This window comes from Vitis riparia, chromosome 14, assembly GCF_004353265.1.
Source record: "Vitis riparia cultivar Riparia Gloire de Montpellier isolate 1030 chromosome 14, EGFV_Vit.rip_1.0, whole genome shotgun sequence".
Taxonomy (NCBI): domain Eukaryota; kingdom Viridiplantae; phylum Streptophyta; class Magnoliopsida; order Vitales; family Vitaceae; genus Vitis; species Vitis riparia.
Window position 1 is genome coordinate 15,651,276 of NC_048444.1, and position 72,089 is coordinate 15,723,364.

Here is a 72,089-nt window from a genome sequence, read left to right on the forward strand (position 1 = left end):
TCCACTTTAGATATTTTCTTAAGTTTCTTTTGATGTAATTTCCTTTCTTCTCCTTGTATCAAACCAATGAAAAGCTTTGTTTTTGTAAAAACTATATAAGGGGTGGAAATCACCTCTTGAAGACATGTAACCCCAGTGTTAAGCTTAACACTTAGCAATATACAGAGCACTCTTATTTTCTATTTTCTCGTTACTATTTTCTCTTTCTTGGAAGCCAAACAACCTCTGAGGATGTTTTCTTAGAGGATGAGAGGCTAAACTCTTGGTTTCTTGGAGTGAAGGAAGCTAGGTGAAAAGTCCAGATGAAAAGGTGGAAAATGCTCGTGCATTAAATTCAGGTAGTGAAGTTCATAAATGGCTTTTTAATCCAAAGTTTTGCTTTAAATCCTTAGAATCACTTTGAATGGCCAATACATGGTAAGCTTCAAGTCTTTATGGATGCTTATTGCTAGATCCATATTAGTCCATTAGTTATCATGTACGAGCCATTGGAAAGTGGTTCAAGGTGAAGACCTATATAGTGTCTAAAGCCATTAATGGACCTTGACTACCATTTCTACTGATTTTTATGGATTAAATCTTCATTGTTAAACCTATACCGGTTCGGGAAATAACTATAGGTTAAATCCCCAATGCGAGGAGAAAAATCCGGAATTTTCCACTTTGCATTCTAAACTTGATCCTAGCAATCCTTAGCTCCGAGAAACTTTATTTCTTCCATTTTTAATTAGTTTATGTTATTTTAGTTTCAAATACTTTCAAAACAAATTTTATTTTCTTTTTAAGCTTTAAGTTTTTGATAAAGGAAATCATTAAATTTAATTTCTAATCATGAGTATATCACTGGTAGAATGAAAACCCATCCCAGAGTTCGACCCTAGAGCCACTACACTATAGTAGCTTTGCTACACTAGTATGAGGTCATAGGTTTTATAAATGTTTTTGATTAAATGACCCGACTGGATCAATATTCGCGAATCATCTCTCAATCTTGAGAGAATATTAAGATAATACTAAAGTTAATAGTGGTTTTGACCTGTGGGTGAAATCATAAGCTAATCATACATTCCTTATGGATTAGGTCATTGTTGATGGAAGCCAATAGCAATAGGTATACTCAATAAAGACACCATGATATCTCATGGGATTGGGGCAGAGTATCCCCTTAGGTGGATCTTAAGGAGGTGTGTTCATGAAAACTATGGCCATAGTAGTTCCTTAAGTGGAACTTGAAATTAGCTCTTAGAGAGCTAAGAAATATCAATTGAACACACAATAGGAGGATCTTTAACTAAAGGATAGTAGAGGTAGTCTTGAAAAGTTGATAACTTTCATCTTGTTAGACTACGACACCAGTCCATAGGGAAACTGAACATAATGGATAGCAGGTCACGAACTCGATCACATGGTGTTCAAAGTGATAACTTTCTCTTTATTTACGTAGGATATTGGAGTTCAGTTGATTTTTTTGTAGTGAGATATTGAATCAACTTCAAATTTGGATTTTGAGAGAGCTAGTATTCCTATAGGTCTTAGTGGTCTTGCTCGAGCTCATGTACCTTGTTAACACTATTTATAAGGGTCGAATTGTCTCTAGATTCACTTTTATGCTTAAGAGCATTTTGCTAAATGAACAAGGTCTCTAGATTGAGCTAATTGATTATTTATAGGTCGTGTTAGGTTAATTAATCAATTAGGACTCATTTTGGGCTAGATTAAGTGACCTAAGCCCTTAATGGGCTCAAGCCATTTAAGCTCATTGAGGAACCCTACAAATACACCCTTAGGGGTTAGGTTTCCACAACTTTTCTATAAATTTGTCTTCCAGTTCTAGAAAGAAAGAGAGTCATAATCTCCGCCCTTTTTTCCCCTCTTTTCATCAGAAATGTGTCAAAATCAAGGAAAAGTCATCAAATGGAAGATTGTGGGTTTACGAGACTTCAGAGAACATTGATTTGATTATTCAATTCTTAGAATTTAAGGTTTAGGTACATCCAAACCTAAAGGTTAGTACTTTAACCCTAAAGATCAATTTATTTTTTAAAATGACATTACTTTTGTTGCTTAGATCTAAGATGTCAACATTATCCATATTTGCAAAGTTAAGAAAAATCGAAAAATCATTGGTTTAAAAAAAATGATTTAAACCAAAGAAATGTGCCATGGATCAATCCTCAAGGTCAACACTTCTTCATATTCTTTAAATGAGTATGAAATTGAATTCAAAAGAGGTGTAGAGGGCCAAAGTACACTCACACATAGGAAAGAGGGCAGAAATTCATAAAAAAAACGTCTATAAGTATGGATATCCTCAATTAAATTCATGGCTTATGTGTGATAGCGAACATATCAACTATTAATTACAAGAAAAACCATTTTCTCAAGCCTCAAATGACCAAAGAATATGTTTACAAGGGTTGAGAATGGTGTGCTTAGAAAATAATTTGAAAATCCTTTGGAAATTCATATAAAAACACATATTGCACCTTAAAAGAGGGAGAAAATGGGGAAGATGCGCACACGTTGGAAATAATGCACTAACGGGGTAGAAATGTATGATGGAAATAATGCACTAAAGGGGAAGAATCTAGGTTGGAAATAGCACACTGAAGGAGAAGAAATGCACGTTGAAATAGTATACTGAAATGAAAGAAACACATGCAATATTCATATTACACATTGAAAGAAAAAACATGTAATTCAAATTGCACACTGAAAGAAAAGAAAAACGCAATTCAAATTGTGCACTTAAAGAGACACATAATTCAAATTGCATACTGAAGGGACAAACACACAATTTAACTTGCGCACTCTAGGTGTTCCTTATTAGACTTTTGATTATTATTCGAGTGATATTTGAGCAATACCCATTTTTCAATTGTAACCCTTTTTATTTATTAGAAAGCATCATATTTCAACATTTGACAATTAAGGATAACAGGTCTTAATAAGAGATAACAAGTCTCAATAAGGTATCTCAAGCACTTAATGATAAAGTTATTTTGACTTGGGACGACCTTGATTTAGCCCTAAAGACCGTAATTGGGAAAATATGATGAACCAAATCCATTGCTTAAACTTGTTTTCATGTTGCTAATTAGATGTATGCCTACCTTGTCTTTTACTTACCAATTCATAAGCATGGTGATATGAAATCATAATTTTCTTTAAGAAGCAATAGAAAATCACTACAAGATTTTTTTTTTCAAAGAACAAAATAGTTCTAGCCAGCAATGTAAGTTTAGGAAAAATTACAAATATGTTGTGAATGTTTGGTTTCCGAGAAATCATAGTAAAAGAAAATAAATTTTTGAATCAATTAGCCATTATTGCTCTACATAAGGTTTCACAAGAAGCAAAATGAAAGGGTATGGAAAAAAAAGAAGGATACCGCAATGAGATTTCTCAAGTGAGAGGAGATGAGATGAATGACGAGTTGTATATCGTACTAAGTAGCTATTATTGCTTTTTTCTTCTCTATAGAAATGGGGTGGTGTTATGCTTGGAGAAATTGATGACAACCTTATTCAAAGCGTTGAGGTCTTTGTTGATGGAAACGACGATGTTTCGATGGACTTGAAATATAACTTAGAAAAATAATATTTTAAAAAAGAGTGATGATGGAACAATAAAGGTCCATAGCTCAATGGCAGGGCATTTGACTGAAAATCAAGATGTTGCTAGTTCGATCCCAATTGGGCCTTCTCTATAACTAGTTTTCCATTTCCTTAAGTTTTATTCCACCCAATATATATATATATATAAGTACGAGGAGTTTGTAGACTTTTCTTTCTTATTTATTTTATTTTACTTTATTTATTTATGTTTTTTTGTTCCCATTTATTATTCCATTTTGCATTAATCAATTATTTGAGAGTACACAACCCACATCATTTGCTTTGTACATGACATGAGTGCATTAGGAGTTGAATAGAAGATTCAAGTCATGGGTTCCTTCCAAAGTGATGAGTAGTTCATAGTCGATTCATGGATTTTGATAATCCATTTGATACTGTAGTGTAATATCTCCCAATTAGAGGGATGCCTTGTCTTGGTTATCGGGATGGTTTTCCCATGGTGAGTGCACTAATGTATGTTATGCACACTAGACAAGACCTATAATAAATCATGATGTAAGGCTATCAATCGTCACAATTCAGTAAGCTACTATACTACATGAACTCTTAACCTTAGAAGGATATTGAGCCTATGCCAAATCCAATAGGAGGCTTTGAGCTATTCGTGAGACTCTAAAGTGCTCACATATACTTATGGATTGGGTCATAATTGATAAAGACTAATGGTAACAGGTATTCTAGATAAACATACCATGATATCTCATGGATTGAGATAGTGTGTCCCATTAGGTGATCCAAAGGACATGTGATCTAGAAGACTATTGTCATAGCATTTCCTTTAGTTTAAATTTGACATATGCTCCTTGGAAGTGGAGCCTCTAATTAAGCACGTTATGGTTAAGTAGTAAGATAATCATTATTGCATATTTAATTCATTACTAGTAGGTATTATAGTACTAGAGTGCAATTGACTCTTGTTAATGGAATGTTGAATCAACTTCAGAATTGGATTCTAAGGGAGTCAATACTCTTATAAGCCTTAATGGTCTTTGCTCTGAGCTCATATACTATGATGACATCGTTTATGAAGGTTAGGTTACCTTTAGGTTCACTCTTACGCATAAGGGCATTTTGGTAATTACATAAAGTTGCATAGAGAATAGTGACCAAGTTCTCTAAAGTGAGCTAATTGATTCATTAGATGACCTTGTATGGTTAATTAATAAATTATGACCCGTTTTAGGCTAAATTAAGTGACCCAAGCCTTGGTAAGCTCAAGTCACTTAAGTCTAATAGGGGAACCCTATAAATACCTCTTAGGGATTAGGGTTTCCATCACTGTTTTGGTATGAGAGCCATCTTCCAGCTCCAAAGAGAGAAAACCTAGGATTCCTACCCTTTAAAGCCCACTTTTTGGAGTTTATAGATTGTGGTTTGAGTCATTGGGTAGAAGATCTTAGGTGTATGAGATCTTCGAACTCTTAAAGTTTCATCTTGATTGATTTGGGAATGTCTAAATCAAAGGTAAAGTTTTCTAATGACTTTTCTCTGGATCCTAGAATGTTAAAAAAAAAATTATTTTTGTTTTCATTGCATAGGATCTAGAGGCCTAGAGTAGTTTGCATGCACCTATACAATCTAGAGATTGGAAACAAAGAGATCCAAGGTTCCCAATAGTGGTGTTATACTTTGAGAAATTGTTGATAACCCTACTCAGAGAGTTGAGGTCTTCCTCAGTAGAAACGACAATGTTTCAATGTGCATAAAATATAACTTACAAAAATAACATTTTTTTTTTAAAGTGAGGATTGAATAATAAGGGTCCATAGCTTAGTGGTAGAGCATTTGACTGCAGATCAAGAGGTCATCAGTTCGATCCCGATTAGGCCCTCTTTATAAGTAGCTTTTTCTTTCCTTGATTTTTGTTCCAACCAATCTATATCTATGCTTATAGCATACATAAAAGTACAAGGAGTTTGTAGACTTTCCTTTCATATTCCATATATTTATTATTGGGTTATTTAATTAAAATGATGAAATAACTCCTAATTTATTATTTAACTATAACAATCATAATAAATTCACCTTTAATATCATAACAAATTCAGGCCAAATGGTTTTTTGATACCATCGTACAAGATATTATTCCCTGATGGTTAATTTTATGAAAAAGATATAGCTTGAGCCATCTCCAATATGAAATCCTAGAATTCAAAATATTAAATGATAACAATGACAAGTTAAAAACATTCAAAGACAATCACCAACCCATTGTTTGGATTCCAAGAAAATAGAGCAAAAAATTAAAACAACATTTTGCCTATTTAGATATAAAAGTACAAGTAGTTTGTAGACTTATCAAGATGATTATTTTCATTTATTGGTAGTTATGGACCTACATTTTTCATGTGTGTCCCCACTCAACTGTAAGACTCACTTTTTAATGTGAAAAACTATTTTTTGGAAAAGTTAGAGTTGCCACTTATTTTTGTTCATTTTTTTAAAACGAAAACAAAATAAGAAATAAAACCCTAAAAGTGAATCTTTATAAAAGGAAAAACATGTCTATGAAAACTGAGTCAAAAAGGGTTTTACAACTAGATTTGAAAGAAAAATTTAAAAAGGGACAAAAAATGTTCATAAGGTATTTTCTATGGAAAATCACTTTGGTGAACAAACACACACTTATGACTGTCAAAATTTATTTTTTAAAAAAAGGCTTTCAAAAACCATTAAAATGAAGGAGAAAACCAAAATCCCCAAAAGAGAACCAAAAAAAAATAAGGATTTCAAATTCTAACAAAGTATAATCTCATGAGTGATCAATGAGCATGAAAATTGGTAAAAATACCCAAAATAGATCAAAACCAAGCTAAACAGAATCTCAAAATCATTATACAACATAGTAAATGAAATATCAAGCAATCTCTTAAGCAATCAATATGAATCAAAAGAAGAAGAATAACAACCATAGATCATGAACAAATAACCAACAATCATATGTGTGACCTCTAATATCCATAGCTAATAAATATATATCCTTAAAGAATCAATAGAAAAGGAAACTGGACTATAAATGAAAGATAAAAAAAATAAAATTAAACCATACTTACGAAGTTTCTTCTCATAAGTGACCAAAATTATTCTTCAACTAAGCTTCCAAGCCAATAATCCTTCCAAGAGAGCTCTTTTTCCTTCTCTTTCAATTTTGGAAAAGTTTCCCATCCTAAAACACTTAGAATATCCTCTCTAAACCAAGCTCTTAAGGCCCTTTTTTTTTATTGAATAAGGAATGGTGAAGATTTGAACACTCATCCTCATACCCACCAAAGCTCAAAACATCTAGAACTTTCCTCAATTAAACCTAAACCCAAAGAGGCATTAACTCAAGGTTAAAGCTCTTAAAAACTCTCCTAAAACACCTTAGGAACCACAAAAACCAAAAAAAAAATGTGGCTCAAAAATGGGTCAAAAAGAGCCCATAACAACAAAAAATCATCAACTAGTTGACCATGGTCAATTTGACCCCAAAAAGGTCTCGAGTCATGCGAAAAGGTTTCGATTGGGCTTTAAGCACACTAAAATTTCAAGGAAACCTAGGGTGCCGCTAAGTCACGTGATGGATCTAGAATTTCCCTCCAAAAGGTCTCCAAAAGCGGCCTAAGAGTCAATGCCAAAGCTGAGTAATAGGTGGACCACCAAGGAGAATGATGACTGGCTAAGCAAAAGGAAATCCTAGGCACATACTATAAGAAAGCACAAGGCAAAAGGTAATAAGTATGATGAATAACTTGTGCTATGAGGGCAAAATAAAGGGTTTATAATAGTCTTTTGGTATCCAAAATCCTAAATATAATTGTAGTCATTTGTCATTCCATCAATATTATATATATTAGCTTCCAAAAGCCAAAGAACATATACTTCGTCATTCATTTTCCTTCTTTCATCTATAATTTCCACATTTTTTCCTAATCACGATTTTCAAAAAAAAAATGCTTTAAAAAAATTACAAAAAGGAAATCTTGCATTGATATTGAAAATTTGATTTTGAGAGCTTTCAATTGATTTTTGGCCTATTTTTTATTTAAATGAATTCATTGTCTCTAACTTGGTCTAAGAGACTCACAAAAAATAGGCAATAGAGTGGTTAAAGATCAAGAGTTCTATTCTTAATGAATATATTTATTTTTCAAGTTTTTGAGAACTTTCTTATTACACTAATCTTTAATTTTGAGAGTAAATATTTGTTTTTGGAAATTTTCAAGACGGATAATTTATCATTAAGAAAATTACTTAAAGTTTTATTTTTGGTAATTTTAATGGAATAGATTTTTATGAAAATTAGATTCCGTATTTAAGAATATTTATTAAATTGAAAAGGTGTAGGAATAAGGAAATTAAATTTATTAGGAATTTTGAATATGAGTACTAAAGTTCCTTTCTAAATTTATTCTTAAGGATTTGAAATATTTTTCTTAAATTTATTTTTGAGAATCCTTGAAGAATTAAATGTTTCATAATTGGATAAGGTGCTCTTAAGTTTTCAAAATTTTATAAAATAGAAATCTCCTTATTATACTAAGTTTCCAATTTGGATAATAAACATCTTATGAAAATTTTTGTTAGAAATAATTTTTCATTAAAGGTTATTACCGAAAGGATATTTAGTAATTTGATGGAAATAAATTTCCTTGAAAATATTTCCTAGAAAAAATATTTATTAATTGGAATTGTGTTAAGAAGAAGAATTTTTTATGAAAATAGATTTTAAAATTTGGGAGTAGACATTTTATAAAAATTCATTTTTAAATAAAATACTCTTATAGAATTTTTAAATTTTGCATATGGAGATTCTCCTGTAACATTGGGTTTCCAACTAAGAAATAAATATTTTTTGAAATTCTCAAAGAGGATAATATATTCATCAAGCTAATTACTAATGTTTTAAAAGCTCTATTTTCAAAAGATTAAGTGGGAGAAGGTCATAAGCAAGCCCATAGCCTCCAAGATTGAACCCATCTTGACTTTAGGTGCATTACCATCTTAAAGATGGGGTGGCCCAAAGAATCAAGGGATATGGATTATCCTTTATGGACAAGACTATATATGTTTCTAGTGGGAGTAGTCAATCCTAAAGATGGAACTCTTCACTTAGTAACATTGATGTTAAGGATCTTGGTTACACACTTAACTTAGACATAAAGTGGTAGAATCACCTAAAGTGGTCCCACTCGCATGGGCTAAGGGCTAAACATAAAGGTATGTTGATCAATTAGAGAGGGTCTCTACCCTAGTAATAAGAGTCATGACCTGCTTAAAGTAGGTTTGATTCTTATGATATTAGGATGCCTTGCAAAAAGACATATAGTTTGAGAGCACTACATTTTTGCTAAATTAATTACCAACTTGTCTTGAATGCTCAGTTCTTTTTTTTTTTTTTTAATGCATGGAATTATTATATTTATTACAGATATCATGTCTTTAACTTGTCATCTCTTATCTTTTGTTTAAATTGGACTTAATTACATACTGAAATTAATTTGGATGTAGTATTAATTGCATAGAAGCTAATTTAGGTAGAGTTCGTTATTTCCTTTGAACAAACCTATCATAAAGTAAGAGAAGCATATCAAAGGTGGCATAAGACGGATCAGAAGAGTAAGTGTTTCATACTTGGGTCTTTACATGATGCGTTGCAAAAAAAACACATGTCTATTGTCATAATCTATGATATTCTCTTTAAAGCTACAAAGGTTATTTGGTGATAAGTGTAAGTCAACTAATCAAGTTACCCTTAAGACTATTATGAACACCAGGAATCATGTTATCTTAGAGATCTTACCTGATTCATTTGGGATGGGCAAGAAGATTCTCAAAGAGTGGACAAGTGTTCATTTGGAAGTCAAGGTTCTTTAGGCTCTTCTACCAAGAAGAAAAACAACAACACCAAATGAGGAAAGTTCAAGAAAAAAGAATAAGAGAACAAACTCATGGGCACTAATTCCTTTGTGACCATTTAGAACACTAGAAAAGGAATTCTTGGAGTGCCTAAGGATAGGCAAGTACACAATATGTTCTCGTTGTTGAATACATAGTGGTGGATTTCACCAATTGTGGTGGATAGATTCTAGGCCCATTATCAACAAGTGAGAAGGTCACATGATGGGATTGCACTTACCTTGGCTTTAGTTGCAAGGTTAGTTGTGTAAGTTAGTGGGAATTATTATATTTTTTATGTGAGACTCCATTATCACTTTGTGAAGGAATGAGAGTACTAAGATCTCACTAAAATAAAAAACCTAGCACTAATCAAACATTTAGCTTATAATGCCTAGGTCATATTAATCTAAATAGGATCCAAAGACTGATCAAATCAGACACTTTTATTCTCAAGGATTTTTCAATCTATGAATCTTGTATAAATGGTAAGATGACCGAAAGGCCTCTTTATTTTTAAAAGGACATGAAAACAAAGAATGTTTAGAGTTAATACATACTAACGTATATGAACCTTTTTGTGTTTATGCATGGAAAGTATGGGTATTTGATCATTTCATTGATAAATACTCTAGGTTTGGATATATAGATTGGAAATTTGATGCCTTGGATAATCTTACTAAATTTAAGACAGAATTCGATAATGTATTAGGTAAACATATCAAGGCATTTCGATTAGATCGAGGTGGTTTGTCTAGTAGGTTTGATTCTTTCCATATGGAGCATGAGATCATATCCCTATTGTGTGCACCAAGGACTCCATTGAAAAATTGAGTAATGGAAAGAAGATATTGAACTTTGATAGACAAAGTGAGATCAGTGATTGCTTTCTCATTACTTCCCATATTCTTTGGGGATATATCTTAAAGACTATATAATACCTTTTTTTTTTAAGATGTGTATCAGTTTATAGGATATCCAATAGGATTTTGGGATTATTACTTTATAGTTAGGATTATAAAAAAGTGTTTGTTGATACAAATACCATATTTCTGATGAAGATTATATGATATATAATAAAGCAAATAATGATATAGATGGGAGAATACTAGAAGATAGTCCCACTATACACAACATACTATGGATCCAGTACCAACAATTCCTATTTCTAGTACACCAATGCCATGTCGTAGTGGGAGGGTTGTTAATCAACCAGACAAATTCATGTATTTAAGAAAGTATTTCGAGGCCATTCTAAAGGAACATGAAATCAATTCCAAAGATTATGATGATAGAATGAGCGATGTGTATACACATTTGTTTTAGCAAAAGGCTATGGAGGCAAAGTTAAAATCCTTGTGATTCTTATGTAGTCTAGGTTCTTATAGAAACACCTAAAGGAATAAAACCCATAGGTGTAAGTTGGTCTACAAGAGGAACAATGAAGTAGATGGAAAAGTTGAGATTTATGTGGCTAGTTTATAGCTAAAGGTTATAGTTCGAAACATTGTTTCGAATATAGGAAACCTTTTCACCAGTAGCCATATTTAGATCCATCAAAGTACTCTTACCCATTGCGGTACATCTCATTTATGAGATATTGTAATAAGATGTCAAGATAGTATTCTTAAACATTTATCTTGATATTAGCATATATGATGTAACTAAATATTTTCATAGCAAAGGGCCTTGTGTGTACGAGAAACTATAGGGAAGCATTATGGTGTTCTAGGATCTTATAGGTAGATGACAATCTACTTATTAAGAATGACGTAAGGATATTGTCATCAGTCAAGATCTAGTTGTCTACTTGGTTCTAGATGGAAATCTAGAAGGAGAGCAATGTATTCTTAGGTTTAAAGTCCTTAGGGATAACAAGAATAAGAAAATTGTGCTATGTCAAGCATATACTCTAGTATCTTTTGAGAACGAGGGATTATGTGCTTTTGCTCCAAAATATTGAGATAGTTTAGAGAGTAATGATGGTTAACAAGATACCTTATGTGGAGAACCTAGTAGATCCCTTCACCAAGACACTGACAGGAATAGTCAGTGTTGGTGACAAGGATAGCATAGGTTTTAAATGAGTATATGACATTCTTTATAGGCATGATTCTTTAAGGGCTAATGGGAGAATGTTAAGATAGAGCCCTTAAAAGCCTAACATGACGTAATAAAATTGGAATTGGTTATTTATTTAATGATGTTTCAGTTTCACTTTTATCTATCCTTGTTCCATATACTATACATTATAAGCATTCTTACATGCAATAGAGTAATGATGGTTAACAAGATACCTTATGTGGAGAACCTAGTAGATCCCTTCACCAAGACACTGACAGGAATAGTCAGTGTTGGTGACAAGGATAGCATAGGTTTTAAATGAGTATATGACATTCTTTATAGGCATGATTCTTTAAGGGCTAATGGGAGAATGTTAAGATAGAGCCCTTAAAAGCCTAACATGACGTAATAAAATTGGAATTGGTTATTTATTTAATGATGTTTCAGTTTCACTTTTATCTATCCTTGTTCCATATACTATACATTATAAGCATTCTTACATGCATCTTTTGCATTGTACGTGACTTAGGTGCATTAAGAGTTGCACAGATATAAGTCATGGGTTCCTTGCAAATGGATGAGTTGTTCACAACCGATTCATGGGTCTAGGCAAGCCATTAGAGGTTGTAGTGCACCACCTCCTAATTGGAAAGATGGTTGGTCTTAGCTATTAGGATGGTTTTCCCATGATGAGTGCATTAGTGTGTATGGTTACACATTGGGTAGGACCTACGGTGAGTCATGACTTAAGGTTATCAAGTAGTCATGACCACACCAAGCTACTTCATTGTGTTGTCCCTTAACCTTAAGAGAATATTAAGCTTGTGTTAAAGTTAGTAGTGGCTTTAACCTACAAGTGAGATAGTAAGCTGATCATATATTCTCTATGGATTTGGTCACTATAGATGGATGCTGAAAGTAATAGGTATTCTCATAGAGGCTACATGATATCTCACATGATTGAGACATTGTGTCATCTTGGGTGATCTTAAAGAGGTGTGTTCATGGAAACTATGGCCATAGTATTTCCTTAAGTGGAACTTGACATAAGCTCTTTGAGAGCTAAGACATGTTAGTTGAATACACAATAGGATGATTTGTAACTAAAGTATAATAGAGGTAGTCTTGAAAGGCTGATAGCTTTCACCTTGTTACACTATGGACACCAGTTCATGGGGAAACTGAACACAATGGATAGCATATCACAGACCCAAGCACATAGTGTCTCATTGTTATTTACATATGATACTAGAGTTTAGTTTATTCTCTATAGTGTGATGTTGAATCAACTTCAGAATTGAATTCTGAAGAAGCCAATACTCTTATGGGTCCTAGTAGTCCCCGTTTTGAGCTCATATACCTTGTTGGCATAGATTATGAGGGTCAGATTGGCTTTAAGTTCACTTTTGTGCATAAGGGCATTTTGGTAACTACATAAGTTTGCACAAGGTAAATGAACAAGGTCTCTAGATTGGGTTAATTGATTAATTAGTAGGCCTTATTATGTTAATTAATCAATTAGGACCCATTTTGGGCTAAATTAAGTGACCCAAGCCTATGTGGGCTCAAGTCACTTAAGCCCAATTAGGAACCCTATAAATACCCCTTATGGGTTAAGGTTTCCATAACTTTTGTCTTCCACCATCCAAATAGAAAGAGATTCATAGCCTTCATCCTCCTTTCCTCCCCACTAGAAGTGTGTCAAGAACAAGGTTGAGTCATTGGGTAGAAGATCGTGGGTTTACAAGACTTCCAACAACTTCAAGGACATCTTCAATAATTGGAATTTAAGGTTTAGGAACACCCAATCCTAAAGGTTAGTACTTTAACCCTAAAATATCAAATTTAAAAAAAATTGGTATTGCTTTCATTGGTTACATCTAAGATGCCAACACAATCCCAATTGGGCCCTCTCTATAAGTAGTTTTTTCTTTTCTTGAGTTTTGTTCCAACCAATCTATATATATATACCATATACAAAACTATGAGGAGTTTGTAGACTTTCTTTTCATATTTATTTTATTTTATTTAAGTTATTTATGTTTCTTAGTTCCCATTTATTATCTTTTTTGCACTTATCAGTTATTTGAGCGTACACGCCCGATATCACTTGTGTTGTACATGACTTGAGTGCATTAAGAGTTGCATAGAAGATCCAAGTCATGGGTTCCTTGTAGAGTGATAAGTAGTTCACAATCAATTCATGGATTTGGACAATCCATTTGAGACTATAGTGAACTGCCTCCCAATAGGAGGAATGACTTATCTTGGTCGTTGGACTAGTTTTCCCATGGTGAGTGCACTAGTGTATGTGATGCACACTAGACAAGACCTATAGTGAATCATGATGTAAGGCTATCAATTTTCATAATTCACCAAGCTACTATACTATATGGACTGTCAACCTTGAGAGGATATTAAGCATGTTTCAAAGTCAACAAAAGGCTTTGACCTATGGGTGAGACTTTAAAATGGTCACATATAACTATGGATTGGGTCACGGTTGATATAGGTTGGTGGTAACAAGTATTCTCAATAAAGGCACCATGATATCTCATGAATTGTGATAGTGTATCCTTTTAGGTGATCCAAAGGACATGTGATCTAGAAGACTATGGCATAGCATTTCCATTAGTGGAAATTTGACATATGCTCCTTGGAGTTAGAGTATGTTAATTGTACACATAATAAGTGGGATCTATAACTCAAGGATTGGAGAGGTAATCTTGATAGGTGATGACACTACCTTGTTAAATTACAAATATCAATTCATGGGAAGTCTACATGTAGTGGATAGTAGGTCATGGACCTAAGCTTCGTCTCATTATTATATGCATAGGGTACTAGAGTACAATTGAATTTATTTAATGGAATATTGAATCAACTTCAAAATTGGATTATGAGGGAGCCAGTACTCCTATAGGTCCTAGTGGTTCCCACGTTAAGCTCATATATCATGATGGCATGATTTATGAAGGTTTGGTTGGCTTTAGGTTCACTCTTGTGCATAATAGCATTTTTGTAATTATGCATATTTGCATAGGGGATAGTGAACAAATTCTCTAAAGTAGGCTAATTGATTCATTAGATGGCTCTATGTGGTTAATTAATCAATTAAAACCCGTTTTGAACTAAATTAAGTTACCTTAGCCTTGGTAGGCTCAAGTCACTTAGCCCAACAGGGGAACTCTATAAATACCCTTCAAGGAATCCATCATTTTTTTCGTGTGAGAATCATTTTCCACCTTTAAAGAGAGAAAACCTAGGACTCTTACCTTTCAAAGCATATACTTTGGAGTGCTAAGATTGTGATTTGAGTCATCGGGTGGAAGATCTTGGGTGTATGGGATCTTTGAATACTTCAAGCTTCATCTTGATCAAGTGAAATTGATTTGGGATCATCCAAATCAAAGGTAAAGTTTTCTTTGGATCCTAGAATGTTAAATAAATTTATTTTTGCTCATGTTGCATAGGATTTAGAGGTCTAGTAGTTTACATGCACCTATACAATCTAAGGCTTGGAAATGAAGAGGTCCAAGGTTCCTAGTAGTGGTGTTGTGCTTGGAGAAACTGTTGACAACCCTACTCAAAGAGTTAAGGTCTCCCTTAATGGAAATGACAACATTTTGGTGGGCTTGAAATATAACTTATAAAAATAATATTTAAAAAGAGAGATGATGAAACAATAAGGGTCCATAGCTCAGTGGTAAAGCATTTGATTGTAGATCTAGAGGTCATTGGTTCAATCTTGGTTAGGCCCTCTCTATAAGTAGTTTTTTATTTCCTTGATTTCTGTTCCAGCAAATATATATCTTCACCTACAGTATATATAAAATGAAATTCTAGAATTCAAAATATTAACTTGGTCTTTAATTTGATTTTAAGAGCTTTCCATTTATTTTTGTCATGTTTCTTATTTACATAAATTCATTGTCTTTAACTTGATCTAAGAGATTCACAAAAAACAGCAACAAGGTGGTCAAAGATTAGGAGTTCCATCTTCATGAATGAATCAATTATTGACCAATCTAGTCATCGAGTTCATCTAGTAGTTCCTTTGCCTCTTTTTGGTATGAGAAACTACAAGCTCTTTCATCATAGGATATTTCTCATCCTAAGGAATAAGAAGAATAGGTCAATCAAAGCACTCATCTCCATCTTCCAACCTTTCTTCTCCTACCAAAAGTGCTCCTGGTTGTAATTTTTCAGTGGTATTCAGTATACTATGGCCTCTAGCTATATGATAATTTTTCGCATAGAATACAGTTCTCCAGTATTAAAAGTTGTTATAGTATCATGTTTATAATTAGGTTTTTTTTTTTTGTCTATTTATTGAGAAAATGTTGAAAGAATTTAAACCATTTGAATTTTGATATGATGGTTTGGTCATTCTAAATATTTCATTATCTAGAAACCAGCAAAACATAAAATGTTAGTTTGAAAGTTTATTTATTTAATTATTTATTTTTTTTCTTAATCCCTAAGGATAGAATTTATTTAACATTTGATGTTGATGACTTTATTTTATTGGCAAGTTTGTTTCCAAAGTTTTTGTAAGAATACTTGTTTTCCAAAATGGAGCTAACATCCATATTGGTAATTGTAAAAACCTTATACATACACTCATCCTAGAATTATTTTGATCCAATTTGCTCTTTCCAATCTTAGATAGTTGCACTTTTTATATCTAATTGTTAGTGGATTAATGAAAGAGAGTAAACTATACCATCTAAATTTGATTAATTAAGGTGTTTGAGAAAGGGAAAAAATATTTATTAATCCACTTCTATGTCCAATCCAATTAGAATATTTTTTTTATTATTATAATTGGTATAAACAATTTGTGTATTCAAAACGGGACTTCATTTTATCTTATTGAAACTCAAACTTAGTATTAATCCAACAACTTAAGGTCGGTCACTTACCTTTTTGCATATTTCAACTTTATCTAGAACCATTTCTTCTATTAAATTCTTAAATCTATTTACTTTTACCATGTTCTTTTTTATCTTTCTCTTATACTTTTGATACCTTTAAATCAAATCACTTTGTTGCACTTGTTCATTGTTGTCCATTCCTCATGGTTGTACCAACATAAACACAATGTTAGATTCTTTGGATTGTTCCATTCAAAGCCTTGGACCGTTAGGGTATATGCAAAACCATCCTAAGGATCTCTAGATCTATACAAAATGGAAAACATGGCAATAAAAATCATCAATAACAATATATCTAGAGATAAAAATCATACTTGTGATCTAGATGTTCCTTCCTAAACCTATTCTAATTGGTAAATAAACTGGCGCAGATCTTGAAAACCAAGAGATTTTATGTTTAATGGCTCTTTTTCCCAAATCTAGGCACTTAAGGATGGTGGAATCCTCTCAAAGAAGGAAGACTAGGGTTCCTCTCTTTGGATCCTCAAAAAACTGAAGAAGAAGACTTAAGTTTGAAGCCTTAACCCTTAAGGGGGTTTTATATAGGCTTCATTATAGACTTAAATGAATCAAACCCATCTTAAGCTTAAGTCATTTAATTAACAACCTTGTATTCTAATTGATTAATTAGCCTTATTGGGCTTTTATTAATTAGCTCAATCCAAAGATAACATTCACAAGCTCCTATGCAACCTTACATTTTTACTAAAATGTCCTTATGCACACATGTGAATAAATAGCCTAACTAAACCTCAAACATTATGTCACCTAAGAATATGAGCTCAAATAGAAACCACTAGAACTCATAGGAAAATACCGATTTCCTCATAAGTCTGAAGTTGACTCAACATCCCACTATAAAGAGTCAATTGCACTCTAGTATCCTATGATATCAAATTAAAATGGAATATTCAGAGTTTGTAACCTACTATCCACTGCATACAACCTCCCTATGAATTGGTGTTTATAATCTAAAGGGGTGTATGCTATCAACCTCTTAAGATTACCTCTACAACCCTTGAGTTATAGATCCTCCTATTATGTAATTAAATGACACACTCTAACTCACAAAAAGCATATGTTAAATTCCAGTAAAGGAATTACTATGGCACCATAGATTTCATGATCTTAAGTCCTTAGGATCACTCAAGGGGACACAATGTTTCAGTTCCATGAAATATCTTGTTACTTCTATTAAGAATACTTCATTAGGCCTCTAAAAGCAAGACATGATGTAACAAAATTAGACTTCATTATCCTCTTGTTATCTCTTTTATGCATTGACATTGAATTGAGCATTCAATCTACATCACTTACATTGTACATTACTTGGCTGCATTCGGAGTTGCATAAAAAATACAGGTCATGGGTTCCTCACAAGATGATAAATTGTTTACATTTGGTTCATGGATTTAGACAATCAAGTAGAGACTATAGTGCAATACCTCCTAATATGAGGGATGACTTATTTAGTCATTGGGATGAGTTTCCTATAGTGAGTGCATTAGCGTGTATGGTTACACACTAGATAGAACCTATAGTGAATCATGACATAAGACTATTAGATTATCATGATTCACTAAACTATTATATTGTATGGACTCTCAATCTTGATAGGATATTGAGTCTGTGTTGAAATCAACATAAGGCTTTGACTTATGGTGAGATCCTAATGTGGTCATATATCTCTATAGATTAGGTCACTGTTAATGAGGTTGGTGGCAATAAGTATTCTTAATAAAGACGCCATGATATCTCATATGATTGAGACAACATGTCCCCTTAGGTGATCCAAAGGACATGTGATCATGAAATTTGTGACTGTAGTAATTCATTTAGTGAAATTTTACATATACTCCTTAGAGCTAGAGTATGTCGATCACATAATAGGAGGATCAATAACTCAAGGATTGAAGAGGTAATCTTATCGGGTTTATAGCATTATCCTATTAGATTACGGACACTAATTCATAAGGAGTCTATATGCAATAGTTAGTAAGTCACGGACCTGAGTTTTGTCTCGTATTTTCATAAAATATTAGAGTATGGTTAAGTCTCTTTAGTGGAGTGTTGTATCAACTTCAAAATTGGATTATAAGGGAGCTAGTATTTTCCTGTAGGTCCCAATGTTCCCCACTCAAACTCTTAGTTCACGCTAGCACATGCTTTGATGGTATTTTGGATATGTAATTCATAAGTGTGCATAAGGGTGTTTTGGTAAACACACAAGGTTGCACTAAATCTTATGAATTGACTTTCTAGATTGGACTAATTAATTAATTAGTGTCCATTAGGGTTGGTTAATTAATTAAGACCTAAGTGGACTAGATTAGGTGACCCAAACCCTATTTGAGCTTAAGTCATTTAAGCCCATAAGAAAGCCTATATATAAACCCCCTTAAGGGTTGAGGCTCTAATCTTATAGTTCAATTTTCTAAAATTTTGGAGAGAGACCTAGCCACCCTCTAAAAAGAGAAAAAAAACTCACTCTTCTCTTTGCCAAGATCCATGAAGGGAGAAATTAGACAAAATATCATTAGGTATATGAGTTTTACAACAACCAACAGGGCTTCAAAGTCTTTATTGAATGGAAAACAATCAGGGAACATCTAGATGGTAGCTATGAGCTTTTTTGCTTTGAATCTAGTATTTTTGTGGTTTTTATTGTCATAGGTTTCCATTGCTTAGGTCTAGAGAAGCCTAAGATAGAATGATTGCATCGTTTGAGATCTAAGGCCTAAGAACAAAGTAATTCTGAAGTTCCCAACAACTGTCACCTACCTTCATCAATAATGACCCAATCTAAAAGGAATATATTATCACCTTAAGGTCTCACCCATAGGTCAAAGTCTCTAATGACTTTAACACAAGTTTAATATCCTCTTAAGGTTAAGAGTTCATACAATAGAGTAACTTGATGAATCATGACTACTCAATAACAAATATCATGATTCAACATAGGCCCTATCCAATGTATAACCATACATACTAGTGCAATCATTATGGAAAACTCATCCTTATGATCAAGAAAGTCATTCATCCAATTAAAAGATAATGCACTATACTTTCATATGGACTACCTAAGTTCATAAATCAGTTGTGAACAACTCATCAATCTTGTAAGGAATTCATGACTCAAATCTTTTGGGCAACTTCTAATACACCTAAGTCATATACAATGCAAGTGATACAGACATAAATATTCAAATCAATATCAATGCAAACGATAAATAGATAAGTGGAAACTCAAATCTAACTTTGTCACATCATATTTTATTTTTTAAGAGCTCTAAGCCAATACACAAAACTTATAAACTATAGTCTTTTAAAATTTGTATTGTTATTTATTAGTATTCAATCCTTGACTCAACATTAGAAGAAATTATTTAGTCTAATAAAAAATTTAATCTCTTGAACTCGTGGTTAGATAGGAATATATCGATAAGATTCAATTTTTCAAGTAAATAAATGTAATTCAGTTCGTAGAAAAAACCTTTCATTGTTAAGATATTTGTAGCAAATGATCTTGATTTATCATTTAAACTATATATTCATGTATAAAAATCAGCTTACATACTAATATATATAAAAGTCATTTTATCAACAATACTTTTGCATTTTATAAATGTTCAATCCATATCTTTTCTTTATTTATTTTTCAAAGATAATATCCATAAAAAAGTCTTTATTGAAACCTTTCTCATTCTATATTTTACTTTTCATTTAGGGAACATTCCACAATGGATAAAATAAAATAAAATAATAAATAAATAATAAATAAAAAGCAAAAGGAGGTACAAGGAGAGTTATTAGGTTCCTCCACTTCACGACCACTACTGTTTCCCCAGTATTTCTTTTCTTTTCTTAAATCTAATATATTTTTTAACCAACTTTTAAGCTCAAGTGGCATCACATTAACTTAATATACCACCCCCTCCTTCAGCTTTAATGGTATAAGCTGAAGTGGGCTTCAACATCAATAGCAACTTGTGGCTGAAAGCTCTTGCGATAAAACAGCTTGTGGTCTGTGCCTCTGTAGATTCCCATTATGGGTTACTTGTTTGAAATTCCTTTTGGGTTTGGTTTTTTGTTTTATCTTCTTAATATACTGCTAATGCCCCATTAACTCATCCTAGTGGTACACGTGGCTAAACTTAGACAACACAACTTGGGTTTTTAAGATAAATATGTTTCCTTTAAATATTAAAAACTTATGGTCCACAATGCCTTCTGAGACTAAAAACAAATCAAACCAAAACACTGAGGTTTCAAGTCTGGCTTGCCAACTTTAATAAAAAAAGGCATGCATTCACCACATGCTAAGCCCACAACTCTAGCTGAGGGGGATTTCAAAAACTTAAACCATTGTTTTTACCAAAACCAACTAGGAATAAAAGGACAATTTTATTTCTACGCTTTCTTCCTTTTGACATTTCAATCTTAAAGTAGTGTTGTTTTCCGTTTGTGGTATCACCAACCTACTATCATATACCTAGACTCCATTAGAATGGTATGGAAAAACAATAAAAGCAAGCTGTAAGGCAATAGGCAGGAAATGCAGTGGGCAATAAGCAGCCGCCCAAGACGAAGTTGGAAGTGACAATGGGAGATTCCCATAGTAATGAAATAATGTGGGTGGAAGAGGCACCACACAATTCAAATGGTATGAGAAACAAGTAATCCCACTGCTCTTCATGCTTTTGAGTTAATTTTTACACACCTTCACACCTCACGATTAGGTATATCTGGCCTTTTCACATCTTTTGTTATTTCAGACTTATGCCATTCTTGTTCAACTTAAGGCTTCCTTTAAAATGTAAATGATTTCTTCAAATAGAAATGCCTATTTTTCTTCTTCTTTTCTTTAATGAAATGCTTATAGCATACCTTTTTCTTCTTGCACTTAATGGCATGACCTATAATTCTACGTAAAACTAAGATATTTTACCTACATACCTATTTTGGAAGCTATCCCACGTTATAGTATTACTTTTTTAAAATAAAATAAAATTATAAGCAATTAAATTGGAAAGTATCTTTAATTTTAAATGAAATTACATTGTCGAAATAAGAATACGTTGGACAGCAATTTTAGAAAGTGTTTCTAATTTTTTTAATACTTAAAAATTTTTATCTTTCAAGTATAAAAAAAAATTAGAAATACTACTTAGAATCACTACCAAACGTATTCTAAGTCTTTTTCACATGAATTTGAAGACCATCTTTTATGTACAATGAATTCAAATATTTATTTTTTAACAAATTTGAAGTATCAATAAAATTTGAAAACCGTTTTTTCATTGACTAAGAGATTTTATTCAAAGAAAATAAAATTTTGAAAAATGTTTCTAACTTATTAGATCATTTGTGATTATTTTGTTCTTTTAACTTAGCTATGAGTGCATATTTTCCTATGATTTATGCTATCAACTTAGAAGACTTAGAATTATTATTGAAATTTTGCCTAAATCTTTTTTTTTTTTTTTTTAATTTCACTAAGTTTCATAAATTCAATTTGGCATTTTATGATTTCCAAAATCTACTCAAGTCCAGTCCCATAAATTATTCTCTCTTCTTTATAACATAATTATTCTTTACACTTAACAAATACTATAAGAAAGAAATATCATTATTTATTGAGTTTGTAACGATGAATCGCATCCCTCTAAAATCATTGAAGAGTCAATTAAGGAGTATGGAGTGTTGTGTTATGAATGTGAAGACAAGTGTAGGTTTTGACTATGGGTCTTATGGATTAATTTTTACATCCAATTAAATCGTATCTCCCCATATACGATTAATTTTTTTATTTCATTTGATAATAAAACATATTTTAACCACATAACTTATAAAATAAAATTAAAAGGAATTTTTGGGTTGATACTAAAAGGTTACCTATTTACCCACTTCCCTAAGTAGTTTCATGGCATAAGATCACAAACGTTTAATTACAATCAAAGTTAAGGGAAGAGATTATTAGGGTGCAACAACATTATTCTTAAGTTTGATAATAATTCACCCAAATGTTATAAAAGATTTAATCCATTCTTACTTGATACAAATTAATTTTCGAATGAAACGATCAAAACCAAATAAAAAAAAATCATGTTAATACGTTATTTATAATCTATAAGCTTCAAAATTAGTTAAACAATATTACTATTAATTAGTTGGATGGAACAATATTACTATTAATTAGTCCAGTGGTTTCAATTAATTATTGTACACTTAATGTAATTTTGAGTTGAAAATTAGAATATTTTTTATTCTATTAAGATTTGAATTTCGCTTATATTACTTTATGATATTAATTTGAGTAAGTGTCACATGTATCATATACATTTAACCAGATTTAACTGAATTCTGGCACATCGGGTTTATGAAAAGCACAGCCCTAACCTAATCCAATCCCGTCCATTGCTCCTTACTTCTCATCTCTCTTGCTGCTGCTTCCACGTGTTCATTGCATTAAAAATTAATGAGTTCAATCCAAAGCCACGTCACCCTTCTCCAATTTTAGCTTTTCCTATCAAGACAAGGATAACAAAAAATATACGAATATACAAATACAAAAACAGAAGATGGCTTGGGTCCTTAAACTGCGCACTGTGGGCCCTGCGGCATTACAATAATATTTGTTAGTTGTTTATATGACATGCTTACTCAACAGCAGTTGCAGTTTCTAAATTTACGCGCCTCTTTCCCCTCGGCGTACAATAGGCATTGCTATCACCTTCGTGACGAGGCTACAACTCTTTCCCTCTCTGGCTCTGTTCTCTATTCCCGTGAACACATTTTTGCAATCAGCCAGAAGCCACAACATCTCCAAAGTTACCGCGCTCGTTTTTCCCGTGACTACGTCTTCGATTGCTCGTGGTCTTTTTCTCGGAAAACGATTCGTACGGTCATTTCTTCTCTGCTTTTTCATCTTCTTGAATTTTTTTTTTTCTTTTTGTTGGATGGATTTGAGGATGCTGTTTGCGATTGATACATCAAAAAGTTGGGATTGCAGAGGTTGAGAGAAGGCTGATTTGAAATAAGGCAAAATGAATGGCTTCATGTATATGGTTGGGAGGGGGAATGTTGTTGATGACGAAGACGATGGAGATTTCCAGATGCCTGATCTGCGTGAACGGATCAAAGGATCGTCTGCAAGTGTACTCACCATGTTTAACGGAGACTTGGGATTGAGAAGATTCAGTGGCGGTAGCTGCTTCAATGGCATCAAAGGCTTCATCATCCTTCCTGATAACTGGTATACATTCCCTTCTCTTCTTCTCTCTGTCACAATTCCCAATTTTCTGGTTTATAAGTTTAAATTAAATTAAATTAAATTATTATTATTGGTTTTATTATTTTATCATATATAATATTATTTAATTTGTTTTCAATAAAAAAAAATGATAATAATAAAAATAATGAGTTGTAAGGAAGAAGCCGTTAATGGCCGTTTGAATGAAGAAACGTGGCAATGGGTGGGCTGTGGTGATTGAAGGACGAAGTGGTAGGTCACTTGTATTGACTTTTGAAGATTATTTTTCAAATGAGGGGAAGGGTTGTATTGATGAGTTCATACTTCTCATCTAATAATCAAATTGAGTAAACTTGGCAACACAGTCTAATTTTGAAATTGCCCAGATACATGACCCCTCCTGTTTCTATTCAAAATATGGCATTCTTTTAATTTATTTATTTATTTATTTTGTATTTAATTTCTTCAAATTTTGTCAAGTGGATATAGGTCAATCTAAGCAGCCAGGATCCACATCACATATCAATCAAATAAATGAAAACAAATTAATAATAAAAAATTTGAACTGTCTCTAGACTATGATAATTTTTGTATTGAAAGATCTCGGCATGAATATCGCTATTTGTACCCATCAGAAGTCCTCATCAAAAAAATTGTGCCAATGATGTAGGAGAAAGAAGAAAGAAATAATGAAATATAGGCAATCCATGAAGCGATTGTTATATAAATATAAATGAATATTTTATTTTTATTTCTATTTTTTAGTAGTTAAAAATGAATTTGATGATTTTATTTTTAGTGTTGGGATGAAGTTAAGAATTCAAAATTGAAATGATTATTTGTTTTCATACGAATATTTAATAATTATAAAAATGACAATAAAAAATAAATAAATTGATAATAATATTTTTATATATAAATAATAAGACTAAAAAAATAGTCTTATCATAGGACAAAGAGACATGAGTTTGATAGAATGAAATTTAAAGGTAAAATGGTAATTTTAGATTATTTTATATTTTCTTATAGGATGAATGAATAATAATACTACTTATGTGTGATGAATTGAAATCTCATTTATAAGCGAGATTTGATTTTTATCGGAATCATTTTTTATTTCATTCTTAGCCTTATAAAATTTATCCAAACATGAGAATGAGGGAAAGAAGAAATAAGATCATTTCCATTTCTCATTCCCACGTATCAAACACACTTGAAAAAGAAGCGAAGGTGGAAAACTAATATTTAAATGTAAAAAAAAGAAAAGAAAAAGGCATAAATGAAAATTGAAAGATAGGGAGGATTGGGTAAATACTAAATACCGAAGGTGGGATGATTTAATTGAGCGGAATATGAAGGAACGTCGGTTTACGGAGGAATGAATGGACACACCCTTGATTTCTGGCCATTTATTAATTTATTTTTAAAGCACAAAGCCAAAAAACAAAACCGTAGGGTGGCTGCCAAGAAAACCAGAATAGAAGAGAGGCCATGAATGATGAATGATTGGTTCTCTGTGTCTCCCATCCTTACTAGACAGAACAGCCACAATGCACCGGCAAATGAAATCTTCCTGAGCACAAGACATGAAAGACAAAAGGGAAGAATTGAACCTGATGGAAGGTAAATAGTTAATACCTCTTTTATTGGTTTGTTATAGGTCATAATGCTGGAGAAACCGACGCACCGAAATCAAGATTTCGTTTATTACATTTACAACTGTTTAATTTCCTTGGATTGCTTGGAGTTGGAGGAGCAGAAAAACTTTTATGTTGTTTTCCTGCAATATTTTGTCCTAAATTCAAAGCTAGGTGTGAACTTGGGTAATTCTTGTTTTGGATGGAATTGATGTTGCAAGTCACTTGATTTAACCCAGTTGAAATAGAATAGTGGGCATTTTAGGTGTCGAAGCTTCATATTTCTTCAAAGGATAAGAGTAACATAACATGTGGATGGTTAAAATATTAGGAACAAACATTCCATGTGCCAGTTAGTATTTGGGCGTGTTTGATGTAATGCAAGTATGTATCAGTTTATTTCCACAGGTGGAGAGACAAGGTAGCAATTAGAGATTAGGAGAGATTCGACCCATATCAAGCTATCAATTTTCTTAGGGAAGGGACCTGCAATGTATTGCAGCTAATTTTATAGACAATTTATATACCATATACAGAACACTAGAGCACAGGGATTGGACTAATAAAACCATTTATAACATGTTCATTTTTTGAGAATTACGTACTAAATATTTCTAAACTTCTTCTTTCTGGAAGAGTGTTATCTTCAGGCTCTTTCTCACCATTTCCAGAATTTGAAAATTAATTTGGCTTTTCCTTGTTGTTTTGATTATTGAGAAGAAGAAGAAAAAAATAAAAAAACAAATATAGAAGCAGTGATAGATTTGAAAATTAAATTGTAAAAATGCAGGTGGTACAGAACATGGACGAAGTTCATATTGTTATGGGCAGTGTACTCTTCATTTTTCACACCCATGGAATTTGGATTCTTCAGAGGATTGCCAGAGGACCTGGTCTTCCTGGACATTGCTGGCCAGATTGCTTTTCTTATCGACATTGTGCTCCGATTCTTCCTCGCCTACAGGGATGCCCACACTTACCGCATGGTCTACAAGCGCACATCTATTGCACTTAGGTCTCTCTCTTTTCTCTCTTCCTATTTCCTCCCCTTTTTTCCCTTTGCTTTTACAATTTATTACTGCTATTACACTTCTCTATATTTGTCACTCTCTCATCCATGTTTGCTTAAGGTATTAAGACACCCACTTAATGGATTTCTATTTAGATCATCTAATATGTTCGACTTTCATTATTATTATTTTTTCATTTAAATTTTTTTGGGTTTGGGGTGTGGAGTTGCAATATTTGGGAAAATGCTTGAATCTATGCTATGTTGCCTCTGAAGTATGTGAACATCCACTTGATGAGTCCTGTTTTAAAATTGCTTGAATGGTCGAATGCAATCCTAGTTTGTTGGTATGTTTGGTTTATTTGGTGCGAGACATCAAGTGCTGGGTCCAAGTGACAACCTAATTAGGAAGTTCATAATACTAAATTATTGTTCATCACGCTTTACTTCCACTTCTGCTGACATTTTCTTTTCTAATGTAAATTTCAGGTATTTGAAATCTAGTTTTGTCATTGATTTAATTTGCTGTTTGCCTTGGGATATTATTTACAAGGTATTTCTCTTTTGCTTTCCATATTGTATCAATACCTCTCACCATCTTCTGTCTAGATTTTTTAAGGGGGTTAGTTTTATTAATTGCCAAAATGTATGGAAGCTTCTGCAATCAACAAGGCATTTCTTTTAGATGTTTGTTTTTTGATATATTCTTTATTAAATAATTCAAGTCCTGCCTTCTTGGCTTTTCTTCATCATTTTGTATGAGTTGGAACAGGGAAAAATGACGAGGCATTGTTATAAAAATATTAAGTATAAAAAGATTAAGAATCTAAGATAGTCATGGTATTTCTGCACACTGTATGAAAGTTGAATTAGTTCCTTATGTTTATGTATGATTTAGCACGAGTTAATCAAATCGGTGTAGCATTTTAGTTGGATAACTATTTTTCTGGAAAACATTGGTTTTCAACATATGACCTCCTTTCTGCCTTATTTTGGTGAGAATGATGATTTCTCAATATTAAACTGCCATATTGTGTCTTCAAAAGATTTGTAATTTACAATGAATTTATCCATTTTCATAGATGAAATTCTTATTGACTTGTGAAACTCCTTCAAACAGAGATCTAAGTCATTCATATGTATTTTATTTAATAATCTGATGCTTTTCTCACACAAAGGCCTTTGGAATAGACTATAATATCTGTATGCATATTTTGCTTAGTATTGATTATTTCTTTACTTTTTTTTTTTTTTTTTTGAGATTTTCCTCCATCAATACTTTTCCTAGATATATGGTCTTGTAATCCATAGTTACTTCATTTAGAGGCATACCTTCCTTTCAAATTGAAAGCAGAATATCTTTACTTGACCATTGCATTGTAAATCATGATTTGTTGAAATGTTCTTTACAAAGGATATATGTCAAATTTTTTCTCTTTCTGTAGTCACTTTAGTTTCTCTGTTTTAATTAGGCTTGTGGGAGAAAAGAAGAAGTGAGGTACCTCTTATGGATTAGGTTGATTAGGGTGTGCAAAGTCACAGATTTTTTCCAAAAGTTGGAAAAGGACACACGGATCAATTATATGTTTACCAGGATTCTGAAACTTATTGCTGTTGAACTCTATTGCACGCATACAGCAGCTTGTGTCTTTTACTATTTGGCTACAACACTTCCCCAATCTGAAGAGGGGTACACATGGATTGGAAGTTTAAAGCTGGGGGACTACAGTTACTCTCACTTTAGAGAGATTGATATCTGGAAGCGGTACACAACATCTTTATATTTTGCAATCGTCACAATGGCCACTGTTGGTGAGTTCTTTACTTTTATTATCTGAACTGCAACAAAAAGCATTATGGGTTTATGGTAGATATTCATTCCAATTTATCTCATAGAAGTGCACAATTGAACCATACAAGAACAATAAAATGGTTATGATTTCCTGAAAATACATGTTCTGGATTTCCTATAGGGAAACTTAATTTGCCCAGTCAAAGTCATTACAGGAAAAATATAATTCAAACCGTTTTGGATATCTGAAGTCATTTCCAAGATTAAATTTGTCATTTATTTCTCCCAAATTAGTAAAACCCAAGCAGTTGGATGTAAGCTTTGTTGACTTCGTATGTCTTAAGTTTATTGAGTGTCCACCAAAGGTTGGATGATTGTGTTATAATATTATTGCAATATAGCATTTTTGTTTTAAACATTTGGCACTTCTAAGACTAAATTAGGAATGAGTGGCTGGGTGGAATTTAGTAATAATTTAAACAAGCATCATCCATGATACTTAGGCTTTATGCAATGAGAGAGGGAGTAGCTTTTTGTTTTCTCTTCCTTTTTTTGGCACTTTTTGACTGTGTTGTATACATCATGTGTACTCTGGTGCGCCCTTTTTGGCGCTTTTTAATACAATTCTCATTTACTGATCAAAAAAAAAAAAATGCAATGAAGTGTGTAGGCAAACCCAATGGGAAGGAAGACTCTTGTAGTGGTAAGCAAAAGGAAAATTGGTCATTGGTACATGAGTTGTGATTAAATATCTGCATTGAAATCTATCATAAGTACAGTTTCACACAAACAACTAAACAGATCTGGGTTTTTTTGGTGAGTGAGTTTGTAGGATTTTCTAACCCTGTTTGGTACCCTTTCAAGAACTTTAGGTGCATCACATTGAATGAGAATGAATCAATTTGCTTATAGTTCTTCGTTTCAAGAGAATGGATCAAGTTGGAGGCATGACTTAAAAGGCATTTTAGCAAAGCCTTAGCCTCCTTTCTTGAACAGGTTTGAGGGCTGTGAAGTTTGAATGCACAAATCTTAGTCTTGAAAGCAATTGCTCCACGCGTAAAGTTTTAAGCTTAGAATTTTATCCAATTCACCACCTCTTTGTCATTAGTGATGTGAGTAGCACCATGTAATGACCCGTTTTTTTTTTTTTTTTTTGGATATTACTTGATGAAAAAGTATCGTAAAATCCTTATCTTCCTTCTTGTATATTACCAATCTAATCAGTTTGACTGATTGTCTCCTTCTTAGCACTTATATAGCATAGACACTCTTAAAGAGTAGTTGTGCCCTTGTCAGACAGGCTCCTGCATGTGAGGTACTCTTGATCTCCCTCTCAACTTCAAAATTCTGTAAATTTTTGTTTTAGCTTTCAAATCTACCTACTTAGGACATCTCCCACAAGAGTTAACAAAAAAGATGAGATTGGGTCACCTTGATAAATACCTTTAAAGGCACCATTCATCTCCTAGCATTCATATAGAAAGACTTGTACTCATCTCCTTCAATCTAGTTGTGAATACTTTCTTTAAAAGTGTGTGATCTAAAAATCCTTAATCCACATAATCATAAGCCTTTTCAAAGTTCATCTTAGAGACTGTCCCTGCTTTTTTTGCTTGTTGGCTCTCATTCACAATTTTATTTTTTTTGAGAATTGCATCAGGAATCTGTCTATTCTTAACAAAAATTCCTTAAAATGATGATATGGTTTCTTGTAGCACTATTTGAAGACCCTTTAAAAGGAGCTTCACTATGATCTTATAGAGGATTATGACCAGGCTGATACTCTTAAATCTTTGATCTTGATGGAGCAGCTCCTTTTAGTGACAAGTGTGATAAAAATTGGTTGGTATTTTGATCAATGATTCCACGACGGAAAAAATCTCCAGAAACTCAGAATATCTTCCTTTGAGGTTGACAATCCTGACAGAATGCAATTGTTAAACATCTTCGGTCAGGGCACACCCCACACCGGGGCTTATCCCCATCCATCTGAAAGATGGTCTGCTTGGCCATCTTACACTATCCTCGGGTTTGCTGCAATCAATCCAAACCCTAAGTCCTGAATCTTTCTGAGTTCCTACCTTTGTACAAGGTTGTGGAGGACCTAAATCTACCCTGAAAACCAATTCTGGTCTTCAAAGATTGACACATGCTCCCCTTTAATCAATTTAGTCAAAAGTTCCTTCTTTTTACCATTTGCCTACTTTTGAAACAGTTTAGAATTATAATAACCTTTCTTTCCTTTTTTTTTTTTTTTGATCAGAAACAACAAATGTATTAAATTAAGATAAAGAAATACTAAAGAAGGATGAGGAATCCTCATAAAGTACAATGAACTAATCGGATAGTATCTTGAAGCATCCAAAGTACTAAGTAAATCTATACAATAGTAAAGTACCACATAGGAATATACAAAAAACAACCCATAGCTCTAGTATTTGAATAATTTCTTTCCAAGCACCTCTCCTTGCTAACCTACACCTTTGGAACTACACATTGAAAACCAATCAAGTTGGACCACATTAACGGGAATGTCGTTAAATACTATAGTGCAAGCGGCCCAAAAGGAGGCAAAGAAATGAATGATATCCCAAAGATCCTTTAAAGTCCTAGCCTTTTCTTAAAAAATTCTAGCATTTCTTTCCTGCCAAACAACCCAAGTCAAAGTGAGACAAGTGGTTTGCCAAAGAACCTTGCCTCTAATGGAACTTTCCAATCCTTTATGTGAGATGGTCATCATATGACAAATGCTCCTAAGAGGAACCCAGTCCAACTTAGCTAATCTAAAAAGCATGTGCCATAGCTTCAAAGTAATGAACAATGTAAGAAAAGATGATACATTGTTTCTCTACTATCTATACACAACAAGCAAACATCAAAACTAAGGGTTTTGTAGGATCTTCTCAATTATAGCTTGTCATTGGTGTTTGCCTTCTTGTGTGCCACTAGCCAAGCAAAAGTTTTGACCATAGATAAGACTTTAGGTTTTTAAGCCAAATTAGTTGGAAAGATCGAAATCGGATTAGATTGATTGAACAAGAATGAAAAGAACGACTTTACTATAAATACTCCTGATGAAGATAATGACTAGACTCTCACATTTGGGACGGATGAAGATAAATACAAACAAGTAAGAGAGGACATGAGTCTTTCAAGATCTTCTATTTCCAAATTAGAAAGGTTGCAACGGAAATTAAAATTCCAAGAAAAAGGGTAAATGAAGCCAAGAATTGATGAGATAGGAAGGTTTTTAACTATGATAGTTCTGAATAGACTTGGGAATTAAGAACACAAAGGTTGATCCTCCTACCACAAATCTTCCCAAAAAACGGATTCTTACCCCATCAGCCACTATAAAAATGAGTGTGTTTGGTAAAATCTTAAAAAACCTATGCAATAGCCTTCTAGGGATAATGATGTGATCGTCTGACTATAATGTTTGGATCTCACTCATTGGAATGTGTCCCATAGATGCTCAGAATAACCTAATGATAAAGTGCAAAACTTCCCCTAGGAAACCTTAATAGCCATTACCCTAATAAAGCATGATTCCTTATCCCAACTAATGAATGGTCTCTCATATGGTCCCCATCCCCTAACCAAAGAAAATCCTTTTGCAATTTCTCAATCTTTAACGCCACTGAAGAAGGTATCTTAAAAAGGGAGAGGAACATCAATGAAAAAGGGTACAATAACCTTTATTAACCTAATTGACTTTAATCTTTTGACTCTATCAGACTTCTTCCTGTTCATAATCTGTCCCCTGTTCCATTTTCCTACTTATTATAAGAGAAGTGAGATCATCCATCAATTGGTTCATTCCTTACATAGAATTAATGTTCTCAACATCCTTAAGAACTAATACCTCCTTTCTCCAAATCCATCAAAGGGGTTTTTTAAACACACTTGGATTGATTTTAACTTTAGAATAAATTTGTGGTCTTGTCATCCTGAGATTTGGATCATATTCCACTGATTCCTAAATATCTTTCTTAAATTTGAATGTTGAAGCTACATTTCCTCAAAACAAAAAGGGGTAGAACACCATCTGATAGGGTTGAATTTAATAATTATTTGGCAATGATTGGAAATTGGTCTTGGAAAAACCCTAAAATGAGGCTGGGAAATCTACACTAGGAGTTCTTTGACATAAAAAAATCCATCCCACAAGTTTCAAACCAGATCCTCCTACAAAATGGAACAAGTAAATGCCTCACTCTTGAGGTGAGGATTAACCAACAAGCAATCTCATCAAAGGTCCTCATAATCCTACTAACCACAAGAAAAAGAAAAAAGAAGACACATTGAGCCAATTTTGAACATCCTAAGCCATATAGGTTATTAAAGTCCTTATAAAGTTCCTCCCTAAAGTGTGAACTAATTGGGCTACAACTAGCAATATCCAAAAGTCATGCAAACCCTCCTCAACACAACCTAAGCTGGATACTCTAAGCCATATAGGTTATCCAACAGCTCCTAAAATTCCTCCCTGAGGTGCAAACTGTTGGGCCAAAAAACCAAACATATCCAAATGCTATGCCAACCCTCCATTTGGATCAACACCAAGAAAGACCCCAACATGGTTGGTTTTTTTTTTTCTTTTTTTTTTTTCCCTGATAGGCAAACAAAGCAAATCTATTAAAAGTCCCCAACATGGTTTTACATGCCTTTCAAGATCTCAAGTCCTGCACTGTGAGGATGCCTCTAAAATCTCACCTGAAGGCATGACTACATGTGCCCTATTTTTAGTATCCCAAATATCCTTAATGATTTTCCTATAAATTTGTTCCTTTGTGTGTCCTGAATCATCAGCACTTAATGGTTATTTATCTATCAAAAAAAAAAAAAAAATCATTAGCACTTCATGGGATTCCTTTCTAATAATCTCCTGGATCACCCTTTTACTCCTAGAACTCAATCCTCTCGACATTCCTATTCACAATCATCGTTAAAGCAGAGCAACCCAAGTCCAAAATAAGAGAAGAATTTCATAATATTTCAGCTTTGTATCCAAATCCCACCCCAATTTTACCTTCTTTTGCCTATAGACCAAATATAACGTATTGAATCAAGATATAGACTACTTTTAACTATTTAAATTTTTTTTAATGTCCTAGAAAGATTGTCTTATCTAAACCAAGCTCATAATTTAAGCTGTGATGAATGCCATAGGCATTGGAGGACCTAAGATGCATGCATTTGAAAATTCTATGCTTGCTAGAACTTAGTCGCTCGTTCCAATAACGCACCTCCATCACCACCCAAAAATAAATAAATAAATAGAAACAATCAATATGATTGTGTTAGTGATATGATCAAGTGTGCAACAGAGCTTTAGATTCCAATGGATTGTGCAGCAAATCAGATTTTGCTGGGGCTATTGGTCCTGGAACAGCTTGTTCAAACTGTTGCAACCATGTCTCTCCCAGTAGCAAAAGTTCCATCAACCCCCACCCACCCATAAAAAATAAAGAAAAAAAAATAAAGAAATAGATAAACAAAGAAGAAGAAGAAAAGAAAGAAAAGAGAAGGTACCAAAGTTTTGAATCCTTGATTTTGCATTGTTTCTGACAGAAGAGATCAGAATCCTTAATTGAGCAACATATAATAGAACTAATTGACTTGGACCTGTTGGCCTTTCATTTCTGGAAACAAACAACAGAAGGCATAAGATCCAAGATCAATTCAAAACTTCCTGCAACTGGCTAATACAAAATATTCCTAAAAGTTATAATTCATACCTTGTTTGAACAAAAGTAACAAGGATATGGATATAATGATTTGGTTGGTTGACACCTTGATGTTATTTGAGGAACAGTGTGATGGTGGAAGGTTTCAAGATATTGAAAATGATATGACAAGAAAACTGCTTTCTTTGACAGCTTCTGGAGCAGGAGAGAAAGGTCAAATAAGAAATTAATGTTTAGTGAGAAATAATTCTAAGCCAAATTCTATGTTTTAGGGATACAGTCTTGACAAAATGGAGTATTATAAAGTTTCAGAAAGCTAAAGGACTAACATGTTATCTTAGTTATCAACCTGCTTTCTCTTGGAGTCTGGTGTCTCCTTTTTGGAAAGGGTTTCCTGTATAGAAGAGATAATCAACTGTTACTTATGTTAATTTATCTGCATTTAAACTGCTGATATAATCTATCAGTTGTCAATTGCATTTGAGAATAATTTATGAGTGCCATGTCAACTTCTGTTTTTCTCATGAGTGGCTTTCCTGGTGCAGGTTACGGGGATATACATGCTGTAAATCTGAGAGAAATGATTTTTGTCATGATTTATGTGTCTTTTGACATGATTCTTGGTGCTTACTTGATCGGTAACATGACAGCCTTAATAGTTAAAGGATCAAAAACTGAAAGATTTAGGGATAAGATGACTGATGTCATCAAATATATGAACAGAAACAGACTTGATAGGGACGTTCGCAATCAGATCAAAGGCCACCTACGCTTACAGTATGAGAGTGGCTACACTGAAGCTTCTGTTATTCAGGATCTTCCTATCTCTATTCGAGCTAAGGTAAAATATGGAAAATGCTAACTGAAATACATCTAGTTATTGATATGATGACAATAAGCATCACAAAAAACACTTCAGTTTGGTTAATTCCCTCATTCTGGGCCTGTCTGGAAATTTGCATATTCCTATTTGATTTCCCTTATATGCTTCTTGGCGATTGTTTTTCTACATAAAAGCCTGTTATCTTTTCCACTATTTTTGTTATCCCAGTTGAAAGTATCAAAAGCTTAGTGCACTTCCTTCATGCTCTTGTATTTGTAAATTTAGAATAGAACTACCCTTTTCTGTTCAAGTTTGGTGGCGAAGTAGATTGTTATTGATAAATATAATGAAATCAGAATAGAAAGAAGTCAGCCAGAAAAAAATTGATGCATTGAAGGTTTTATGGTTGTCATCACCTAACCCTTATCAAATTTGGCTGTGCCCTCTTTCTCCAACCTGTGATATTCAGAGTGATATCTTCCTTTTATTTATCTGTGTTTAAATTTTTCGTTGATGTGAACCATATTTGTTTTCTGTTTTTTGACCTTTTTTTTTTCCCTCAAATTTGTTTAAGAGAATGTAACCTGTAGAATAAGTATGGATCAAGTATGTTTTATGTATGTTTTATCAATAAGGCACTGATCTTTTCTATTAAAGTTACAGGATATTTCATTTTAGTACACAATATTTTGAAAAGTTTAAAATCCAAAAATACCTGCTTTTATTATAATACTAGCAATTTTCATTTGATTTATTTATGTAATCAGGCTGTGGAGCAAATTTCAAGACCATGAACTAATCTTATATTTTGAGGATAAAATGTTTCATATCCTTTTATGTTTTTTTTTTTTTAATAATGAGAAAGATCCAATAAAAGAACAATTTTATTAAAATTTGATATGTTTGTGTTCATTAGTCTATCCTTGTGATTAATGCTTTTAATTGTTTGTGATTGTGTTATATTTAACAACCTCTTAGTGTTTTGTTGTCTATTTCTACAATTCTTTTGACTTCCATAACATCCTTGTTTATGGACTTCTTTTATCCATGATTAAATTAACTATTTAAGTTTTTGTATCTCACAATTTTAAATATACCTTTCCTTATAGGGTTTTTTCCCCTGCTATTACATAACTGCATAACATTGAGCTGATTCTCTATTGCAGATTGCCCAAACTTTATATAAGCCATTGGTTGAAAAGGTTTCTCTTTTTAGGGGATGCTCTTCGGAACTCATCAATCAAATTGTAAGTCATATTGTTGTCTGCTTGTTTAACTGTCTATTGTTAAATTCAAATGACAGCAACCTTGAATATTGTAAAATCAGGTTTAACATGTTTTGATGCTATTGAAAATTGAAATTTATATGGAAGCCTAGTTTGTTGTATTTCCTTAAGAAAACATCAAACCTTTTTCATGGATGTAGCACTAACAAGCATGAGTAGATTCCTCTTGAGAATCTCTTCCTCTTTTAATTTTTTGTTTTTTATATTTATGGTGGAATAAATCATCATTTTATTTATTTTCTCCTTTCTCATCTCTTTTCCTTTGTGCTTCTCTTTCAGACCAAAAATTTGACTTATGCTAGAAGCTAATAATGTCATCCACAAAATTTTCAAATAACATAACATTGGCTAATAATGAAATTCTTTTCTAAATCAAGTTCTTGATCAAAGTCTGTTACTTGAAAAAGACAACCTACAATAAAGAGTTAAGATGTAGGATAGTCAACCATCTATGGTAGCTTCATATACTAATTGACAATACTATAGAAAAGTGAAAAACCTAAGATCTAGTAGAGTAACACTCAAAGGGGGTTGAATGAGTGTGTTTTAAAGATTTTAATATAAGAGTTGAATTTTTTATTCAAATAATCCTTTAAGAATAAGGAATAATCAAAAGCAATCAACCACAAGTGAGACAAAGGATTTTATGTGGAAAACCCCCATGCAATGTGTGGAGATAAAAAACCACAGGGTCTAAGACCTCAGATCGATAATCTACTATATGAAATTTTAGTATACAGTTTTACCTAGTAGACGTTACCTAAGATTTACTCGCCAACACCTATACCACGATCCACATCTACGATATAGCACCTCGAGTACTCCAATGGATTCGCCTTTAACCCTTGAGGGGGATGCAGGTCTCTTCAATAACCCATAATTCATTCAGTGATTCTTTGAGAACTTTTAGGGATGGTAAGGCAAGTTATGGTTTTTCTAAATGAGAGCATCATACCTTAAAACACATTTAGGTAAGATATATATAGGCCCAAGAGCCTATAGGATTGGAAATAGAATTTTCTTAAAGAATAATATCTCAACTTTCTAAAAATTAGACTACCAGAATCTGACAAGCTTTGGAATGAGCACTTGAGTAGGTTAACCCATTACTTGAGTGCTTAAATAAGTGCTAAGCGCTCCTGCAAGTTTTTCAAAAAATTGTTTAAAACATTTTAGCTCAATTTTAAGCATTCAATCCAACCCGTACCTTTTCAAAAATTAACTTGCCATTACCCAAACCTTTTTAGACTTGTGACATTCCGGTTGATCAATCAGTAACCTTGAATCTACAATGGAGAGTGAGTCACTGTCTAAAAAGATCTTATACCAAAATGAAAAGGAACAAAATTGCCAACAAACAAATAACAATGCATAATTATTGTAATAAAAAGGAACTTTCAAAGTTAATGAATTTTCAGACAATATAATGGGAATTTTGATAACTTGACTTTATAATCTGTGTAGGTTCGAATCATTGGATTTTATGGTGTTCACCTAGTCTTTAGGATCATCAAAAAGAAGTTTGTTGAGCATAGTACCCCCATTATGTTCCAAACAGTTCCAAAACTTACATAGAGACACCATATTCTTCCAATTTTCTTGTCTTTTATGTTAGGCTAGCCCACATATAGGTTCCATCCCATAATGGTTTTTTAAAAAGGCCTACATTTTGGGCTGCTCTTGTAACTGGTTTTAAGGCCCAATTTGGCAGCATTTAAGCTATGTTTAGAGGCAAAGAAGGCTAGATTTAAGGGCAGCTCATGAAGAACAAAAAGAGGGAAAATAGGGGCTGATACTTGGAGCCCCATTCTAGTGCTCAAGGGTGTTCTAGGTGAAGTTCATTATGGGTGATTTCTCTCAACTTTTCTTGTTGAGGTTCCCCCTTCAACCATTGTGATAGTCTTTATGGTACACTCTCTTTCTCTTCTTTGTATTTTTGGGATGAAGATTTTCCATCTCAAAGTATTGGTGTATTTCCACTAATTTTCATTCTTATAGAAGCTAGTGAGTACTTTGTGCAGTTCTTTGTCCCCTAGATCTGTTCCATATCCCCCACTTTAGTTAGCTTCTCCTACTATTGCGAAGTATCCCCTAGGTCCCAACAAGTGGTATCATAGCTTGGTTCTTGTGGGGATACTTTTTTTGACAAGGGATGGAAATAGAAGGGAGTTCAACCTTCCATGATGGAAGATTTTCTCACCGTCAAAGATTTATTAGATACTCTTAAGGGTGAAGAAGCTAGGCCTAAGGATATCTCTGACTTAGAATGGAAGAAGATGAACAAAAAGGCAATTGTTGATATTAGGCAATGGATTTATTCAACCTCTCACCATCACTTGGCAAATGAAACAAGTGCCCATGTTGTTCTCTGGAAGAAGCTAGACTTAGTGTTTGAACAAAAAACTATTGGGAACATTTTTTTTTTCTAATTAAAGAAGTTAGTGAACATGAAGCTAAACAAAGGAATTGTAATGATAGTTCACTTCAATGTTTTTCAGATCTTGATAAATTAGTTGGTTGCTATGAAAATGGTTATAGACGATGAGATGCAAACTTCTTGTGTTCATTATCAGATAATTAAGAAACATATGTTGTGATTGTTAATAATTTTGTTCCAAACGATACATTGTCCATGGAGCTTGTGAAAAGTAATGTGTAAAATGAGGAGACAAGAAGGAAAACTTTGAATACAAAAAATCTATAGGCCCTCATCAGAGAAAGTAGAGGAAGAAGTAAGAATAAGGGACAAAGAAGTCATGACAAGTCTAGGAAAAGGTCTCAGTCTAGAGATAAAATTAGATGTTTCTGTTGTGGCTCAAGATTTGTTGAGAAGAAAACTTCTTTATTTTTCTTATCTTCTTCAGGTACATAAAACAAAACAAATAGGAGAGAATGGCTACAAGACTGTCATCAAATGTCCTTGGTATAGGGAATAAAACACCATCCCTATAAATCAGGGATATACATGGAAAAAATGAGATTTGGAATATCTATTCCTTATCTCTTTATTAACTAGTCAACTAATCCCTACAAAATAGGGATTTTTATTCTGAAATCCTAGAGGATTTTTATTCTAAAATCCTACACTCCCCCTCAAGTTGGGGAATAAATATCAGTCATTCCTAGCTTGGATATCAAGTCTTCGAATTTGACACGTGGAAGAGCCTCTGTGAAGATATCAACAACTTGGAGGCTTGTTGGAGTGTGAGTCAACTCGAGTATCCCTTCTTTGACCTTTTCTTTGATGAAGTGACGATCAAGTTCCGTGTGTTTGGTTCTATCATGATGAATCGGATTCTTTGCAATACTAATTGCTGCTTGATTATCACAAAAAATATGCATTAACCCTTTAGTTTCAATTCTTAATTCTCCAAGCAACCTTTTTAACCATATTCCATCACAAATGCCTTAAGCTAAGGCTTTGAACTCTGCCTCAACATTGCTTCTTGCTATTATTGACCCTTTTTTACTTCTCCAAGTTACTAAATATCCTCAAATGTAGGTACAATACCCAACTGTAGATCTTTGGCTGTTCACAAACCCTGCCCAATCTGCATTAGAATCAAAGTTTTGAAAGGTGAAAGCGTAAGGCGAGGCGTTCTTGTGTTCATGAGGCGAGGAGGTGTAAGCCTCGAAGCGTTGAGGCGTAAGCCTTTTGAGACACTCATTTTATAATTAATAAATATTTTAAAATATATAAAAAATAAAAATAGAATAGCATAAATGGAAACATGAAACAATTCATTAGAATCATAAAAAAACCATACTAGTTGTATACTTTCACAAAAAACCATAACTAAGCCACAAAATAGAAAATAGAGTCAACCATACTAATAGTTCTAAACTTTCACAAAAAAAAACAATAACAAGGTCACAAGATAGAAAATAGAGTCAACCATACTAGTAGTTCTAAGCTTTCACAAAAAATAACAAGGTCACAAGATAGAAAATAGAGTCAATCATACTAATAGTTCTAAACTTTCACAAAAAAACCACAACTAAGTCACAAAATAACAAATAGAATTGAACACATGAGTCTATGACTAAAATGTTTCAACTTAAATCCTCCTCTCCAATGTTCTCATCCAATGTTTCAATAGTAGGAAAGTTTCCACTGTCAAATCCTCCCATTTCATGTAACTCTTCATCTTCATGAATTGGTATCAAATTCATCTCCTTCTCTTTGCCTTTGCCTCCACTTTTACCTAGCATAAAGTGTTACTTAGGTGAAAATATTATAAGTTCATTAATACATTTAGTCACATTTATAACTTAAAAATGTTTAGTACTTACTTGCAAATTCATCATGTTTCCTTTTCTTGGAATGCGAAGAAATCATGTTGTCCGATGACTCTTGAGGCTCTTAGTCTTTGGATGACACAGCTCTAATGGCATCAACATTGAATAACTCATTATCTTCAAGCCAACAAAGATCAAGTAGGAGGAGGGGAGCTTTTTTCTCCACAATCCATTCATCATCTGAATCAATCTCATCTACCAAAATTGGATCAACATTTTGTTTCCTTTGTAGACTTCACTCTCTTAATCTAGTGTTGTACTTCACATACACTAGAGCATTTAACCTCTTATGTTCAAGCCTGATTCTCTTTTTTGTATGGATCTACAAATAATAAAAGAAACAAATTTATTTGTTAAGATGAAATTAAAGTTCTCTCACATTAGAATAGAAACATATGTATAAAAATTTTAAAAATAGAAGTTTTACCGATTCAAAGGTGCTCCAATTTCTCTCACATCCCAAAGCACTACAAGTAAGGCTAAGGACTCGAATAGCAAACTTTTGCAACTCCGGTGTTGAACCCTTAAAATGCATCCACCAACTTGTAGGACTTCTTAATTTTCAAGAATCAATTGCAACACGACTTCCAAATTCCCATTTTTGGTTGAAATGGAAGAAGGTTTCTCCATTTTTTTTTACCTCCTTTAGGAGCATTTTTCCACATCACATATAGTGTCACCTTGTTGATATTTCTTTGGTTTATTATTTATTTGGTTATATTGTTGTTGTTGTGGTGGAGCAAATGGGATGGTACAGGTGAAAATATTCTGCCCATGCAGTTCTTTATCCCCACAACAGTTACATATCCCACACTTCAATCAGCTATCTCTTACGGCAGTGAAGCATCCCCCAGGTCCCAACATTTTAGAGCATCTTAATTTTGTATATTGTAAATTTGCATTATTAGAAAGATAATAAGATTATGGATTAGAAGAATGTCTATGCCTCCTAATTGAAATCTTGGGGTACACGATTCAAACTTATATAGATTAGAATGTTGTCTGTGAAATATTGATACATACATATGAACAAATAATATAAATGATTCTCTAAAATTTGAAAGAAGAAAAAAATAAATTTTGAGCATGTGGTAAACATATAATTGATATATTCTACTAGTGTATTAAATTCAAAATTTAAATTGAACTGAGATCTTATAAGAATTATATATAGAAATGTGTACTATATGGCTTCTCTAAGGCGGGCCTTCTATTTTCATCATTTTACTAAATCGAGATAACTTATCTAGGCCAATGCTTTTCAAACATGCTTATTTAACATAAAACACTCATAATTGGAAAGAACTTTGTATCTTCTAAATAACTAGTATCTTGCAGAATCTTTTAAATTTGAAAAAATAGTTTCTTAATTGTTTCTAAGACCAAACAAGAGAGAATTGGTGATTTACACAGATGTACCACACCCTTGCTTAAATGGGTCATCATCTATGTTTTAATCTAGAAAAATAAAAAATGAAATCAACTTCAGTCAACATTTTGTTCACATATATTTTTCTCCTAAAACATGCAAAATTTTGAAGAATTCTACGTTTTGAAAATGACTATGTTTTACATAGAATAGAATAAATTGATACAAGTGGTTTTTCTAATTTCATTTGATGAAAACTAGGTGAGTTTATTCACATTGACATACTACATTTGTTTAAAAAAAAGTGTGGCTCACCCTTGTTTCGCTGATTTCTTTAAATCAACCTAATCAATATGACCAATTTGTGGACTGGGCTCTAGCTTCCAAAAAATTCCAAATTAATGAAAATTTAGCATTCACCTTTTAGTGTCTTAAAAATATCTTAAGGATATGATGCCTGGTGTCTGTGTGTATGCATGTTTTAATTACTTGTAGATAAAGATGTTATGCATGCTACCTGACACAGATCTCACAGTATGTACTGGAGCATTGAAATTGCTATTACAATGACATTGACATGAGTGTTGGGATCCAACATGGATATGCAGTGTTTGAATTAGCTGTCTTAAAGAACATGATCTTCTATATAATTCTCATTTCTTGAATTGGTTTTGGGAAATTATATCTATTTCTGTATGCAACTCCACAAAGAATGTTAAAATAGAATTGCTGTTATTAATTGGGCTTCAAGTGAGTTGATGAAGTCATTTTTAATTATTCTTCTGATCTTGCAGGTAATCAGAGTTCATGAGGAGTTTTTTCTTCCAGGTGAAGTGATAATGGAGCAGGGAAATGTGGTAGATCAACTTTATTTTGTCTGTCATGGAATGCTGGTATGATTGCATAACCTATTGTTACTGCTAGCTACAAGCTTTACAGACCATCATGTTTTCTTTCCTGGTTATGTCTCTTTGTAGTTTCTTTTAGATAGCATCCATCTTCTTGCATATTCTATCAATCATGTATTGGTGATTTATCTGTTTGATTGTTGATGAACTCTTCTGTACTTAAATCACCATAATATTTATTTATTTCAGAAAATTTTCTTTGAATTGTCAATGTTGTATCATTTTGATGGGCTTGGCTTTTAAATAAACTTCTTTTTTCTAGACTCATCATAATATAATGTCATTCTTCCCTTTAATATGCTCATTTAGATCAACCCCCGTTGCTCTAAACCCTTCTACGTCTCTTTATGCTAAATGATATTGTTTCTTTCGTAGCTATCTTTGAATTTGAAATTACATATTTCCAAAACATAGATATCTCTGTGAGATTAACTAAACTATTCCTGTACAGGAAGAGATAGGCATTGGGGCAGATGGATCAGAAGAAACAGTTTTGCCTCTGCAACCTAACAGCTCCTTTGGAGAAATTTCAATTCTTTGCAACATTCCTCAACCATATACAGTTCGAGTTCTTGAATTGTGTAGGCTTCTGCGCCTTGATAAACAATCTTTTACAGATATTCTTGAAATATATTTTTATGATGGGCGGAGAATCTTGAACAACCTTCTAGAGGTACTTATTTCTTGTTATCATATCTATTGTTTCTGAGTATGATATTCACTGCATTCTTGTTGAATGGAATATAAAACTTGTTTGTAGACAATCACTATGTGCTTGAACACACACACACACACACACACACACACACACACACACACATATATATATATATAAATACAATCAATTTATACAATACATCACACACGTGCACGTACATAAACTTCCTATGTTGATGTATGAGCAATACACAACTAAATTTATATGAATTGACAGGGAAAGGAATCAAATCTTCGTGTCAAGCAACTGGAGTCAGATATCACATTTCATATTGGTAGGCAAGAAGCTGAACTTGCTTTAAGGGTAAACAGTGCTTCTTATCATGGGGATCTATATCAGCTAAAGAGTTTGATTCGAGCTGGAGCTGATCCCAACAAGACAGATTATGATGGAAGATCACCTTTGGTATGGAATTAGCTTATGAAGTATTTTTTAGCATGGTAGTTCAATTATTGTTGCACCTGGCTTTTATTTTTTTGCTCGTAACATTTTCTGGATTCTAAAATGGATTTTGCCAGTGTTGAATTTTTTTTGTTTCGAACTTGAGCAATGCCGGTGAAATGTTGTGCAGGAATATTTTGTTCTATTACACTTCCTGAAGCAAGTATTGCCAGTGTTAATTAGGTAAAAAGTCATTTGGCACTGTACAAGGTGTCAAAATTCATCTCAATCTGCATGCATCTAAAACAGAGTAGGGTCATGATATTAAACAAATTAGGAGGAAATTTTGAAATTAACTGCTACTAATTTGATTCCTATTTTTAAATATAGTTAGTCCCTATTTTGTAGGTTGATTTTCCTATGTACATGTTTATCTTTTCTGTAGATTATACTATGTATAAATAGGGTTGTAAATTTTTTAAATTATCATCATGAATGAGAATTCAGAAAATATTTCTCTCCATTTCTGCATTCATGGTATCAGAGCCACCCTTACTAGGACAGTAAATTACTTTCTTACTGATTCTCCATTGAAATTATCAGCATTTGTTTGTTCTAATGTTTCTACCAGAATTGTAGAAGACTATTCTTCTAGTCTCCATCGTTATTTTTTTTTTTTTGACGAATTAGTTGGCTGTATCCATAATGTCCAGAGTTTCTGAAGATGAGGTGTCGGGTGACTCTTCAAAGCAAACAAATACCTAGAATTCTCAGGTTCCACCATTAGGTTCAGTGGACAATCTTTCTTTGCAGATTACAACTCACAGATTGAATGGACAGAATGTCTTAAGGTGGCCTCAGTTGGTAAAATTGTTCATCAAAGGGAAGGGGGAAAATTGGCTATTTGACTGGCACAATGAAGGCTCCAAAAGGGGATGATCCAATGTACTATACCTGGGATGTAGAGAACTTGATGATTATTTCTTGGCTTGTGCCATGGAACTGGGAACAAACACATATGTTTCTCTCCATTGCAAAGGAATTATGGGATATAGTAAGTGAGACATACTTAGAATTATGTAATTTTTTTCTTGTCTATGAAATCAAGACAAAGATCCATGAGACTAGGCAAGGAAATCAGAATGTTACAAAGTGTTATAACATTCTCAAAAGGTTGTGACAAGAACTTGATCTTTTCTATGAGTTTGAATGGGCTTGTGCTACTAATAGTCCCAGATTTAAGAAGGCAATAGAGAAATACCATGTATTTGAGTTTTTAGCTGAACTCAATACAGATTCAGATGAGGTGAGAGGTTGAATCTTAGGAAAAGAGCCACTGCCCTCTACTAGAGAAGTCTTCTCAAGGGTAAGAAGAGAAGAAAGCCAAAGGATAGTGATGATGGGAAAGAGCCATGGTAATGCCTCAACTGAAAATTCAGCTTTCAATGCTGAAGCAACAGAAATAGCAACAGATGTAACTAATCAAAAAACCCAGTGGAAGTTTGAGGAGAAAGGGAAAGTCTGGTGTGATTTCTGAAACAAGCCTTTGGTGCATAGGAGAGACTTTTTGGAAATTGCACGGAAAACCACCAAATTTGAAAGAAGGCAAATTTGGAGACAAAACTGGGTGAGGAATGCAGGCGTGACAAAAACACAGATTTTGCGACTCAAGGCAATTTCTTTTAGCAAAGAACAGTTGGAGCATTTCTATAAATTGTTGAATCAAGCTAAGCCATCTCCAAACCCAATCCCATCCTTTTCCCCTCACACAAAAAGGTAAATCTTTAAGTGTTATCACTGTCTCGTTGAATTCAACACCCGGCATCATTGATTGGGTGCATCCAACCTCAAGACCAGTCTATCACAATTATTCTTGTTATATACTTTTTGTTCAGGCAATTTAAAAAATTAGCATTGCTGGTGAAAGTTTGCCACCTATTTCAGGAAAAGGTTCGATAGTCATCTTAGAGAATCTAACTTTAAATCGGTTCTTCATGTGCCTAATCTCTCATCTAACCTTCTATTTTTTTAGCAAAATCACTAAGGAGTCTAATTGCATTGCTATATTCTTTTATTCTTACTATGAATTTCATGACCTACATTTGGGGAGGATGATTAATAGTGCTAGGGAGGTCAATGGACTTTATGACTTTGATGGTGATTTCTTGGAGAGTAGACTAGCTCAAGTTGCAAGTAGTAGTGCTATTTCTCTTCCTGTCTAAAGTCAAATAATGTTATGGCATCATAGGTTAGGTCATCCTAGTTTTCTCTATTTAAAGCAATTGTTCCTTTCTTTGTTTAAGAACTTGAATTCTTTTATTATTTCATTGTGAAAGTTGCCAATTGTCAAAACATCATTGTGCTTATTTTCCTCCAGTCTTGTCCAGAGTCTAAGTCATTTTATTTGATAAATAGCAATGTATTGACTCCTTCATGTGTAACCAATGTAACTTGAACTAGATGGCTCATTACTTTCATTAATCGCCATAGGTATACTTATTGAAAGAAAAATCTGAAGTTTGGAGAGTTTTTAAAGAGTTCCATGCCATGATCAAAACTTAATTTCAAACCTATCAAGTCCTTAAGACTGACAATGGGAAAGAATTATTTAACTCAATAGTTAGATATTTCTTCAAAGTTAAATGCATTTTTCATCAATCCACATGTTTTACACCCATTAACAAAACAATATTTCTTAAAGAAAAAGTTATACTTACTAGAGGTCTAGGACAATAATGTTTACTATGGATTTTCCTGAATATCTTTGGAGTGAAGCTGTTGTTATGACTTCATGTTTGACTAATAGAATGCCAACTCAAATCATGAAGTTTGAAACTCAACTGAATAGTGTGAGAAAGTTCTTTCCTCATAGCCGAAATTTCACTTCTTTGTCACTTAAAGTATTGTGTGTTCCTAGGATATTCTCTAGGTAAAAAGGGTATAAGTGTTATAATCCAATCTCAAAAAAATTTCTTGTAGTATGGATGTTACATTCTTTGAAAGTCAACCATACTTTACCAAAAAATGCTCTTCAAAGGGAGAATAATGAGAGTGAAGGCCATTCATTGGGAAGTGTTAGCTTCTTTGCCTTTGTCTACTATCTCACTAAGTTCCATATCCATTCCCCCTACTGTTTCACCTACCTCTATTAAGTTAAGCATTATAGACTGTGAGAAACATTGATAGGGAAGAACCACTACTGAATCAACCTTAAACTAAACTTCGTGTCTACTATCAAAGGAAGAATCATCATAATACAAAGCATCAACCTGCTATACTTTGCCAGGAAGCCTCTTAGGATAAAGGGAACATGAATGAAATAGGTAATCAACTTGCTAGGAAGCCTCTCAAGATAAAGGGAACATGAATGAAACAAGTAATTTAGTTCCTAATCCTCTTTTGATTCTTGGGTTTAATAGCGAAAAGGCTTCTCTTGATCTTGATATTTCTATTGTACTTAGGAAGGGTACTCGTTCTTGTGGTATGATGCATCTCATTGCAAAGTATGTATCATACCATAGGCTTTCCCCCATTTTTAGAGCTTTCACCACTAACCTATCTAGTGTTGCTGTTCCTAGGACTATAAAGGAAGCCTTGAACCATGCTAAGTTGAAGGCATTAATTTTAGAAGAGATGGGAGCACTTGAAAGAAAGAAACATTGGGGATTGATGAATTGCCAGAAGGAGAAGATAGTAGGGTGTAAATGGGTGTTTATGGTTAAGTACAAGGTAGATGAGAATATAGAGAGGTACAAGACAAGGGTTGTTGTTAAAGACTTGACATGAACATATGGGATAGATTACAAACAGACCTTTGCCTTGGTGGCAAAGATGAATACCATATGGGTTCTCCTATCACTTATTGCAAATTTGAATTGGCCATTACCATGGTTAGATGTAAAGAATACATCCTTGAATGGCGAATTGGAAGAAGAAGTATTTATGGACTTGCCACCCAGATTTGAAAGATTTTATTGAGCTAAGAAAGTATATAGACTAAGATGATCAATCTATGGTTTAAAAAGTCACCTAAAACATTAAAGGTCATGGGTACTTGTCCAGGTAGCCCAGTTGGTCAGGGCAAACACTAGGAAGTGTGGTTCCAGTAAGTGGCACATGGTCCTGGGTTTGAATCCTATCACTGATGATATCTTGAATTTACCCGATGTTGGTTGTTGAGGGCTGTTAGCACCCCAGGTTTGGGTCCCTATGAAGAGTCCTAAGGGCTTGGCCATGGAAGGTTCCTCGGTTATAAAAAAAATAAAAAATAAAATTAAGGGTCATGGGTATCTCCAAAGTCAGACTGGTCACACAATGTTCTGTAAACACTTAAATGATGGAAGAATAGCCATTCTCATTGTGTATGTGGATGATATCATCCTTACCAGAGATCATGTGAATGAATTGGAGAAACTGAAGGCCTTTCTTGCAAAAGAGTTTGAAACCAAAGACATTGGGGTATTGAAATACTTTCTTGACATGGAGTTTACAAGATCCAAGAAAGGGATATTTGTTATTCACAGTAAGTATGTTTTAGACATGCTCTCAAAGACTAGATTACTTGGCTGCAAGCCAATAGAGACCCTAATGGAACTGAATTTGAAACTACAGGCAGTAAGTGCATAAAAGGTGGTGAACCGAGAATGGTACTAGAGACTAGCAGAAAGCTTATTTACCTCTCACATACTCAGCCACATATAACCTCTGCAGTATGTAGTGGGCTAATTTATGCACTCACAAGGAGAAGAATACTTTGTGGCAGTCCAACAGATTCTTAAATACCTTAATGCAAAACCCTGGAATTTACAGACGCCAAATTGGCTGGTATCATAATAGATAGGAGATCCACTTTAGTACTTCACTTTCATTGGAGGCAAATTGGTAACTAGGAGAAGTAAGAAGAAAATGGTGGGTGCTAGGAGTAGTACAGAATTGGAATTTACAGCTGTTGGTCATGGGATTTGGGAATTGTTGTAGCTAAAAAAAACTACTTAAAGACCTGAAGATTCCCAGTTCAATGCCTATGAAGGTTTATTGTGATAATAAAGTAGCTATTAATGTATCTCATATACCAATCAAACATGCTAAGACCAAGCACATGGAGGTTGATCATCATTTTATTAACAAAAATGTAGGGAGGATTGATCCTCATGCCCTACATCCCAACTGAAGAATAATTGGCGGATGTTCTTACTAAGGAACTACAAATAGGACAGTTTGATAATCTTACAAGCACGTTGGAGATACAAGATATTTTTGAGCTGATTTGAAGGGGAGTGTGGAAAGATGTAGTTGGATTTGTTGTATCAGATTAGGAGGGAAATTCAAAATTATCTCCTAGTAATCTGATGCCTATTTTTGGATGAAGTTAGTTCTTATTTTGTAGGTTGATTTTCCTATTCACATATGTATTTTTTCTGTAGACTATATTGTGAAAAGTCAGGCTTGTAAATTTTTGAATTCATTATCATGAATGAGAATTCAAAAGTATTCTCCCTAATTCTGCATTCAAAAACAGAACAATTTATTTTTTATCTTGATTAGTTTAGCATGCTAAGCTGCTCTTAGGCTGGTTAATTTGTGTTTGTGTATGGTGTACAATTTGTTATTTTATCTTGATTAGTTTAGCGTGTTAAGCTGCTCTTAGGCTGATTGATTTGTGTTTGTGTATGTGTATGGTGTAAAATTGCAATGTTGGATATCATTGGGAAAGGAGGCTCTTCACTTCACCTTAAAGAAACCATGTGAATATTTATTAGATAGGCATCTAGTTAGACACATATATAGGCACATATATATTTACACTGGAAAACCTATTTTAAAGGGTGACTCATAGCTTAACATGGTATTAATGTTATGTTTCCTAAAGGTCTTAGGTTCAAATATCCTTGTTTCCCCATTTATTAGCTTCGCACAAGGGACGATGCCGGCTTGATAAGCAATGTTACCCCTAATAGTTTAATCTTTTAAAGTCACTGGTAGTTTAATTGACTTTTATTTTTTTATTTTTTTTATTTTTTTTATTTTTTTTATGGTGGTGGAGGTTTTGGTAATGGTGTTGGATTGGATCCTTGGATGGTACCAGTATTTTTATGAAACGAAAGTGCAAATCTAGAGGTGACATTAGAGGATAAACATATTGATTTACTCTCGTTTTAATTAAAGCAGATTGAAAGAAAATTGCTGAAGTGAGTACACTTGTTAATGATCTCTCATTCTTGATTCACAATTTTCTGAATTTATCTTTTTTGGGTGTTTTGTGGACATCTGAAATAACTAGTGAACTTCATTGCAACTATTTTATTGTGACTATAGATTAGTAGGTTGAGGTTCTAGGACAGATACATTGTATTTTGATGGTTTCAGAAGCTGCTTTTATTGTATGATTATATAATGGTGTTGTTTCTTGTTTTTTACTTCCCTGATATGCAAGAGTATATCATTGGATAAGGGGAAAAAAATAGTTGCATCTGCCTGAAGAGAGCTTCTTTTTTGAACAGCATCTTGCATCAACGAGAGGATTTGAAGATATTGTAACTTTCCTTATACAAGAAGGTGTGGATGTCAATATTTCAGGTGATTATCTTTTTGCTCACTTGTCTTGTTTAGTTGTTTTAACCATATTATAGTAATTGATGTGCTAATTATTTTCTTCATAGATAATTTTGGAAACACGCCCTTATTAGAAGCCATCAAGAATGCACATGATCGTGTTGCTTCTTTGCTTGTTAATAAAGGGGCCTTGCTGAAGATTGATGATGCTGGTGGTTTTCTGTGTGCGACCATTGCAAGGGGGGATTCAGATTTTCTTAAAAGGATTCTGTCCAATGGCATTGATCCAAACTCCAAAGACTATGATCACAGAACCCCACTTCATGTGGCTGCCTCAGGAGGGTTATATTTTATGGCAAAGTTGCTTTTAGAAGCCGGGGCTAGTGTATTCTCAAAGGACAGGTACAATACAAATCAAATATATGATTGTAGGCTTTCTAGTTGGATATGGATGGACCCATGTTGATGAGTTCACTCTTTGAGCCTTACAGTTTTTTCATGCCATCTTATGACAAGGCATTCAGATTTTAATTTAATAAGCATTGTGTGTGTGTGTGTGTGTGCGCGCGCGCGAAAGTAAAATATCATTTGTTCTTTTGTTGTATAAACACACTCCAGTCTTTGTCATCCATGTCATTTCATCTTAATATTGGTGTAAAATTATATGGTCCAGAAGATTCTCAGTCCATTTCATTTTGCACATCCATATAATGGTTTCCACATTTGAATACTAGTACCGAATTCTACTCCTTTTGGTCAAAAAATTTTGTGGGTATAAAATTACATTGATATATGCATATTTCTTGTTATATAATACAGATTCTTGTTGATTACTGCTACATTACCATTTGCATGATAATATTATATCCTTTTTCTTGTCCAAGTATTTTGTATATTATCTGAAAAATAAAAAGTTTAAGCATCTAAAATGCATTTTTAAAATAAGAAATTTATGCAACTCTAAACTTTATTTCACTTCTAGAATCTTGAGCTGTTACAATCACACCTTTTCCCAATATGTCATTGAAAGCCGTCTTAATTAAGAGCATACAACCTTGAAGTAATAACCATGGGCATTAAGAATGAGTAACATGGATCTCTTTGAAAATTCATAAATGAATAAAATCAACTAAGAGTGGGTTAATGCTTGATCGTAGACCTCTAACCTTTCATTTTCCTTCTTTTTCCATATCAGCACAAGGCACTTATATCCCTGACTGCTATGAACCTTGCTGGACCCTCTTTCAACTAAAATCACTGGCTTACCCCTTTTACTGGTTTGTGTTGGATTCTTGATGTTGTCAATTTGACTACCTAAAACTCCACCCTGATATGAGACATAAGACCTAAACTATTAGTAGCACCATAAAATATTAAGCTTTGATTTGAATTATCTCCTAATATTGAGCTTGTGTTTTTGGCTTTTACCCTTGTGAATATGTGCAATATTATTTTTTTCCTCATGCTAAGAGAAGTTGAATAAATAGGATTGCTGAAGCAATTGTTCACGTGATAAGAGTCTCAGATAAGGAACAACATGATAAGAGAGCACATAACTTCTCGTATATGTGTGTTCATACAACTAAATCTTTGTTTATCCATTTGAACTGTGCAGATGGGGAAACACCCCACTTGATGAAGGTTGGAAGTGTGGAAACAAGAATCTAATGAAGCTATTGGAAGATGCAAAAGTGGCTCAGCTTTCTGAATTTCCTGACTGCTCTAGAGAGATCACAGGTATTAGAAAATTTTGATTTCCAACTTCAATTATGCTAATGAAAATTGAATATTACCTGAAATATCACTAACTAAAAACAGAACTAGTCTGGTGACTCAACTACTTGGCTTGGCTGAGTTTCACAGGTAAGTCGGACAAGAAAGTAGCTGAAGTATTTAGGCTTGGGTCAGACATTAATGCAAGCAAACTATGTAGTACTGGGGACAAAGAAATAAAATTCTGCCAGAGCTTTGGCTTGTTTTAGGATTTTGGTAGGGAAGGTGGTCTCACTTTGTCGGCTACAATGAATTATGAATAATTCTTATATATTGGTTTCTTAAATTGTCTGTAATTGTTGTTTCTATAGAAGCATAGTTGACAAGAAAGTGCGAGTAAAATAAGTAGGAGGAAGATGAGTAATGGTGTCCTGCCATTGTCATAGTGGCCCCACATGGATGTTACTTATATTCAGGTCACCATATGCACTATATATGTTGTCAAATTTCTCTTTTCGAATGCTAAGCCCCTGCTAACCTGATACACATTAGTAGTCTAATACTGAATAGTTCCAAACTTTTGGATCAAATATGTGGCTTTACATGGTGTTGAAGTCCTAGTTTCTAGAGTTCTCAAGTGCAAGCTCTGTGATCCATGCTCTATTATTTGATTTTCCATGTGTGGATCAGGACAGCACATGAGAGAGCGCATTTAGCCTAGTAATATACATTATTGATCTATTAGTCAGTAACATAAGCTTTTAAGTTAATTGATAGGTTGAAAGATTAACTGGTTAATAGCTTACGAATTTTATTTTATTTTATTTTTATTTTTTTTACCTTTTTGGGTGGATTATCAAGATTTTGCTATCTGGTCTTTCCCCGCCATGATAAAAGCTTCTTTGCTAGTGTCCTGCTGATGGTTTCCCCTTTTTTATCCCACCATTATCAGCAAGTAATACCAGGAAGTGTTTGCAATTGCAGATAAAATGCACCCGAGGAAATGTACTGTGTTCCCTTTCCACCCATGGGATCCGAAAGAACATAAGAGGCCTGGCATCATGTTATGGGTCCCTCAAACCATTGAAGAGCTGATCAAGACTGCAACAGAGGGGCTACAATTTTCAAGTGAATCCTGTATATTATCAGAGGATGGAGGTAAAATTTTGGATGTAGACATGATAAGCGATGGTCAGAAGCTATATTTGTTACGTGAAACAATAGATATTTAATGTTTCGTCTGCTGTAAATTGAATTCTCTGTAGCTGTAGCTGTAGCTATATCTGTAGCTTGGCCTTTGTAGTCCATCGTCATTTGTAATATAGATACGTGCTGTGTTGCTGCAACTGCTGAGCCTGTATATATAACGTTTCTCTCTACTTCATTTTAACATCAATGAAATCAACCATCTACATAGCAATTTTGTGGAATGTTATGGCAAAAAACTATATAGAAAATATTTCATAGCTTGATACTATGCAAAATTTTCATTTCATCATAATAAAAAATAGTCATAGCCAAAAGCTATAGCAAATTTTTTCTTTCATTTTTATTATTTATTTAATTTTGCCTAATTATTTTGTTAGTTTCCCGAGCTTATAATAATTATTTTACTTTATGATAATATAAAAATATTGTTTATCATGATCAAAGAAGTAAAGTATATATTTCTATATATTCTTATAATTAGAAGTTAAATAATAATTATTTTGGTGGCCTGAAGCTACATAAAAAAATAATTTGTATATTATGATAGCCTAAAGCTATATAAATAATTAATTTACATATTCTTATGGCATGAAGCCATAAAGAATTTTATTTTATTTTTGCATATTCTTATAGTTCAAAGTTATATACAAAAAATCTTACATATTCTTATAGTTTGAAAGAAAAATATTATGTAAAATGTTTTCATAACCTGAAGTTTTGTGAAAGAAAATATATATTTCCTATAAATAGAAACTATAAAGATTATTATTTTATCTGTTATTATAGCTAAAACCTATATAAAAAAGTCAATATTATATAAATGTAGAACAATTAATTTACAATCACTCATGGCTAGAATCCATATAGAAAATTTATGACCTGAAATTATATGTGTGAAACAAAATATATATGTATATATTATACATAAATAGAGATTATTATAAGTGCTATGATATAAAAAAAAAATTTCACTTATCGCCTAGCTACAATAATTTTATGTATTTTCATAGCCTGAAGTCATACGATTTTTTTTTTTTTTTTAAGAATTGAATTATTAAAATCTTTAATTTTCTATGATTTGGATTTGAATGTATCATTAGTATTCTTTTTGCTAGGTATAAAGGTTGAAATATCTAGAATTATAAATTTCATGCTTTGAAGAAATTAAATCACTTTGCAAAATGAAGCAATAATAACACTATGTAAACAATATTTATTTTTAAAAATAGTGTTCATGTTTCATGAAACATGAAAATGCAAGTTGTAAGTGTTTCACATTTATACATTTACTTAAATATTTTTAATTCTTTGTTTAGCCTATTACTGTATGTAATTTTATTTTTATGCAAAATATAATACTTGTTTGGCTTATTATGCGATCATTGACTAGGATGTAATTTGAATCTAGTATACAATAACTTTTTAATATATGAGGGTCATTGTTTTCCCAAAAGAAGGTTCACAAATTACCACTAGAAGTAGTAAAATGGTAAAGACAAAAAGAAAAAAAAAAACAAGTTTGCATAATAAGCCTACCATAGCTAATAAGAAAATGATTGTTAAAGGTGTGACATGTAATGACACTTGATGCATACCAATTGTACAACCAAACGTTTCATTGACTTTTACAAAAATTAGAAGAAAAAGATTAGTAAATAGAAGGTTAACATAGTTAACCTAGATTATTATGACTTTCTTTGAAATCCTAATAGTAAAATTGACAAATTGATTGGTGATGAAAATGTTTATTACTAAATTCTCACCTAGGATATTTACTTTCTTATGTTGTGTTTATTTATTTATTTAATGTACATATCATATTTGCTAATACATGTCTATGTTCTATTTATATATAATATCAGTTGCTCTATAAATATATTGTAAGATGTTTGTCTCATTAATTGTATAATGACATTGATAATAATTGATGTCATTACCATATATATCAAGTTATAAAAACTTGATTGAAAGCTCCAAAAGAGCTCATTCCATTTCACTAGTGGTACATGAATTCATATGAATGACACTTTGCATTCTATCAAATCTAGAAGAATCAAACATAACAAACTTGGTCCTCCCAGGGTGAATAATGATGCGTCAACTCCTTGAAATGTCATATGGATACCCATTAAAGAACCAAAAGTTTCTTCAACTAGTAACTGGTGTATTTGAACCCTTGGAAGGTATTATTTCATGCTATACAAATTTCTAATTTAATGAGACAATGTTCTTGCCATTATGGGGAGACAAACTGATTCTAGAAGAATGACATAGAATTTTGAATACGATTTAACGTCCTAGAAGGATAATTAATTAATACTACAACAAATGAATCTAAGACATGCTTAAAGCATGATAGGTCTATATGTTCAAAGTCATGAAGCATGATAATCTATATATTAAAAGGGTCATAATCCTCTAAAAGAAACTGATATAAGGAAAAACATATTGAAATATTGGTTACTGCTGAAGAGACCACAATTAGTCTTACTAAAAATGGTACAATCATAAAAAAGATAATAAAATGATTGATTGATCCAAAATTATAAATAAATAGCCCTAAAAAAATCAACAAGTTATACAACATCCCTCGAAGAGGAAGATGGTTCCTAAAAAGGCAATAGCCCTTGAAAAGGCATAGGTACCTAAAATAGTGAGATCTCCATAGGTCATCTAAAATGAAATCAAAATAATATCTTCTTTCCAAAGTGACTTAACATCATTAAAAATGACGAGGATCCCAATTGAAAAAAAGGGTACAAAACCGTTAGTCAAAGTAGAAAAAAGTATCCAAACTTATCTAAACTTGTTAACAAAATGAGAAATATTAGGATTTGAAGTCCAATGCCTAAAGACGTAAAAATAAGAGAACCTAAAGTATAAATCATATTAGATAAAATGAATATCTATATTAAAGTGTTATGAAAAAATGAGATCACAAGATATTAAACATTACTTATGTATAACATGGAGCTTCTAAAAGAGACCATGTATTAGCTATTCTAATAACTCATTTATGTAGTAGTCCTAGAAGGACTTCATACATATTTTCTAAATGTAGCTACAACTTATTTGCATGGATCCATGGATAAAGATATTACATGAAAATCCTTGAAGGATTTTGAATGTCTAGAGAAAATAAATTAAAATCTCAAATGTGTGAAATTCTTGAAGAATTTAAAATGCTTGAAGCAGATTATTTAAAACTTGATAGCATTGTACTCAATCAAGCTATAATGATCCTTATATGCATTGAAGCAATTCCGACATATGTGATACATTACCTTAGTCAAAATCTTCTAAAAAAATGGTATATGAATAACCTTATATGTCTATGCATTTTCATTAAAAAAAAAAAAGAAAAAAAGAAATCAGGCTTACAATAATTATAGTATATGTGGATGATTTGAATTTAATAGGAACTCCTGAAGAGCTCACAAAAATAGTCAATTATTTAAAAGAGTTTAAAATGAAAGATCTAGAAAACCAAGATATTGTCTTAACCTGTAAATTGACTATAGTTCAAATGGTGCTTTACTCTGTTAGTTGACATATATAGAGAAAGTATTAAAGCAGTTTTATATGGACAAATAACATCCACTCAATTCCCCCATGATTGTTCATTCACTTGAAGTGAACAAAGACCTGCTTCATCCTAAAGAAGAAAATGAAAAATTACTTGGTTTAGAAGTACCATATTTCAATGCAACTAGTCCACTAATATATCTTGCAAATTATACTAGATTAGTCATAACCTTATTTGTCAAATTACTACCAAGACAACTGGAATGCATTGGAACAAGATTAAACATAGATTGTGATACCTTTATGAAACAAGTGATATGAACTTATATTATTTAAAAGAATCAAAATCATAATTGATTAGGAATACAAATGTAGGATATTTTTCAGATCCTTATATAGCTCCATCTTAGATATGATATGTATTTACTTGAGGGAGTGTTACAATATCATGAAGATCAATTAAGCAAATAATGGTAGTCATTTTCTCAAATCATTTAGAAATACTAGCAATTCATGAAGCTAGTTGTAAATGTGTATGGTTAAGATCTATGATAAAGCATATTCAAGGGTCCTGTGAATTATACTCTAGTAAAGACACTTTGATAGTATTACATGAAGACAATTTTGCTTGTATTGCACAAATCAAAGGAGGATATATTAAAGACGATCAAATTAATGAGAATTCTTTTTTTTTTTTTTTTACCAAAAATCTAAATAAATAATTTACTCCATAATGATTGAAAACGTATTTTCAAGTGGTCAAATCCAATGTTCTTAAATTGAAAAAGCTATTAGTTCATGGTATAATGGTCAAATTGGTGGTTGAATCATGATCAAATTAATGATATTATTAGTATATAATTTATATATTATTGAAATTAAAAGTAATTATAAAAATTTCAAATATATATATATATATATATATATATATATATATATATATATATATATATATAAATTTAAAATCAATAATATTTATTTTTTTATCTCTGATATTATAAAATTAAATCATGTGTAAGTGTAAATTTATTAATATTTTAAATTTTAAAAAAATATATATTTTAACTTTATAATTTTAAAAAATATTATATTATTTTAATTATATTATTTAAATATTTAATATTATAAAAAAAAATTCAAAAGGATATATTTTAGTTTATTTGTAGCATTGCATGATAAAATATAAGCAACCGAATGGTTCCCTATATCATTTGTTGAACTTGAAGTCCAGTATATCATCATTTTTTAAAACTTAATATCATCCATCTCGTATGGGGTGGGGATAAGAATCAGGGAGTATCGGATGGGTTGGGGTGAAAATAATTCGGAGAAGTCACCAATTTGATAATTCTTTTAAAGGTCCTTTTTTTTTATTTTTTTTTTTATCGGTCCATTTGCCCTTTGGCTCTAATTCTAAAATTATAATTTTTTAGAAAAGAAAGAAGGAAAAAAGCAATTTGCACTTCTATCGTTATGGTGCTTCCATTTCTCCTCAACATCAAGTTGTCTTCATCATCATAAAATCAATATTCTTCACTTATATTTCGCCATCATGCGGTCCCCACTCCGTCCAAGCCTTCCCTTTCTCATCATCTTCGAGGCATCTTCATCATCGGCGTTGTGTCATTAACGACATTTTCAACCTTATCTTTTTTATCGTATGTCAAATACTTGAATTTTTCCATTTAAATTTGAGAAATCTTATTTTTTGTGATTTCACTTTCTAAGGTTTATTTGAGGTAACATCAATTTGAATTTATGGGGGTTTTGACCCACTAAGGTCATGTTGTATTGTGGTTTACGGTCAGATGATTGTCGATTTGGGGTACCTACCAAGTGCCAGATGATTATAAGAACTTTGGCAATTCATGGAGGACTATACAAGCAGATAACAGTCGACCACCTCCCTATTCGAATGAAGCACTATCCAAATTTCAAGTATTTCTCCACATTTTTTCTCATTGTGTTTATTGTGTCATAAGGCAGCATATAGGTACAATTATTATTTTTTAACACCATAAACTATTTCAATTTGATTGGTTCCTTTCTTCCTAATGGTTCAAGCTATGTTCATTTATAACCCAAAATGCTTTTTATTTTGTTCTCTTTGAAATCTTCAGGATCTTACAGAGGTTGAAAAGTTGTTAAAAATTCAGAGAGAGTTGGATGAAACTAAAATTATTGTTGTGAGTTTTTATTTACAAAAGAATTATTTAATGTATATAACTCCAATATATATAAATAGATTGCCTATCTTGTTTTTCTTCTTTATCAATTTCATTTCTCTGTAAATAAGAATATTGGTTAGCCTTATGTTAAAATACTATTTGTCATATCCAATGGCAAAGTGATAACTGCTTGGATCCTAATATTTTTCTTAGAAAATTATTGTGGGGAATAGTGAACCAGATTGAAGTTTTCTCATCCATCTCTTGTACCTTTCTTTTTTTTTTTTAGTGAAAATATGTTTGTCATATCAATTGCCTCTTTATAGCCAACTGATGAAAGGATCTAAAATTTTGAGTTTAGGTCATCTGTATATTCATGCAGTTGTATATAGTATCGAATCCAATATTTAATATCCTACAACAATACCCACCATCCCCCAAGTGTCCACTCATACACACATAAAACAAAATGAATCCCATGATGTAGAACACTCTTTACTCACAATAATTTGGTTTTCAGTGCTTAGTTCTACATGCTTGTTTATTATCATTCATGCAAAATCCGGTGTTCAAAGCTCATGGCAATTAGAATAAAATCAGGTTCTTTTTTTTTTTTTTTATCCTTTTCATCATCTCTTTGTCTTCTATAACCTAGTTGCCAAATTTTATGATAACCTCCTTGTTAATCATCAATCTGAGGTGTTTTGGGATAATAATATTAAAAATAAAATATTTATATCCCTATGTATATGTATGGGATATTTTTGTCAATTATAAGATACTTCTATTTAATTAAATACACATGAGAAGACAGTTTTTATTAGAATGAATTAAATCAGCATGAGAAGTCAATTTTAAAAATCTTATATGGGATTGATAATAATAAATAAACCATTTCATATTATGTGTCATATTGTTATATATACAACATTCCACTTTTTTTCTTCTTCTGGTGTGTTGGGCTACTAGGTTTGCAATCCCTTCATAATTCAAAAAAAATTATTTTCCTCCATATTTGAATGGTAGTAAGGGAAAATTGTTTCAATGGAGGGTTTAGTGAATTTTTTTGTTATCTTAAAATAGTTCAATTGAGAGCCTCAAAGAGCTTGCAACATTAAGTTCAAGTCTTTGCCATATTACTATAGCTTCAAGTTGTCCTGTATTTTAATTTCAACAACTTGGGTTTACACATGCCCTTGTCGTCATCTTCTTGTGGTATATATATAATTTTGTTTACATTACCTAGAATGCACTTATTATGTAGACTAAACTTGAGGATGAAATAATCAATTGATTATTTCCAAAACTTTGGAGGTAAGAAATAATTAAGGGTATGACAAGAATGTCTTACAATTACAACATAAGTACACTAGTAATACAACAAATTACAACACCTTATGTGTTATACTTTTGAAATTTGAACCAATTAACCTCATTCAGTTAGGTCACCAATCTTATTCTCCAATAGTACACTGGATGGGTGTGTTTACAAAAATGTGAATAGAATTCTAAGGGATCACTAATAGTAGATATAGGAAATAAATAAGGTTACAACACAAATGACCTACACATATGACATAATTACACTAGCAGTACAAGAAATTATAACAAAACTAAATGTATGTCGTTATCATATGCATGTCCTCATCATCATCCAACTATTAAAATGCAAATGGATCAAACTCAAATGTGTAATGAAATGTGTATCCATTTGGATTAATATTCAACCGTTCACATGCCTTTGAAACAAAATCATCATATGGCATCCCTTGTTCAACGTACATGTCTTTTTGTTGTCCACTCTTGTATTGTATTTGTTTATCCTTCCAATGTACAATCTCCTTTCTTACATGAAGATAACTATAAATGGAATTTCCAAAGTCCATTTACCAATAGAAAAGTAAGTCTTCTTTTATTGACAATCAAATCAATCTATTTCACAATATTACAACCAAGGTAAATTATATAACAAATAGAAAACAAATTAATAAAAATTGTAATTAATTAAAAAATATCTTATATCATAAAGAACAATATTTGTTATTAATCACATATGTTAGGGATATACTAAACTAACCCACAACTACCTAGTTTCGTAATAAATTTGAAATTTTGAAAATTATATTTTATCATAATATTATTGTATTTGTATTGTAAGTATAGTGTATTTTTATTGTACTTGTGTATTTTTTTATAAAAAAAAATTAATTTTATATATGTTTATTTATATATCATTGAATTATCATCAACAACTTCATGTGTTGAAATTACTAGCTGATTTTTTTTTTTTTTAGAAAAAAAATAAAATCATTGTAAATTCATATTACTACTTTATACTAGGAATACAACATGATATCAGTCGAGTAAAAAACAATTCAATATTTTGCTAATTAAGTATATTGTAATATATTGTAATGTTAATGTCTTTATATTGTAATTGTAATGCATTTGTGTCATGCTTGTATTTTATAACAAAAGTAAAGGTTTTACAAAGCTTTCAAACTAGTTGGTATTCAACACATCATATTGATATAATACTCACATAAAAAGGAAACAAATTCATAACAAAAATATAGTGGTCCTAACTCTTTAATAAATTCATAATAAAAGATAAAGTGGTCTCATACAAAGTGATTTCACTTTTCAATGACTATCTGAACATGTTCATAAATACACCAATAAAGTGGTTCCAAATAAGCACGAAATTCTATGCCATTTCCAACTAGTCCCAACAACAAAGCCAAAGTGGAAACCTTATCATTGATTCATATCAAACAACTCAGATAAATAATAATAATAATAATAATGCACTCTAACTCTTGCACTCAAGATGACCAAAATCATATCAAACAATTAGAAAAAAAAAAAATATTTGACAACATTTTACACAAAAAATAACTTTTTTTTTTTTTTTGAAAACCTCCTTCAATCTATTGAATCTAATCTCTCCAATCTATATTGTTAAAGTTATTAACATTGTGTCCCTAAATTCAAGCTTTAAACTTCTTTTTTTTTAAAAAAAATTGCATACACTGAGGTATTTTCGTGTTTTTTTGGGTATTTAAAAAAATTATTTATGGAGTAATTTTGTCCTTTGTTTTTTTTTCTTTCTTAATACACATAGGTAGCTCACATGTCCTACTCTTTTTGCTTTTTTGTTTTGTTTTTTTTTTTTTTAATTTTTAGGTTGTTAAGGATAGTTTTGGCATTTTTACAAAAATTGGCCTTTGGAGGAATTTTTACGATTTCTTCTCACTCTTCAGAGGACTTATCAAAAGGGGTGACACCTTCAGGTCATTTTCACCCCTAGCACACCCTGTTGGATAATTCTCCCTAAGAATAAAGAGGGTTTTAAATCCCTTTCTCATCCAATATATGCTAGGTGGATTCAAGGTATGGCCCATCAAGCCACTCATTGGGCTGGGCTTTTGCATTATAAAGCATTTAAAAGGGAGAAGATGCCTTGGTGGGCCGGATGAGTTGGGTTTTTACCTAAGCATGGAAAAGGATGCTAGAATCGATTAATCGGTTCACTATTTCAGTGCGAACTAGTCGGGCCAATCTAATTTTTAAGACATTTCTTAAATCTACCAAATTATGGAACTAATGGCCTTAATTTTGAATTTCAAATTTTTTTTTAGAATTGCTAGATTTATTAAAGAATCCGATGCATTAAACTACACTTGAATTTGGAGTCCACTTGCCTAATAAGAAAATTCAAATAAGTATAATTGTGTATAAAGGAAAATTGACATAATAATTTTGAACTAGTTTTGATCCAAAATTTTTTGCTCAATAGTCGAAGTAACACATGAGATAGTGCATACTTGATGCATAAAAGATAAAACACACTTATGTGTATTTACTCATACCTAAATTCTAATGATTTTTCATTAAAAATTTCAAATATTTTTAATTAGGCAAATAAACTCCAAACTAAACGATACTTAATATATTAAGTTCTTTAATTAATTTAATAACTTTTAAAAATAGGTTGGAATTAAAACATTTATAAATTAATACTATAATTTCTTATATCAAAATTGGTCCAAAATGACAATGTCGGTTTTTCTTTTCCACACAACTATATTTTCTTGAATTTTTTAATTAGATAAACAAATCTCAAATTAAACAATGTTTTAATGCAGTCGATTTATTGTTGAGACTTTGTAATTCAAAATAGTTTGGTACTAAAAAATTGAGCCAATTATTACCAAAAATTTTCAAATCAAAGCCAATTCAGAATTACTTGTAAAATTCATCTCGACACAATTATATAGATTCCAAATCAAATAAAACTTCATGCATTAAATTTTTTGATAAACCTAGTAATGCTCAAAAATAATTTGGAACTCAACACATAATTTGTTAGACCAAAGTAATCTAAAATATGTTTTGCCTATATGTAATGGAAAAACTTGATTTATTTACATTTAAAAAAAAAATTATGGGATATTCATATATATCTCACATCAATTATATCTTATAAATATGGGATATGAAAAATAGATAATATGATATATTCATCCATTATCAAATCCTATATTTGATTGAAGATAAGATATCATAAGTGATGAGAGAATTTATACTTTCATCAACCAAACATAAGAAATGGTACATTATTTCATCTTATATATGAACCAAACATGACCTAAAGCTTTATCCTCAAAACCAAGGGAGAGAAACATTTTAATAAGCAAGATTGAAATGAGCATTAGAAAAATGCCTACCCTATGATGTCAAAAATGAATATGGCTAGAGTTGGCCTGCAACAATTATAGAGACAACAGCAGAATCCTATATTAGGCCTCACTGAGGCCATGAACTTCATCCACCAAAAAATAAATGGATTAGCCTCATTAGAGTACCCATTGCGATGAAGCCATGCAACTGATGCAACAATTTTTGGATTGGACAAAACCCACAGGGCACCTTGTTATAGGAAACAGCATATTTTCTGGGTTGATCAATCAAGCAAAATGGGAGTTAATAGTTCAATGTTATTTCTCAAGAGAACAACTAGTTTGTAAGGGTGTATACAGGATTGTGTACGCGATGGAACTGAGGCAGGAGCTGAAGTAGAAAATTTGCATGGAAAATTTTCAAGGTCCCCTGAGGGCTGTTGTTCTGAGATCTCTACATGAGTGTGATAAAGCCAGCCACCTCAGATCCTCGCTCAGTAATGAAGTAATGAATCTACTCAACCACCAAAAATTTGCCTGTCTTTACTTCTGCCCCATAATGAACATAACTCAAAAGAGAAGCCAACAAAGGAACTTTGCTTGAATGTACTCTCATTCATTAAGAAAACTAGGCATAAGGTCTCTGCTAAGACAGTCCTTTGGGAGAGAAGGGAAACTGAATGAATGAATTTTTTCCAAGTACATCCTTGGTTCCAAAGAAGAATGCTGACATAAGAAAGATTTGCCTTAAAATTTACTTATTCGCCAAGTACACTGAGCTGCAAAATGGTTCTTAACTCACCTTCTGCATTAGATGCTAAGCATTGGGTAGCCACTGAAGACAAAGGGAAGACATTATTGAAGCCTGGGGACATGTCCTGACTCCTGAGATTGCAATGGAATACCTTTTAAAAGCCTCCTCCAAATGTTATATCTGAAACCTCTCTATAGACAACAGCAGGTATAGAAAATAACACTGATGTCAGCTGTGATGACTGCAGTCTTCAAATAAGATCTGAAAACTCTTAACTGCAACCAATATGCCCAAGGCAACTGCAATTGCAGTTCAACTTCTGTGCAGAGATGAGTTCTTAGAAACAATCCCCAGATGAGTTTGGAAAATAGGTAGTGGAATTGGAAGCTACCAAATTATGATACAAGCTCTTAGAATTTCAAATTATTGTGGCAGAACCCAGTAAGTTGACCTGTTTCTGAAACTGCTGCTCATAAGACACATTGATTTTATAGAGGAATTGGCTTTATTGATGATTGCCTGAATACAGTGGTTCGAAATGAATCAATGTGAAAGAATTCTTTATTGAATCTATTTTCAGTTTACAAAGAATAGAAGGTGTATTTGAAATTTACCTCTCACAGTCAGTGTTATCACAACAACAAATAAAAAAGCCAAAATCGTCAGGGGAATTTGATAATACCACTCCAATGGTAATCAACTTCTGTAGCTCGTGTTGGTCCTCATAGCAGGCATTGAGCTGCCATCTTGAACCTGAAACAGCATGCTTTAGTACAGTAACTCCATCCCAAGCTGATGAACTGGAGCCAACTGCATGCGTCCACAATCAGAAGACTCGCTTCTTGCAGGCACAAGCAAGGCACAGCATTTGGGGCAAACAAACAGGGGTGGCACAGTCTCAGAATCATCGATGCCACTGCAGACAGTGTGCTGCCAGACCTCACAAATGTCACAAGCCACCATCCTCTCCCCATCATCATCTAAAGCCCCACATTCACAACTCACTCTCCAATTATCAGACCCGCCTTCATACTTCAATTCAGTTTCCAAATCCATCCCAGTCCCTCTCATCCAAACTTCAGAACCTGACTCAATCGTGCCAAAAAGCACTTCCTCATCTGTCATTCCCTCCATGTCTTCAATCTCAGTCACCACCACCTGCTCCATAATACAGTAAGTATCCCTCAATGTCCTCTCAACTGTTTCCTTCAGCTCACCAACTGTAGCATATGGTGGAACCACAATAAACTCTCCAGGAGGCAACTCCCTTGTAAAAATTTCTAGCTCACTCAAACTTGGCATCATATGGCATACGAACCTCAGTAGCTGATCGTCTTCATCACTAAAAGGCCACTCCTTTACAAAGTGCTTGCTGTCCAGAACCGCCCTAGTTGCTAATTCAACCAATTCCGAGTCAGGGTAATTCAATAGCACATTCCTATACAAATAAATCACATCGTTGTATACATCAGCACCAGGTACTATAGATTGCTCTGGAAATGGCTTGGGAAGCATTTCTGATTCCAATTCACTGACTAGAGTGCCTTTACCAAGTTCCTTAAGTGTGTATTCTAAAACCCGAGTGGCTGGGTTAACAGCACGACAGACAACATGATTTCCAACTATCACATTATTCATTGATTTGAGCACATAATCTAGCAAACCAGTGTCACCAATGTGCATTCTAGCTGCGTCTCGCACTTCCTGCCTAGTCATTCCATCATGGGTACACTCGCTTGCTCTCTTTTCCCTCAATGCATTAACAATCACATCTGCGGCATATTCTAATCTTCTTGCCGGCCATCGGCTGTCCATATTAGTGATTAATGTACTGAATTTCTTAAACTTCATCGTTTTATCCTTTAGAGGAGGCCTATTTTGTAGGGATCTTCTGGTGGAAGGTTTCAAAGTAGAAGAAGCAGGAAGATCAGGCACTATGTTCATTTTCTTCTGGACAGGAGCTCGGGATTTGAGAGTAAGCATGATCCTGAGGATATCTTTGAGTGTGATCAACTGGGTCTCACTCAAATCTCGGTAGAATCGAAAAATTTGTCTGATTTTCATGCATCTGTCGGTGCAACCAAAATCTTCGATGATCTGATCTAGTTCCAGTGAGCTGAGAATTTCAATTGCTCTTTCGTAATTAGGTCCCTTAACGCCAAAACTTCCATGACAGAACCTGTACCCCCATCTACCAAACCAGGGATGCCCATATGCAACTCCATGTAGCAACCGAAGATCCATGAATCGCTTCTTCGAGGAATCCTCCACTGTAATTTTCCTGCATAAGAAAATTAATGAATAAAAAAGCCCAGAAACTCAAATTCACAAAAGAGAATGAAAAAAAAAAAACCCTGAAATTCAAATTCTCAATTTCCCATTACTCACCGGGTTCGAAGAATTGTGCAAATTCGATCCCAGAGATCCATGATCTCTCTGCCGCAGAGATACCTTGAACCCCCTTCAATCCCGTTGATGCAAAGCAGGTGACCAAACCCATTACAGTGAATCATACCATGCAGCAAGTGGGTTTGGAGATCAAAAACACCATCATCCAATGGCTTATTCCACTCGTCATCAATAGGAATTATAATATGATATCTTCTCTTCGAAACAAAGTGATTACTCCAACCTAAAACCACCCAAGAACCCCAAATCAAAATCCCCCCAAAACACTAAACCCCAGAACCTCAAATAAAAACCAATTCAAAAGGATTAAAAATAAAAATCTCGATTTCAACCCTCACCTGTGCATCTACAGTGATCGCAGAAAGGCTTCGCAGCGTATTTGACGCTCTCTTCAATGGTATATACAGGAACCACAAAGCCTCTGTTCTCATTCACAAGAAGCGTACACCAAGTGGGCATTCCATCAACATTGTAGTCTTCGAGCTCAGCGCATTCTCGAAGAAATATTCGAATGTTATCGCAAAAATGGCTTGTGGGATTTATGGGGCAACCAGGATCGGCAAAGGTGTGAAACCCGAAGAGCTTTGGCCGTCTCTTTCTCTTCTTGCAGGCTTCGAGAATCGGTATCGACATGGCTCTCAAAGCATAAGCTTGTACTTCTTCTGCCTTCGTTTCCAAGACTTTGCTTCTTGAAACCTTCTCATACACAGAGAGAGAGAGAGAGAGAGAGAGAGAGAGAGGAGGAAGAGGGAGATAGAGAGAAAGAGGTTATGGTTTCTCCGATTGTTTGTTGGAGATTTCAAATGTTTGTTGCAGAGACTTTACGCGCTCATGGGCTTCTTTTTACGCGTATGCCCTTGTCTGTTGAGGTATTTACGATTTAACCTGGAATCCGACTGTGAGCGGAAGTTGCTTATCTACGCCGTTAGTTTTGCTTTGCTTGGCATGGGCGAGTGGGTGAAGGTGTATATTTGCCTTTTGGACACCAATGTTAAAGTTATTTTTGAAGAGATAATTTTAAATATTAAATTTTAAAGTTTTTATTTTTAAAAATAAATTTAAAATTTACACTAAAATTGTTTTCTAAAAGAGAAAATGTCAACATATTAAAGTTGTATTTTTAAAAAGATGATTTCTAATTGATATTTCACACAATATCGTAAAATTAAAAAATATTTTTTTAATTATTATAAATATCAAAATATTTTTTCGACCATCATCTTTTTACGAATAATTGTTTTAATAGATGTTATAAAATATCGAAATTACGATTGAGTACCCAAATCTCATGCCAAAGTATGGACACTTAGGTCAATAAGCTAACATCACTTTGAGATTAGGCCTCTCATTAGTATCCTTATCCACTACTAGCATTAGTGTACTTACTTTTGTTGGACCTTCCCATAGACCTCAATTCAGTTGACTTCCTTTTGTCAACCGTGGACTTAGACGACTCAGATGAAGCGACCGGTTATAGAGGAATTAGGGGATTGTCTTTTTTGCTTGAAAAGTAGAGAAATATATGTTGACGTGGGCTTGGTAGCTTGAAAGTGAGCAACCGCCAAAAGTGGAAGCTAGGGTTACACCAAGCCAAGCCTCTCTTTGGTTATATAATATGTAAAATAAATATACTAAATGCTTAAGATAGGGGCAAAGCTAGGGAAGTGGTTCAGGTGAGCATTATATGGAACTTATTTTAGGGGGTAGAATAGCATCAAACTTCTAATATAGTTTGGTGATAAGGTAGCTAATTTCTACAAAACTTAAGGTTATGGGTTCAATTTTCGATACCTATTATATTTTTAGCAAAACCTCAAGGGAGGTATTTGCCCCACTTAGGCACTCCTTGGCTTTGCCATTGCTTAAGATATCCATAAAATATAAAATAATGAATTACAAATAACAAAGGATAAAATATAAAATTAATGAAATGTAAATAAAATAAATAATAAAATTTTATTTAACTCTTGGATGAATTCATGGTAATTTTAAATATAAAGGGATGAAATAATGAAGTTTTTTTTGGTTGTTTATATATAATTTTAACTTTTTTTTTTAATTATTTTTAATTTTAATACATGTAAATTATATGTTTATGATATTATGTAAATATCACAATTAGATCATGGTTCAACCATCGATCCGACTATAGAATTGTGACCTGGTAGCTCTTTACAATTCAATAACTGGTATGATTATATAAACATTGGATACAAAAGAGTTGTGGTTAAGTCATGGTCAACATGATTAAGTTATAACCAAGTCATGATTGATAGAGTTGAGTCATGATCGTGTTGCAATAGAAGGCTATACCCTACAAACTTTAAAGCCATATTTTCCTAATAATAAATCGTCAAGCCAATCATCTTAAGATTTGGATGATTCATTCAGTTATATCCTTATGAGTTATCATTCCCATTTCTATGCTTATTAAAGGGCTAACACTAATGATTTTTTTATTATTATTATTTTAAGCCCTCTAAGCCTTGGTGTCATTTTGAAGGGGCAAAAACCTCAACCTTACCTAAGCTAAATAAGAGTACCCCAAAAAACCTTACCTTGAAAACAGGTAGAAATTGCTACCTAAAAGAAATGCATTAGCATCCAAATTTGACTCATGAAAAAAGCTAATGGAATCACAAGCGCTAAGTTCAAAGGCTGCTACCCTACTTTGACAATTGAAAAAAGGGATAAAATTCAAACAAGGAAGTTTCCTAGAAAAAAGACAGAAGTAAAGGTTGTAAATACCAAAGAGTAAAGAGATGAAGACCAAGTCTCTCTTTACCTGATCGTCAAGTACAAACCAAATTAATTTAGATTCTTCAATAAGAGTAAAGAATGGAACATGTAAGAAGTCTTTCTTTCCATTAAAGTTCCTCTTGTGTTAACATTGCTTAAGCCTTTTCTTATATTTTTCATAGCATATTTTAATAAAGAGGTTTATTCAAAGAATGATCCTTAACTCTCATCCTACTCTCTAAATTATCTGAAGAAAAATTTAGCCTTTTCATTAGTGTCCTCTATGTGAAAATCTAAGCTTTTCCCACCTAGAAGAAAGAGCCAACTATGAAAGATCAAGAAACTCTCATAAAAATGAGAAACCAATGCATTATGTATATGCATTGGCGTCAACAAGTTTTCCTTACAAGGGAGTCATCCATTTTATCATCATCTTTAGATTAACCAAACTGAAGATTTTAGAGCCATGAGACTCAGATAGTTTTGGATTCACTCAACCTACAACTGTGATAGATGCTAGAACTAGGGTGACAACCACAACTATAGTAGGAGTCTTTTGGTCTTACTTTTGCTACTACTCTCTTGTCTTGTCACTTCTATCTTATAATGTTTACCATGATTGGATTGAGCCACTCTATTATTCTTCTCTTGTAATGTTTCTTCCACTTTGTTTGCTCATTTTAATTGATCTTCCATTAACTATTGTCTCTAGTAAGGGGTTACTTGCAACCATGATATCCAACTCACCCATCTATGTCCACCTTCGATGGGGCTTGGTGGGAGTGTCTCTCTCTCTCTTTGGCTATCCTCACCTCTCTCCCGTCACCGATCACACTAACAAGAATGACCATCCCAACTAATTCACCCCTAACCAACTTATTCAGCATCAAAAGTTTGCATGGAGCCTACCTTTACAGTCATACGTGTTATTGGAAAAGTTTGTGTGTGTGTGTGTTTTAAAGTGAAAAAAAAAAAAAAGATCATAGTGTGTTAATCCCACATTAGAAAATGATGAAACACCCTTAGGGGTGCATGCCCTGGGGACCCAAGACTATTCCAGTAGGAACTTAGGTTGCTTGGGCCAAAAACCTTTAAAATGCGTCATGTTTGCTCATATCTTGTGTTAGGAAACCCTTTCTTGGCTCTCTTTCCCTACTGCCGCCTAAAGAGCCCCTTCTCTCGAAATGATTAGAAATACTTTTAGCTAGTTTTTTTATCAACTTTTTCCAACATCAAAGATATAACCAAGGCGAGATTGAAATTACAAATAAGGATTTTGAATAAAAATGGATCATCCTATTGGGATTAAGCCCCAAAAAACAAGACATGATATAACAAAGTTAGAATTAACTATCCTCTTGCTATTCATTTGGTATATTGACATTGATTTGAGTATTCAACCAATGTCTCTTACATTATACATGACTTGGGTGCATTAAGAGTTGCATAGATGATACAAGTCATAGGTTTCTTGTAAGTAGATAAGTTGTCCACAATTGGTTTATGGATTTGGACAATTCAGTAGATATTGTAGTGCACTACCTCTTAATTGGAGGGATGATTTGTCTTGGCCATCGGGATGTGTTTTCCATGGTGAGTGTACTAATGTATATGATGCACATTGAACAAGACCTACAGTGAATCATGACGCAAGTCTATCAATTATCCTTATTCACCAAGCTACTATACTACATGGACTCTCAACCTTGAGAGGATATTGAGCTTGTGCCAAAATCAACAAGAGGCTCTGATCTACGGACGAAACCCTAAAATGGTCATATATCCCTATGGATTGGGCCATTGTTGATGGAATTTGGTGGCAATAAGTATTCTCAATAAAGACACCATGATATCTTATGGGATTAAGACAATGTGTCCCCTTAGGTGATCCAAAGGACATGTGTTCATGAAATCTGTGGCCATAGTAATTCCTTTAGTGGAATTTGACATATGTGCCTTGGAGTTAGAGATCATTTGATCACATAATAACTGAGATTTGCAACTCAAGGATTTGAAAAGTAATCTTGATAGGTGATAGCACTACCTTGTTAGATTACATATACCAATTCATGAAGAGTTTACATGCAGTGGATAGTAGGTCAAGGATCTGAGCAATTAGTGTCTCGTTGTAATATACATAGAGTATTGGAGTACAGACGACTCTCTATAATGGAATGTGGAATTAATTTCAAAATTTGATTCTAAGAGAGCCAGTACTCCTTTGGGTCCCTACTTTGATTTCATATTCCTTGTTAGCATGAATTATGAGGGTTGGATGAGTTTTTAATTCACTTTTGTGCATAAAAGTGTTTTGGTAATTACACAAAGTTGCATAGGGATAAGTGAGTGGTATCTCTAGATTAAGCTAATTAATTAATTAGGCTTTATATGGTTAATTATTCAATTAACAACTTTTTTGGGTTAGATTAAGTGACCCAAACCCATGGTGGGCTTAAGTCTCTTAAGCCTAGTAAGAAGCCTATAAATACCCTTTTAGGGGTTAGGGTTTCAAAGTCTTGTCATTCTCTCATTTAGTCTAGAGAGAACCCTAGCTTCCATCCTTAAGATCTCCACCATCTCAGTGCCCAAGCACAAGAAAGAGTCCTCGGACAGAAAATCATGGTATTTATGAGATCCATTAAGACTTTGGAGTTATCT

General features: G+C 32.9%; 2 protein-coding genes and 1 non-coding gene across 4 annotated transcripts; 2 read left to right on the forward strand and 1 right to left on the reverse strand.

The window, feature by feature from the left end:
* Window positions 1–5,397: 5,397 nt before the first annotated feature.
* TRNAC-GCA lies at window positions 5,398–5,469 on the forward strand. The gene has a single exon. It is a non-coding gene; the product is annotated as a tRNA-Cys (tRNA).
* A 17,737-nt stretch (window positions 5,470–23,206) lies between these two features.
* LOC117930682 (potassium channel SKOR-like) lies at window positions 23,207–53,375 on the forward strand. Of its 2 annotated transcripts, XM_034851319.1 has the most exons (14): window positions 23,207–23,415; window positions 23,529–23,771; window positions 26,196–26,420; window positions 26,904–26,967; window positions 27,887–28,226; window positions 34,442–34,737; window positions 35,886–35,966; window positions 42,468–42,566; window positions 43,033–43,254; window positions 43,516–43,704; window positions 50,181–50,256; window positions 50,340–50,634; window positions 51,848–51,969; window positions 52,930–53,375. In XM_034851319.1, the coding sequence occupies exons 2-14, from the start codon at window positions 23,563–23,565 to the stop codon at window positions 53,175–53,177; spliced, it is 2,466 nt and encodes an 821-aa protein (XP_034707210.1). In that variant the 5' UTR covers window positions 23,207–23,415; window positions 23,529–23,562; the 3' UTR covers window positions 53,178–53,375. The 2 variants fall into 2 exon arrangements, with proteins under 2 accessions (XP_034707210.1, XP_034707211.1); XM_034851320.1 differs by lacking the exons at window positions 23,207–23,415; window positions 23,529–23,771 and adding an exon at window positions 25,156–25,391.
* An 11,416-nt stretch (window positions 53,376–64,791) lies between these two features.
* LOC117931156 (PHD finger protein MALE MEIOCYTE DEATH 1) lies at window positions 64,792–67,405 on the reverse strand. The gene is made up of 3 exons (XM_034852060.1): window positions 67,031–67,405; window positions 66,672–66,915; window positions 64,792–66,564 (listed from the first exon to the last, which is right to left on the reverse strand). Exons 1-3 carry the CDS (start codon window positions 67,323–67,325, stop codon window positions 65,052–65,054), a joined length of 2,052 nt encoding a protein of 683 aa, XP_034707951.1. The 5' UTR covers window positions 67,326–67,405; the 3' UTR covers window positions 64,792–65,051.
* Between the last annotated feature and the right edge of the window lie 4,684 nt (window positions 67,406–72,089).

What these genes read in the sequence shown, in the direction of transcription:
- LOC117930682 (XM_034851319.1), top strand. Translation starts at nt 23,563, where the DNA reads ATGAATGGCTTCATGTATATGGTTGGGAGGGGGAATGTTGTTGATGAC. An exon ending in CTTGGGATATTATTTACAAG is followed by an intron (nt 26,968 to 27,886) that starts GTATTTCTCTTT and finishes TGTTTTAATTAG; the next exon opens with GCTTGTGGGAGAAAAGAAGA. An exon ending in TCTTGAACAACCTTCTAGAG is followed by an intron (nt 43,255 to 43,515) that starts GTACTTATTTCT and finishes ATGAATTGACAG; the next exon opens with GGAAAGGAATCAAATCTTCG.
- LOC117931156 (XM_034852060.1), bottom strand. Translation starts at nt 67,325, where the DNA reads ATGTCGATACCGATTCTCGAAGCCTGCAAGAAGAGAAAGAGACGGCCA. An exon ending in CGATCACTGTAGATGCACAG is followed by an intron (nt 66,916 to 67,030) that starts GTGAGGGTTGAA and finishes GGGTGGTTTTAG; the next exon opens with GTTGGAGTAATCACTTTGTT. An exon ending in TGCACAATTCTTCGAACCCG is followed by an intron (nt 66,565 to 66,671) that starts GTGAGTAATGGG and finishes TTTCTTATGCAG; the next exon opens with GAAAATTACAGTGGAGGATT.